Here is a 71,534-nt window from a genome sequence, read left to right on the forward strand (position 1 = left end):
TATCTCAACCATTTTTCTCTAAAATTGTGCTGTTAAGTTATGCTTCTGCTAATGTGTGTTTCTCTTTTTTCGAAAATCGCAAAATCTTTAATTCAATCGTTCCATGTTACAACTTCGAAAGATTATTAAATATTGTAAACTTGGATGCTAGTGAGATTATCACTTCAAATTGATCTGTTTCCGACTTGCGTATTAAATATTAAAGTTTTAATCTACTTTATTGAGACTAACTGGTATTACTCACATGGTATTTGAACATAAATTTAATTGGTTAAGGATATTTGGAAAATATTAGTATTGTCCAGCTGTGGAGGCTTAGCAGAATTGATAGATTTTGGTCCAACTCGGCTAGAATGATGTTGAGATTTTAATAAAGATAGCTAATCATATAATAGTTAGAGTGAGAGTTGTATGGACCATTACAGCTAACACATTTAAGACTTCTTTTTTTTTCTGACTTACAGTTGTAGTATTGTGTAATAAAACAATTATACGGATTTATACGGAGTTTCTTTCGCTCTATGTGCTTAACATAAAGGGATTGGGGGTCTAGTCCAATAAGGCATTTTTTAATGACATGGGATCCATTTTATGTAAGTGGCAAGTTGATTCAGAGTTTTTAATATCTTTACACTGGAAATTAATTTCTATTAATATATATTTTTTTAGAATAGGTTTTGTCATTAGTTTCTTCCCCCACATTTCTGATTTCTAAATAGAATGCAGAAATTATTAACATTTTCGATTTTGGATATATTACAAAAAAAAAACGTATTTGAAATTCTAGGGTATCGTGTTTTGCAGACTTAACGCAGTTGCTGCGCAAACTGCGCAGTAAGCAGTACATGCATGAGTAAGTGTGTGTACATCTGTAGTTTGCTATGTATGTATATATAATGCTTGGTCCATTTTTTAGGGAGCCTATAGTAATGTAATTGTCCAGTTTTGGATAAGGGATCCAAAACTGTGGAATATATGAAATTTTCACTAAGGAGCGGCCGCAATGAAACGTAAAAAAATTGATATTTGAAACAAGTCAACAATCAAGTTTTTAAGCTTGTAACTCTGACACTTAAATGAATGAGTAGAAAACTATTTATATTATTTTTATTTAAGCATTAGGGAATGCTATACATGTAGTATTTGGTTATGGTTATACCATATTAGTATTTGCCATTTTTTACAGTTACTCTTTTAAATACAAGCAAGTAAGAAATCTCTAGTTGGGGTGCCTGACTAGGGATGCCCTGGTCCCAGCCCTATTTTCACGAAGATTTGAACTCGACTTTTCACTGAACTCAGAACTTCTAGGCAGCGAACACTTCTGAAAGTTTCAAATCTCAGCCAAAGTAACTGATGACAATTTAAACAAAATTTCGATCCATCGAATAGAAAAAAAATGCACGCATTTGAATATATGTGTGCACAAGTATACGAAAAATTCGTAAGCTTGGCACTGCTTACCACGGGCTTTTGCAAATTGGCAAAACGCTTTGTTTAATACCTTCTGCTTTACTTAACGAATTTTAATTAAATTTTAAGCATACGGTCTACATATTCTAGTGCATTAATTCTTAGCTTAAAAAACCATTTTACAATAGCCACCATTTACAACTGAACTTAAATTTAAAGAACTTATATAAATCTGGAGCCGGTATCCAAAATGTAACACAATTCAAAATTGTAGAAAATATACATAAAACTAAATACAAAATTTGGAAACTCTTTTAAACCTTAAGTAATATAATAAAATAGCTGTATTTCGATAATGTTTTTAATCGATAAGAATAAAGGGAATAGTCATCGACTATGTTTAAAATATTTGATATGCGCGTGCTATACACATAGACATACAAAAAATCAAGTCTACCTGTTATGGATGCTAAGATCGACTCGCTTACACATACGGACCGACGAACAGGGCTTAATCGACCTGGCTGTCTTCCTGATCAAGAATATACACTTTTTGGGGTCATTTGCACAAAACCATTATACCCCGAATTTTCATTCCACCAAATAAGAATACTATTGTCAAAATTTTATCAATCGATTGTAAATACCTTTTCATTTGTTGGCTATTGCCCACATCTAGCAGGGCTTATTATGAACAGATACCGATGCCCCACCACTTTGTTTAATCGTTCCACTATTGTGTTATAGGCAACTTTGAATTGTGTATAAATTGCTTAATAAAATAATTATAATAATAAAAATTATTAACCACCTGAACGGAAATCATTTAAAAGTTAATAATAACGCGAATAAAACAAAGAATTACATGTTGTTTTAATTACCGGTATAAATTAAATATGCTTCTACATATCATTCCAATTCTATTATATGTCGGTCCTACATTTGGTTTCATACAGCAATTGCCCTCACCAAATATACTTTTATTATTGACCGATGATCAGGACGTGGAGTTGCATGGCATGTATCCACTTCAGCAAACTACAAAAATTCTCAGCGAGTTTGGCACTAAGTTTACTAATGCATATACAAATACACCACTTTGTTGTCCAGCGCGTGCGAGCCTGTTAACTGGGCAGTATGCGCATAACCATATGACTTTTAATAATTCGTTAAATGGTGGTTGTAACGGGCATCAGTGGCACACGATTTTTGAGCCCCGTGCATTGCCTGTGCTGTTACAGAAGCATGGCTATCAAACTTTCTTTGGTGGAAAGTATTTGAATCAGTTTAAAGGAGCTGAAGTTCCGCCCGGTTGGAATGAATTTTATGGCCTTCACGGAAACTCGCGCTACTATAACTATACTCTACGTGAAAATAAAAGAAATGTGAGCTATGCGAATATGTATTTGACTGATCTGTTAAGAGATCGAGTGGTGCAATTTATTCATAATGTGATCAGTGAACATGACCAAAAGCCGTTCTTTGCAATGATTTCACCACCAGCCGCTCACGCGCCCTTCACTCCTGCACCGCGACATAAAGGTGTATATTCTCATGTGCGAGCATTGCGTACTCCAAGCTTTAACACTCCCAGTAAAGGTATGTCTGTTACATTATTCTACATTAAAACTTATTAAATTCCTGCAGATAAACATTGGCTGGTTCGATCAGCTCATCGATTGCCAAATTCAACGGTCGTAACAGTTGATGAGTATTTCCAGAAACGGTGGGAAACACTACTCGCCGTTGATGAAATGATGGTGACCTTAGTGTCATTGCTTAAAGAGAAGCAATGCCTTGATAATACTTACATCATCTACACTTCCGATAATGGCTACCACTTGGGTCAATTTGCACAGCCGTTCGATAAACGACAACCCTATCAGACTGACATCAAGGTTCCCCTACTTATTCGTGGACCAGACGTACCGGTCGGTCTTTTAATGCACATGCCTGTTAGCTTGCTAGATATAATGCCAACCATTTTGGAATGGGCCGGCTTGTTGGTTCCCAATTATATTGATGGCCGCTCTTTTAGATATGAGTTGTTACAGATGCACCAAATGAATCCACTATCCCAACAGCGTGTTTTACTCATTGAGTATTGGGGTGAAGGAAACGATGACACATATAATCCAGCTTGCCCAGGGCAGCACACTGACCATCTAGCGGAATGTACACTCGATGCAGATTGTCATTGTCAAGATGCCTGGAACAATACATACACGTGTATTAGAGATTTTCGGTTTAAGCGCGATCGCATTTTTTGTGAATTTAAGGATACTGAGGTAACGAAACTTAGTTTAAAGAAATGATACGAGGCATGTACCTTTCTATATCTAGAATTTTATAGAAGCATATGACTTAATCCAAGACCCCTATCAATTAAAAAATATCGGCTATGAACTGCTTCCAAATGAACGGGCTTTATACGGACTTCTACTCAAAAACCTCACAATATGTGCAGGAAAATCGTGCCATATTTGATCAACCCCGTTATACATATAAATGGTAAGTTGATCAGTATTATGGCAATAAATATCCTGACATACACGACTCTCATTTTAAAATGATTCTTATATATATATATATATATTGCTAATTCTGCCAATAACAATATTTTGATTCTAGTTACAAACCTGCGCTTGCGGATCTAAATCTTGCATAATTTATACATACAATTAAACATATTCGGATAAACCTAGTGCAACGCTCGTTCGATCATTCAATATACGAACAATTTTGTGCGAGGTGATCATAGGGCTCATGTGTGTGTAGAACGACTGTGTTGCTGTTAGTGTTCCCATGCGTTCCGGTGGGGCAAAGTACTAATCCTATAGGCTAGTTTTGCTTTAATAATATTTATGTATATAGCTTTAGTTTGTTTTAAGCAATAAACACACGACCATTTCTATAATTTGTATCGAGTGTTAAGAAAATAAAAAAATAATACAATGAAAATCAACGTTTCGACAAGAATCGAACCGCCACTTCATGATTTAAAAAAAACCTCCCTTCACTGCTGACAATTCAAAGCCTTGGATTCTTCGAGTGGAAGCGTATGCTTGGCGCTGCTTGTCACGTGAATTTGCAAATTGACCAAGGTTTTGTTTAATAATTTTGGTTTAATTTAATGGATTTTAATGAAGTTTTTAGCATATTGTCTATGTATTGTATGGGAGTAATTGTCAGCTTAGTAAAAATGCAAACTACTTCACATATTGGCCCTATTTCAAAGCCGGTATCCAAAATATAACAAAATTCAAAATTGTAGAAAATATACATAAAAAAATACAAAATTTAGAAGCTTATATTATAATAAAATTACACACACTCTACTGTATGACAAGAGCTACACTAGCTATACAGACTGCTCTGCACTATTAAAAATACGCGTTTTATTAAAATATTTTTATATTCAACATGATAACCTCTGTCCAGGGTTCAGGGTATATCCTAGTCTTTACTTACGACTTCAGCACTCTTACTTGTTGTAAAGGGATCTTCGTACCCTTCAATGATTTAATAAAATGACAAGTTTTATTGAGCATCACCATTATGTTTAAAGAGTAATTATGTGTAGAACTTAATCACGAAAATAAAAGAAATAAGAAACCTCTAATCGCTGTACGTGACTAGGAGATACATTGAAACCAGTGCTTACTGTGTTTTTAAATATTTGCATATTAAAAAAATGCTAAGAATAAAAATGCAAACTCCTTTACAATTTCCAACTGAACTTAAATTTAAAAAATATATATTTATACTTTATGGGTTCTGACACGTCCTTTCTGCCTGTCAAAACCATTATACCCTGATATTCCATTTTTAATATATTCAAGGTAAAAAATCTATCTTAGATGAGGGGACTTTCTGTCCTAACAGGCAAAAAGGCGTCGTAGCTTTTAATGGCTGGGTAATAAAAAAGACGGGTACATTTAACAAAAACTGTGCAATTATCCCAATATCAAATATTTACACTGGTATACCAGTGCGATCTTTCAGCTTGCCGAGAACATTCACGTGGACCTTTGAAAATCCGCTGGGCTTTGTGCCTTGTGTTTCCAGATTGTCAATACAAGGCGGGCCTGCAGTAGACGCGCCAACGTCTAAAGATACAGAAGACATCGAAGACGAATGCTTTGAGTCATCCATGTGCAAAGATTGTTGTGTACTGGTGTCAACTAAGGGCAAGACCTCACCGCTGTTAAGTCTTAACTGTGTGGAAAGAGGAATGTAGACCGGCTGTAACTTATCGACCTCATCATCAATAGCCTTAAACTGCCAACTCCAGTTCGCGCGATAAAGGAATGGTCGATGATCGAAGCGATTGTCATCTGGACTATAGATTTCGGCATGAACTGATGGTGTCAGTACAGTCATTTTGTGTCGGTTAATGGCGTAACAGCGAAAGAAATGCTTAACTTTTTCTGCGACTTCTTTTGGACTTAGATCGTTTTTCCAGGTAGCAACGAGTCTGCAAAACATGCTGTAAGGTCCGCAAAAAAATTGTTTACGTAGGCGCCCATATTCGCTCAATTCTGAATAGGTCATTCCCATATCCTCTTCATCTGTTTGAAGCAGCTCCCCATTTTCCAGCAATGGCTCTAATTCGGCAGTGGGCGGAGCGTCGATGATTGATTCTAACACAGTAAGATTGAATCTGCAACAAGTCAATGTACTGTGTTAGTAATCGCTAATAATTTAATATGAATTTGCTTACTTTTTTTTGGCATAACCCAGAAATCGTAGTAAATCCGTCTTGGATATACCGCCAATTGGATTAATATCCGCCGAGGAACAATCATATTTCGTTAGGTATCCGCGCAGCGATTCATCAACATTAGAGGAGCCTAAAACAAGCAAACCACCAGGGCGGTTGCGAACCCAAAGCATTAATTGTGCAAAAACATAAGCCAATACCATGCGAATGCGCGACTGAATATTTTGCAGGGCCAAATTCTGTCGAGCACAGCCGCCCTGCATACGAAAAACTGGTGTTAATCCCGTTACAGCATTAAAAATCCCAAGCAATGCGTTTACTGCCAAGTCGATGCTGATCTCAATATGATAGCTGCCCAGTTGGTTTGCCAGTTGAGAGGCACGGTATCGTGTTTCCTTGCTACTGTTGACACTTCCCATATAACATGTGACTAAAAGTCGATTACATAGCGCTGCTGCATTAATCGGAGTATAGTCAGAATCGGCAAGTATTTTGCGTATATCATATAGCACTTGCGCATCGCCATGTTGCACGGCCTCTACTATTTGCCGGCACATGGAGTAAACGATTGCTGCAGAACTACTGGAATCAACTCCTCCGCTGAGTGGCAAAAAAAAGCCACCTTGACCGGAACGTCGTAGATAGTCCCAAAGCCAACAGGCAGGCCCCAACGCAATTTCTTCTTCTGGTGTGGAATACGTAAAGTGCAGCGGTGGCGTTGGGCTCTTAAGGATATCATCATGTGTAGACATTTCAAAGTCGCACCGAATTCGAGGATAAACTACACTTCTGGCGGCTGATGAACATCGCGATCGGAGACTAACACGGTAAGCCCGAATTTCTTCTAGATCAATTGTGGCCAAGATAACCTCAACATCTTGTAGGGCAAACTGCTTGCCTCGCGCCAAAAGTTCACCATTAAGCGCTATGGCTGAGCAACCATTAAAATAAACTCTTTGGCCATCACAGCCGCGTAGATTACTGAAAAGATAAGCACCCCCGGCCTTAAAACTTGCATTACATATAAGATCGTTGGTAATGTGTGCTTTACGAAGCTCCATATAGCTTCCAGAGCCGTTGACAATTAGCTCAACCCCCGATAGTGACATCTCTATATGCTTGCTGTGAACATTCCATAACTCTTCACATATCTCATACCCGATACACGTTTCACGAGTCGCGATTACCGCATCACCAAATGGTACAGTTTCTTGGCCAGTTTGTTGCGTGATAAGACGGGGCAGAAAATATTCCTCAGTTTTCTGCGCTTTGGTCCAGGCAGTGAACCAGCGTGACTCACGATAGTTGCCATCGTCACAAATTGCCATCTTTGGGCGTATTAACAGCAGCTTACGGTTAAAGAATACCACGCGGCAATTGTACGCGACATTCTGATGCATCACTGGCATGCCCACATCCACTAGCATATTCTCGCTGTAATTGAATCAAAGAAATTAACAATAACCACAAAAAAGTTACAAATGGGAATCATTAACGCTAACCAAAAAGGGGACATCATGATTTCCAGGAATGTTTCCCAAGAGTGAAGAAATGTATCTGGTTCGCGAAAGTGATCTTCGCAACTGTAGCCACTGTCGAAAACAAATAAAATATTTGAACATTATAAGAATATAAAAACCCCTTTTCCTTGTACCTACCATACTTCCAGCTCTGGCCCAGTTCGATAACTGGCACCCATATCCTTAGCCTCCAGTATGGACTGTAAAATCCTGGCCAAATTTCCCTCAAAATCGAGAGCCCACTGATTGAGAGTGGTTACTGCGACAGTTATTTTGCGTCCCATTTCGTTGCGAGCAAAGAGTAGTGTTTTCAATGAATAATTGAAAGTCTTAAATAGGCTGTTATCAGCTGCAGTACAATGAGTCGAATCAAAATTTCTGAAAGCTGAAAACAAATGCAATTAAATTAATTCGACGTTTAAAATTACAATGGCAACAACCTGAACTGAGCAATCAAGCCTGAAATTCTATTTGCTATTGCTATTGGCGTTGTCAATGGTTTTATTCAAGCTATTGATTTAACAAAGTCATAGTCAAAATTAGCACTATGACAAAACCGACGAATATTAATAGATTTTCGTTTTCTGTTTGCACTTACGACGAAAAACGATTTGGTGGTGTCCCAACCGAGGAAGCTTGTGTAACATGGATACAATATATTTGCATTCGTAAGCAAGCAGGCATGTATACTAATTCTTATCAATATCTACGAGTAAGAAAGAAATACCCAGTAATATTATAAAAACGAGTCCATTAAGTATTATGAATCATACAAATTTATGGAAAAGTAAGCAGTTATTATTTTTCGGAATGCATAGGCGAACTGAGAAAATATCAGAACCTGAAATACAGGCATAGATCTAATTTGTTTTTAATTATCGATAGCGTACTTTATTTCGATGGTATTAACAAAAATATTTTTATCGGTATATATAATTTTTTAAGAGTCAAGTTTTTTAAGAAGACATACAGGCATGTTGTTCCCGTTTGGATATTATTTGCCGTTTCTTTAACAGTTAAAAAATAATTATAATAATTGTGATCTTTTATTAACATACAGATGTACCTATGTCTAACGTTAAGTTAATTGACAATGCAACTTTCATTGTCTGCTAACTTCATAACAAGTAGCGCTGTTCTTAAACATTTTTTAATATTCTTAATAATTTGGTACTCAATTGCGTGAGATATATTTTTTACTATTTTCTTCGACTAAGTTTTCTGAAAATTGTAAAATTATTTTTCTTTAAGAGCTAATCCGATAGCAGCTTTTCAATTTCCATATTTTTATACGCTGAACCCAGTGTAAACGGGGAATCAGGTTATAATGGTTTTGTTATAGTGACGTAACAGGCCAGGCAGAAGACGGCGTGGCAGACCCCATAAAGTGTATACATTTTTGATCGAGACGACAAGCCGAGTCGATTAAGCCCTGTTCGTCTGTCCGTCCGTACGTCACTCGGTACGTCGCTCCGTGTTCGATCTCAGCATCTATAAAATCTAGAGAAAGTTTTTTTAGGTCCGAGTACAGTACACGCATGTCAAGTTAATTAAAAATAATCGACAATTCTTCCCGTTATAGTTATCGATTAAAAGCATTATCTAAATACAGCTATTAAATAATATCTCGTACGACATAAGGGCTAGCTTATGTAAATTATACACAATTTTGATTTTTGTTATAGGGTACAGGCTCTAAATTTCCCCAAATTTTTAAAATTTTTTCTTTTACAAAAGCACGTGGCAACCAGTGCCAAGCCTACGCATACATATATATGTGTACACAGCCATGAAAATGCGTGTGTTGAAAGGCGGCGTTGGGATTTGCGTTGCGTTGTTGCGTTGTGTAGCCAAATTATGTTCTGAAGTCGGTTTTAGTTGTCTTTCTTTTAATTTTTAATACAATGTATGCAAAATATTAACAAAAACGCAGGTATGAATGCGTTAGGGTATCTCCTACCCTATATAAGATACCCCGACTAGAGCAGTGTTTTATGGTTTTGTAAAAATGTGACAAGTAGAAGAAGGCGTGGCAGACATTATAAAGCTTATAAAGTTTGTCAAAAAACTCTTAACAAACTGAAAAAAATCAAATTTTTGGCTTAAACGCCTTTTCTGAACGCACCGATTGCAGAATCTACAAGAGCTGGAGAATTGTATTTTTTCTAGCAGTTCCATTTGTACATGTATATAAATTAAATTTTCCGACTTTTGCTCTAAAGACGTATGAGATCGAATTTAATAGCAGATATTGAATTTATGAATATATTATATATATATATATATATATAATATTCATAAGTGCATGTACAAATGGAACGTTAATAATTCAAGTTTAATATATATTAAATATAAATAAATGGCAATCATTTTTCTACCTATTTCTAAAGTACTTTTTATGGTACAATAAAAAATGTGATTCTATATTAATTAGTCTGTTGGAAACAGCCAACATCACACTCAAAAGTTTCGTTTTCAGCGGATCCAAGATTAAAAACATTGAGTTTTTTTTTCAAATAATATTAGAATGAGTATGTTTTTGGCGAAAATATACCCGAATATAATAATTAACATATTTAAGACGCTATATTAAGTCATCAAATGTTCTTTTCTTTTTCGTATGGCTTTTTTGGAGCAGGCCGAGACTGTAATTTCGTTAAGTACATATACACATACAGAGGCAGACAACATAGTTTGATTTGAGCACGAGAAAATTCGGTTGAAATTAACACTAATTTAAACATTATACAAAATTTGTGCGCGAAGCGTTTCTCAACGGTTTTCACCCACATTCAGCATTCAAATACAGGAAGTGTATTGACTGTTAGACAATCACAGTGGATTCTAGGCACACATAGTGCAGCATGCAGAAAATCGCTAGGGACAATTGGGTGGCAAGGGCAGCGCATGAAAATATTGAAATCCAACATCAGAAACAATGTGATGGTAAGTCAACATTTTAAGCATTAAGATTTTGTCGTTGATAGTGATCGGTAAATATTGAAAGCATTCATAATAAAGAAGTTTGGTTTCTATCAAATCAAATTTTTCTATATGAACGCATATTATTTCTGATAAAAAATACTATTTCTTCTACAACATAAATTGAAATATTTAGGACGTTATTGAAGCGATGTCTAATAAGAAGGCGACAAAGCCGATATTACAGTATAGTATTCAATGTTAATCTTATCATATATTGAGCCGTTATTTGGATAGGCTTATCAATGCCTATTAAAAAGTGATCTTTATATATACCTCATTGGAGCGTAGCGAAACGAGTGTTGTTTGACCGTGAAAGTTGCAGTTCAGCGGTATTGTTAAGGATATATGCTCCTAATATAATTTAAGAGAAGTAAATTCGTACTCGCATTTGTTTTTATATAGCTCTTAAACTTTAGGTGATGTAGATTTATTTTAGTTTGTCATATACCTATGGTTATTGATATATCCACAATATATTTTTGACCTTGGATTGTAAACGCGAGCATATCATCCAAATTTCACTCCGATCACGCCCGACTTAAGAATTTGTACCTGGTTTTTTTTTTTGTCAAGATTAAAAAAATATAATATATTTTTTGTCGACATGTGTTTAATGTAAAGAAATATTGTAATTCATAATTTCTTTTAGAAGCATTTTTAAACACAATTCAGATCTATGACTAACACATAAACGCCGATGCTAGCATTAAGTGATCATTGAAGAATACATGTCGCTTACTGATTACACCTTACCTTGAGATTCACGGCAACTTGCCAAATTAGACAACACATAAATATTGTGATCAAGATCATTGCCGCTTGCTCTTGGTGACATAATGCAATGTTGGGCCGGTTTGCTGCCGCTGATAAGTTTCACGACAACTGTTTGGAATGTGTCCAACATCAACAGCAGAAATAATTAAGAAAACTCTAATTGGCAGTGCCCAACTAGAAGATACCCTGAACCTTGATCAATCTGCGCTTTTAAATATACTATATTTCTTGAATCTATAGCACGTTTATAATATAATTAAAATCAATAAAAGAATTTAAAAAAGTGCTATTACCTTGAGTTGAGTTCACAACTTCTCGGCAATGCTTATCGCTTCTACCAATGCTGCTACTTTACCTGATTGCTCGCGTATTGGCAAATTCAAACATAAAAATGCAGCTCTCTGCATAAAAGATTGCATACATATTCAGCATAACATATTATAATTTGTCCATTTAATACAAAATTTTAACTCTTTCACACATGGTTATACCATAAATTTTGCTTGCCATCCTGATCAAGAACCTTTATACTTTATGGGGTCTACCATGCGTCTTCCGGTCTGTTGCATACAATTTAATGAAATCATTATATCCCGATTTCACATTTTCTGTGGGTGCTGGGTATAAACGGGGGAAAACACTTATACAGACTGATAACCAGGTGGACAGATGGGGACAGTTCACAAAAAAATATACTCACTTCATCAACGAGTATGTGGATTAAAACTAAATATTGTAAATGCTTTAAGAATATATATGAATGCTGCAGATCTTTGCGAGGATGTGTATTCATTGTATAATTCTTCAGTCTTCTAATAGTGTGGGAAGCATACAACGAATAACAAAATGTTTGACAATTAAATTCTTTCTATACACATCTGGGTCAGCTGTTTGACTTTTAGCGGTACATAGCAAAGCCATCGCCATATCCAGCGGTGGTTGCATTTTATTTGGTATTGTTTGAATTTCAGCGTACGATAGCTACCTGCTTGTTTTTTTTATTTTTTTTGTTGCCGTATTAGCTATAGTTCGACGTCAACAGCTCAAGAGGGCTCAGTTGATTGCAAACAACACGGCGAAACACAAGAACACGAAAAACAATGACAAAAAAGTTTTTAGTCTGATTGTAGATAAATAAAATATAAAAATATGGCTAAATTGTGACCCACATACGTTGAAAAAATGTAAGAAAAAAAATTTTTTTTAAGTAATTGTATGTCAAATGTGTAAACATAAATTAAAATATTTAGCTTAAACAATTTCCTTAATTTTCATAAAAGGACCAGTCTTGAGTAATTGGAACAACTTGGCTGGGCATGTTCTAAATATTCCTGATAAGCAAATGTATAAACATTAAAATTTTGTGTTAAATTGAGCTGATAATTAAAGGATATTATGCAGATTTTTACTTTCTGAACTAATGACAAACACGTTACTTTAACAAGTTAAAAACTTCCCCTGTTCAGGTTGGGCGTTACTATGGACTTCAATGGATTCAGGGGCGGTCGTGTGCAGTATCTACAATCTCAGTTATTTCCAATTTGCACACTAACAACATCCAATGGAGGTAAAAACTGTTAAATATATTTATGCAAACATTTAGTGACAATCGAATTTTTTCTAATCATCCGGTATAATTGGTTTAATTAACATCATAAAAGTGCAGGACTTGGCATCTGTTCCAATATTTTTAAAGCTAGGAGTAGAAAATATATCTTATTAAATCTACTACACGTTGGGAATAAATATTAAAAAGACTTTGATAGCCGTTTTAAGTTAATATTAGCTGCTGCTTCTTGTTTTGGTATTTTTTTTTTTACCTAGTTAAAATCTATTGAGCAAGTCGATATGAGTGATAGAGAGCGTTTATAGGAAAAATTACCTAATATGTAAATTTAATTGGCACTAATATAAAAGTATAGAAATAAAATCATAAATAATCCATGGTTTGGATTATTTACAGGATTTATTATTATGTAAATATAATTACATTTGATTATTCCCCTTTTTAGTGTTATGGATTTTGAATGGGCATTAAATTATTATTCAAGAATCATTGAGTCTTAAGTCTTTCAGACTTTATAGTTGCTCGTCTGTAAGCAATTATGGAACATTTTAATTTAGATAGGGCATGCGTTTTATGTTGCAACGTTATTGTCGTTATGACAACGTCAAACAATGTTCTAAGCGTAAGTGCCCAATTATATTATATTAAAATTCTCTATAGAATATCAAAACCATGAGTTCCATGTTACGAATATTGAAGTATAAACACTGACGCTACAATATTGTATTTTTATTCGGTACATGCTCATTTTTTACTGTCATAATAAAATCTTCATTTTGAGATTTTAAGATGTATGAAAATTGTATTATAACTAAAATATATTTTTGAACATATGCATCCCAAACTAGCAAAATAATGTTAATCTTTTATCGATCAATCGTCGGAAACAGAACTTTGGGAAAAATGGAAAAATATATGTTAAAATGTATATAATGGAAATTAATACATATGGACATTGCATTCAAAACACCATTAAACATATTCTAATTTTTAATTAGGTAAAAAATTGGTCTTTGGACGGACCTATTTGCCGGATTTCAATATTGTAATTTAATTTTCCGTCGATTAAATAAATTGTATTGCGTAGTCGAAAATGAGTGAAAATTTAAAATGAAAATAATTGACCTTCGAAAACCTGGAAGACTAAAAACAAACTTGAAAACATAATATGAAAATTATGAGTATACAAGCGCGGTGAGAACTCATCCTATTTTTTTGGAAAATTTTATTTTTATAATTTTTTAATCTTATCATTTCAATTTGTATACTCATTCGGTTAGTATGCTTTTCCAAAAAAAAATAAGTTGTGATTTACATAAGGTATCTTTCAGTCGGACAGCCGCGACTAAAACAGTTTTACTTGTTATTACAAATATTTTTTAATGTATTTCAATTTCAATGCCTTTTTTTAAATGCGAGCCAAAAAATTGCTGATTATATGCTGCGGCAAATGAAAAGCTTCACAATATCCCAATATTTACGAGGTTAAATACGATATAAAAGCTTTTCAGTCTGTGTTGCTGTCTCTATCGTTCGGTGCAATAAATAATTTTCCCTGCCACTGTCGCCGCCGTCACGTCTCATTTTCATAGCCCCATGCTGATTGCTGGTTGCCGAGTTAGCTGAATGTATTGACGTCGAAGTCGACTGGGCCGAGAAAAGAATTAACATATTAATACGTTCATTTAATTGGTCTTTGGGTTTAGTCAAAAACGAATTGCGCGATTAACAACGACGGGCTACGACAATAATAATCGAGTAAATCGGACATACAAACGTAAAAACACGGTTTTTATTGAAATCTTTTTTTTTAAACTAAATTATTCACGTATCAGACAGAAAAAATATCTGTGACAACATTGCTAAATATTTTTGATGTTATACTAATAACAAGTCTATTTTGTGTCATCTCTTATATATAAGCGTTGCATGTGTTCAGTTTATTATTTGTTGTTGTTAAGCCTAATGTTCGCTTATATATAAATCGTGGTGTATCTAGCATATGTCATCTATATATATATATATATATATACTATATATACAATATATTTACAATATATTATGATTCGCTTTTTAATTTAAATGTCTATAAAACGATAACTTAATGTGTGTTTACAGTAGTAGTCGTTCCTATTATTATTCCTTTTACCTTTTACATTCCCTTAACCAACATTTGTCATTCTAAATGGGTTAGGGATATTTTAATTTCTAGTTGGTTTTAACCAATTAACTATTTAAAATTTATTTAAAATTTATTTCCACGTATTTGCCGATCTAGTCTACAAAGATTAGACTTGAACCGTGTGATCAGTAACTTAAGCTAGATCTGATAAAATTGAAATAGTTGCTCTAAGTTTTCCATTTATTTATTGTGCCAATTTGTCTCCGTTGAGCTACAGATGATGTATAAATTACCGATAGTTGTACTAATCTTAAATAAACATTTCAATTTTTTATTTAACTTTTACGAACTTATTAAAAATATTTCTCTTTTAATTGTCCAATACATTTCAATTTTATACTTTGTAAGCCACTCAAATCTTGTTCAAACAAAATTAAAGATCGTTTAGTAGATTTTAAAACGACTCTCTATTTAGTTGTATGATGCAAATATTTAAAAAAAAATCAAAACAAATATGTATACTATAAAATAAAGAAGACAAAAGTTGGCAACGAAATTCATTATATTCTCAAATGTGTTGTGAGGTCTTTTATGTAAATGTAATCCAATGAATAAATAAATGATGTTATTTGCTTTTTCGAATGTTGTCTTTTACAAAATATACAAATTTCAAAATATTTAAAATTAAATTTATTTTTCCACCCATTTTAAAACTAAAGTATTCTTTTAACATAAAATATACGAATTATATTTGTATATTACTTATTTTTTAATGAGCTAACATTGCAAAAAATTTAGAGCTTGCGTATATTTTTACCGCTGATTGTTTAATATTGATTTTTAATCCTATCGTATATGTGCTTGGCCACCGATTAACTCTGCTATGGTAACGAAAAAACATGAAATAAACATTTCATTTTGACATATTCTGAGCTTTCGGCTCGCTTTTAGAAATTAATTATTCACATTGTTTTGTCCTTCAAAATTTTATTGATTTGGTCAGCTAATTAATCGCATATTTTTATCATTATATTTATACATAAAATAATATTCATAAAACTATTATATCCTGAACTCCCGTTTTTAGCTCAGGATATAATAGTTTTATGAAAATGTATGTAATAGACAGAAGAAATTGTGGGACACCTCTCAAAATGTATATAATCTTAATCAGGACGGCAAGCTGAGTCGATATAGAGATATATTTTTGTCCACAAAAACTAGAGGTGTCTCTAAAATTTTAAATATTTACTCCTCTATACCATACGCGGTTTATTTTTGCAAGGAAACATCGCCGCGCTCATACGGACCATGTTTCTCTGGTTATACCGACTAAACTCGTCGCGCTGATCAATAATGTTTACTGTATTGGGTCTGCCCCGATTTGTTCTGCCTGTTACATACATTTTCAAAAAACAAAACAACTTAAATTCTCATGAGCTCAGGCTATACAAAAATGTTTGTAATTGTTTGTATTTCTGTATACTATAGAGCATATGCTCAATCCTTTTTCAACGAAATGTTTTTAAACAGTATAGAGAGATTATAAAACACTGGATTTTCTAATCAAAAACAAAGTAAAGTACTGGTGGATTAAAATAGGATATGTTTAATATGTATTTTTATATATAGTAGTTTTTTATCTGCCTATTTAGCAGGCTTCCTTGGAAATTTTCTTTCGAAGGGTCTGAAAACAAACCAATTGATTGTTAACACTGATGAAAAAACATTAAAGCCAATTGCACGATTAAAGGAACCTCGGGATTTATTCGCCCTGCCTAAAGACAAGGACAATGATTGCTCACAGCAGGCCCCCAGATGGCCGGTAGAATGCCAGGTAAGTTTTTTGAAAATGTTGCTAACTCCAGTTCTATCAATATACTATCAAAATGCAAATATTCAAAACGTCAATTCTCTAATAATTGAAAAAGATATTGTTTTTTGAATCCTAATCTGGGAAAATTTTCATAATCTTTGTATACATCACAGTACCTGTACCTGTATAGTAAATTTAATATTGGTAGTTTTGTGCTGATGTTTTTTATGCTTTAAAACTAAATCCAAATATTATTTAGTTTAGATAAATGACAAATAAATTTATAAATAACCACATCCATCGATAGAACAAGGCTTTTAGGATCATTGGATCATCTTATCGTTGCAATCGCGATGTTCATCTATATTCTTATTTTTATATATATTGTTATAACCGGAAGCCACTGCGTGCAGTCCAAACTTAAATAAAATTAAATAACGCTTACTTGCTATGCGTTCGTACGATTTTAAAAAGATGGGAAAACACATCCAAATCGAATTATTCGATTGTATCCTCTTTACCTTCTTTCATGAGGATCGTCAAAACTTGGTTTGAGTTTAAACGTAGTCGCATGTCGGTCAGAAGGAGACTATGGTATTCGCCAGAAAGATGAAAGATAACCACTGTTTTCTCGGATTCAGAAGGTAAAAGGCAAAACGGTCACCGGTCAACGGTCACAGACTCACACCTCCGCCGTCGCTACGGCCAAATTTGTAGACTTAAGCTATGAACTGCTGCTCCATCCAGCGTACTCTTGTTTTTTGAGAAATAAATCGCCACTTTCCAAATTCTAATCCCTATTGTGTAGGCTAAGTATTTATCACCCTCTGCGCTCATAGATAATACCTAGAGTATTGAAACCGTCACCTAATAGTTTGGCACTCTCAATAAAGACAATTAGTTATGAAGTCCTAAAAACCAAGTTGATTATAGCCCATTAAACTCATTTTTCAGGTCATTGGTGAGCGAATCATACACATTCCTTTTGTACCAGTGCATCCCGAACCACTTAATGTGCCAACGGGCAATGAGTTAAAGCCTCGTCCTGTTGGAGAGGAAAACGGAATTGTTGTATTTTCCTATTGTCCTATAAGTGCTGTAAACTACGTGAGTATTACAATTTTTTCTTATAATACCAATAAATAGGCTAAATCTGCACACTAAAATAAAATGTTTGGGAGGGTAGCCATAAGATGGGGATTATCATAATTTTATTGACTTTCAACAATATAACAGGGGAGCAAAAATATCAAAATCAAGACAGAGGATAAGTCAAGTGAAGATTCGGATGACTCTTCGGATTCTAGGAATGAGTTCATACCTGTTAGTCGGGGAACGACGCTACAAGCAGGGAAAACACAGCTGAACGCAGTGTCCAATCTGTTAAATAAATTAGATGATCATTCCACAAGCAACTCTCAGGATGACGATGATGACTACGATGTAAGTGTGGATGGTAAGGAGACTCGTGAGAAAACTGTTATACAAAGTCTCACTGATGCGAAGAAAAAATTGTTTGGTACTACAACACATAGTGCAGATGTTAACAAGTTAACCACAAAAGGCACTACCAGAATCGACAATATTTGGAAAACCAATAATACTGAGTACAAGCCCGCTTCGCCGCATTACGTTCTTAGTCAGTTTGGCAAAAAAGTATCTAAGGCGATCATTAAAAAGATAATTGATTACGACGAAAAGCCCTCAACTGGTACTAACAGCTTAACCTCAGAAAAGGTACAAAATAAATATGCAGTTACCCCATTTAAGCTTCCCAAAACAAACATTTCGCGTTTGGAAGTTGCTTTCCAAAGTGATTCACAACAATCATTGAACAAAGCTTCACTTTCTCGCAAGAGCAATATGATCAGTGGTATGGACGAAGACATAAACAGCAGTGACGATTGCAGCACAGATATTAATGACACTATGAAAGACAATGTATTGAGTGGCTGCGGTGGGGCAATTTCGGTTGGTCGTCTAGCTGGTGGCGCTGATAAGCGTCCCCGAACTAGTTCGAGCTCTGTATCGGACACAGAAACGCTAGTCGGAGATGAGAGCATGTGCAGGCTTACATGTAATATTCAATGAAAATAAAAATTGAATTTAGGCATCAGCACGAGTCGAAATCTCAATCTCATTTCTAGATATTCTTAAAAATTGGTTTTTTAGGATTTTTTTAATGTCAAGAAAATTTGTATAGTCACATACAACATGTAATATATTGTATTTCTTGAGTATGAGAATTAAGCTAGTGCTGAGATCTAATTTCATTTAACTTCAACTAAACGTTAAACATAATCTTTGCCCTTAGCAGCACCTGATGATAAAATGCCTACTGAATTGCCGTTGGTTTCAACACCACTTTGTTCAAGAGCCGTAAGCATGGCTTCAGCAGTAGCAGCTGTGGCAAGGGGGCGTCGTCGTGGCTTTGAGTCAATTTCGAGCAATATAGCGGTAGCTCATTTGACTTCTAGCACAAATAACAGCACTTTTGAACATAACGATAGACATAATCCTGAGTTTAATATTAATGATCGGGCATCTCTTCAATCTCAACATCTTTCCTATGATATTCCCCAAATGCAGTTCAGTCGCTCGTCGGTGGGCGGCGCTAAATATGTGTCCAACTGCCATCCCATGAGTGCGGAGGAGTATGAAAGTCTGGAGTTTGAATCGCGCTTCGAATCAGGAAATTTGGCTAAGGCAGTGCAGATCACCCCCACTTATTACGAGCTCTACTTGCGTCCCGATCTTTATACAAGCCGATCGAAACAGTGGTTCTATTTTCGCGTTCGACACACCCGTCGTAACATGCTCTACCGATTCTCCATAGTAAACTTAGTAAAGTCAGATAGCCTATATAATGATGGAATGCGACCAGTCATGTACTCTACCTTGGGTGCCAAGGAAAAAAACGAGGGCTGGAGAAGATGTGGCAATAACATATCTTATTATCGTAACGATGATGAGTAGGTATATGGATAAGTTCTAAATTTCATCTAATATACCACATTAAATTCTTTCCGCAGAAGCAATAATAACACCAACGAAGAGGATGAGGATAACTCGAGCTACACACTGACTTTTACTATAGAGTTTGAGCACGATAATGATACAGTATTCTTTGCTCATAGCTACCCTTACACATACAGTGACTTGCAGGTATGTCAAAAAATTATGTTATGATGTCAGTAATTAGTAGTGCATTACTTGTAGGATTACCTAATGGAAATACAACGTCATCCTGTAAAATCAAAATTTTGCAAACTACGTTTACTCTGTCGTACGTTAGCAGGCAATAATGTGTATTATCTCACTGTTACCGCACCATCTAATAATGAGGATACAACGCGGGTAAACGGCTAAAAATATAAAATCTCGCTTAAAATTAATTTTGTATTTTAATAACAGCGAAAAAAATCAATTGTGGTGTCAGCACGCGTGCATCCCAGCGAGACGCCTTCATCATGGATGATGAAGGGTCTGATGGACTTCATAACAGGAGATTCTACAGTAGCAAAGCGTTTACGTCATAAGTTTATTTTTAAGCTCGTGCCGATGCTAAATCCAGATGGCGTAATTGTTGGTAATACTCGCAACTCGCTAACTGGGAAGGATTTAAATCGTCAATATCGAACTGTTATTAGAGAGACTTATCCATCTATTTGGTACACAAAAGCGATGATAAGAAGGTAGCTTACTTACTCACAAATAATGTTGATCTATAGTTCATTCAATCCTTAGACTGATAGAGGAATGTGGAGTGGCCATGTACTGTGATATGCACGCTCATTCGCGCAAGCATAATATATTTATTTATGGCTGCGAAAACAAGCGTAATCCGGAAAAACGGCTTACTGAGCAAGTCTTTCCGTTAATGCTGCACAAAAACAGCGCCGATCGAGTATGTCCTATTTTTTATGTTAGTTGACATTCTTTTCCTTAAAAAATATTTTCATCATCTATCGATAGTTCTCATTCGAGAGCTGTAAGTTTAAAATACAACGGAGCAAGGAAGGCACAGGACGTATTGTTGTTTGGATGCTGGGCATTACGAATAGCTATACAATCGAGGCATCTTTTGGCGGCTCTTCGCTGGGATCACGTAAAGGCACTCATTTCAACATACAGGTAATAGGCTTTTTGCTTATTGAATTTGAAATGTACGTAGAAATTTTATATCGATTATTAAATTTTCAGGACTATGAGCACATGGGACGTGCATTTTGTGAAACTTTATTGGACTATTGTGATGAAAATCCGAACAAAGTAAAGCGACATGCTAAATTATTTAAGCAAATCAAAAAGATAAGAAAACGCGAGAAACGCGAACAGAAAGCATTGAAATTACAAAAAATGGCTGATCAGGGATGTATTCTAAGCGAAAAATTAAAAGTAAAACGTTCTGTGGAGAGAAGTGTCTCCTAGGAATGTCTTTAATTTATTACACGTATATATTAACACAAATCCCTAAATATACCGCCAGTCAACCGCTTTTATAAATGGTTAAATATATGTAAATGCTGTGTGGTTGTATTTTTTGCTGTTTCGCTAATTAGTCAACAATATATTAAAAAAATTAAACAGTTGTGCTTTAAAAGCGGTGACTAAGGCCATCGTATCGTTAAGATATATCAGTTATGAATTTGAATGCTATCTATCGCTAATCGCCGTTAATATATATATATATAGATATATATATATATATATATATAGATATATATATATATATTAAATTATTAAAGGCATATAAATATATTAAGTACATTATATTTAATATCTCACATAAGTAGACGTTGCTTGCAAATAACTTTTAGAACATTGTAATCTTTTTTGTTTGTTTAAATAAAACAATTGTAGTTAGATGCTGTAATATGTATTGAACCAGCTTTACAACAAAGTCTATACTATTAACTTTTTATTTTATATGTCATATATTGTTCTAATTATCTTTTTTTTGCCTTTTTATAATTTTTCACTAATCCTAATGCATTAACATTTACAATAGATTTTAAATTTACTCAAACAACAGGAAAGACTACGCTCTAAAATAATCGAAAGACTGATGCGCGAAGGCTCAAGTGCCGATGAACCATTAAATATACCGCTTTCCGATTACTCCAGGTAGGTTTAGTTTTCTTGAGCATTTTTCAAAGCAAATAAAGTAACTTGCGCATCACCTTGAATTGGTTTTAAGACAGTGGACTTAAATGAATACCATTGAATATTTATTTTTCTACTTTGCTCGAATAATACAATTGTTTACAAAGATAAATCCCACACAGTGATGATTGACGCATTATCCTTTAATACTTTTAAAGACAGTTGACCAATGGGTTCACAAACAATTTTATAATGATTTTGTATTATTATGTCTTGTATTAATGCAAGCCATTTCGCCACTTTAAGACTTAGAGACCTGAAAAATTACATTTACCCCAATTCTAGAGGTACTTTTACCAAGTATTATGCTGTAGGTCGCCGAGTTTGACATTTTATTTATTATGTGAACGCAATCGAATTAGTATGGAGCTTAGCCATTATTATTCCTTCGTATTTTTGCGCAAATGTTTTTTATACATTTGTTAAGCTACACCCACTGGAAATTAATACATTTTTATGAACGAAGTAATGGAGAGCTATGGCCATGCACATTTTTTAAATCGTCTATACAATTTATATGGATTTTCAACATATTGTATAAGAATGTCACACCATTTTATAATAGTACAGATATATACATTTAAATCGTTTTCCCATTATAATTGTTTGTCTTAGCGACGAGGGTAACTGCAGCTCTAGTTCTGACAATGAAGGCAAACATTCGATTACAGCCTCAGATCTTGAAGGCCCTTGCTGTGCGCCTATTCGAGCGCCGCCCAGTTCGCCTGAGATTATGCATGAGATTCGCAAGGTAGGTGCGGATTTAAAATTGGTTTCTATAAAAGCACCCTGAGCACACCACTGGTACGTTCACTCACTACCAACAGTTTCGAGTACGTCGAATGCACAAGGTGATGCATGTTTTGGATCAAATATACTTTTCACCGGTTCTTCAGCGAAAGTTTAAGGCTCTTGCGCGTCTTAAGCGCCGCCGCCATAAATTGGGATGCAAGGTAGTCGGTTCTAAGCGTGCCACTGGTGGTGGCGTTGGACCAAGTTCACCAAGTAGCAATATCAGTGAGAGGATGATAAGCAGCGAAAGTCCTCAGATAACAATCAAATCCACACGGCAGCCACCAGAATCCGAAAGCTCGGAGAGCAATGGATCTCAGTCGTCAGATTTGTTGACTGATACTAGCAATGAGGTAAATCAGACTGGTGGTAAACAGTCGAATCGTAAGCGAAACAAGAAAAAGAAACATATGCCTACTGAAAAATGTAAGACTAAAGCATTGAACCGAAAAATGCGTATCGACCGCAACTTGAGACTTTGGCTGGCTAACCGACGCATTTTTATTTTTCGCCGAAAGAAGGTACATACAAGAACTGTGCACTTTACACTATAACAATACAAGTATATCTTCGGCTTGCCGAACCAGTTCTAGTATCTATTTGGAGTTGCAAATGATTAATTTTCAAATTCAACAAATACAAAAGTATATCAATATACAAAAAAATAGCATTCATATGTGTAAACAATATTTGTCGCATATTCAGAAAGTGTTTCCAAATTTGATTCTTAAGAAACTCCATTTTGTTTATAAACACTTCTACAATTTAAAATGTTTGTCTGCCAGTTTCCAACATGAAAGAAGGCACTAATTGATTTTCAATGTTTTAGAATCGTCGGCAACGTATCCGAAATAAGTCGGTTAAGAAGCGTGGTGAAGTGGTCCGAACGCCACTTGATTTGCCTACCACTGATCCTGGTTCTGATTTGCATTTTTCAACAGACGATGAAGAGCTTTTTCCAACAGGTAACGTCACATTTGGGTCAGTGGTACCTCTTCGTCACACTCTTCTTCAGAGTGAGTTGCAACGTCGATATATCGAGGAAATTGGTGACTTGGTAGTGCAAAAACCGAAACCAACTCATATGCCGCCAGAATTAATCGTAACAACACCTTCCAAAAACACCGGTTCAGGTGGGCTTAAAAAATTGGAAGTATACAAATTAACGCCTAGCACAGCACCTGAACAACAAGGTGGTCAGATGAATAGCCAGACAAACGGTCCAGGGACTCGACGCACTTATTCCTGGCATAATCTCAATCAAGATAATGGTCGTGCCAAGCCGACTTTCTTCATGAACGAATCGAAGCCGGCCGTCAAACTTCTGAAGATGCCACCGAGGCGGTAAGTTTTATACCCTCCAGTGCATATCATTTTTTGCCTAATTCTCAAATGCAGCAGTGTACCGAACAATTTCATTCCACTTGGTCAACACAGACATGGCCATACAAGCCATGCTGAAGATCTTCATGTGAAACTCTCCATAAAAAAAAAAATTTGGACGGGGGCTCACGGAGATTCCGACGTTCGACCACTAGGTTGGCACAAAGGCCAGTCACAAGCACATGCTCACATGGCAACCTTGATGGCAACGGCAGCTGCGACTGCAGCTCTCAGAAGCGCAGGAGGTCCACAAGCTCGCAACATGCTTGCTGCTGCTAGCAATAAGGAACAATTTATATCGGCATCAGGACCGACAGCGAGTTCACCAACTTTACCACCTGCGTATGTAGGTGCTCCACGTAGATCCCGCAAATTGGAACAGGTGGATTTATTTAAGTAAGTTTAAGAACACACAGTTGTAGAAAATTTGTAAATATATCATTTGTAGCGCCTGTTCACAAAAGCTGTTGTTGTGGCAGCAAGAGCATAAAAAAGCAGAACCGTCAAATACGCGCCTGATGGGCGGAACTAGTGCCAAGCTAGAGAATTCGCAGATCCTTATGCGCAGTTGCAAGCCAAAAAAAACCATCAGAACATCCGGCGGTAATACTGTTGTCCATGTCAATGCAGCTGGAGTAACTGGTAAGAGCAAACGCAAGTCCAGTATGATCAAGCTTGCTGAGACGACAAGATTTTCGCGAACGCATACCAGTACTGGAGGATCTGCCAACAGCGATTCACAGCAACATTATCATATGACTCAGAAGCAAAGGCTAATTTTGAAAACTCAACCAGACAGTGGTTATGAACGCACACAGAACGACTCTATCAGTGGTATGCAACACACTGGTGGACGCACTACTAGCAAGTTTAAGACTAGTGGTTTAGTCGTAACAGCCGTCCAACAGTCGGGGGGTACTCATGCAGGAGGTGTTAGTGTTTCAAGACGCATACGTCATGCTGGTGGACAGGTCGCAAAGAATGGCAGCAACAGTGTCGCCCCTGATGCTCACAACATACATCAATACCGCGCCGTTAACACATTGCAAGAGGATAAATCAGTAGCAGGGATTTCCCTAGACACAGTCAACCTTGTACGCAAGGTTAAAACAAAGTTGAGAAAGCGCAAGTCCCGCACGTTCGAAAATGCTGCCGCTACATTGGCTAAATAAAAGCTAACTCGGGCTAAGTCGAAACACTAATATTCCCGGACATTCCTCGACTAATTAATCAACACCTTTTTCTTAACAAACTCTTTCATGTATTTGTATGTGAATTTATTTTTAAACCAAATTTTAGTCAACGAATGAATTAGTTATAGAGATAATGCGCCACAATAGCATTAGCAATTAGGACCGATTTCCAAAATGTGAGCACATTGATGTAGCAAAATTTATGGGGTATTATATTATTATAGTACTCCAAAGTGTAGGATTTGCGTATTATGTCCTATATATAGCACCAACAATCAGGAATTTGAGTTTTGGGCATTTCTATAAAAATTTGCAATAAAAATTAATGTTTTGAATTAACTGCTTATATTGTTGGTACCAAATGCTAAATTTTGCTTCAAATTTGATAAATTCTTTTAATATGGCATATAACGAATCTTTATTGGCAGCGAATCCATAAAACTGATATACATTATTAGTGATAACGCTTTATAACATGCAAGCAAACGGATATGGAATAATAATTTGGAAAAAATGTACAAACCTTAAGTTATTTCCACAGCGGCTTACACTAGAATCTTGTTTCAACGCTGCAAAAATTCAACATACGTGAATAATGTAAAAAATATTGCAAAAGTAAACAAAACGAAGAAATATGACCTCTAAGGACGGCAGCAGGCCTAAATTGTACCGCATAGTGATGTTCAATTATAGCGATATATCGATATATGAGACTTTGAAGAATAAAAAATAAATAAAATAAAATAAAGGACTTCTGGTGTATATTAAAAATATAGACAAATAAGTTATCATAGACCAATGTTTTGCATTTATTCATTAATATATGTAGCAAACAATATGTTCAATGAACAATACACACTTTTTGCTGTGTTCAAAGTAAAATGTGCTGATTTGGCTTTAACAAATGGAAAGTGAATGACGCATTAATAAAATAGATATAGAATTCGTATTCCTGTTTTTGTATTTATTCTACTTTTTGTGGTTTTAATAAATGCATTGAATAAGGGGAGACTTAAAAATATAATATAAAACCGATCTATAGTATACAGATCGTTAAAATCAAATAGCAAAAAAGCAGTATTTATGTTTATAACCATGAGTGGAAACTACAGTTGCCAATATAACTAATGTAATAGGTATACTTATCACATAACAAGAAAATGCAATTGACGCCGATTGAGCTGGCCACTCCATCAGCATAAAATCTTAGTTTCGTAACCATTCACGGACAATTTTGGCAGTGTGCTTCGGATCCCCATCTTGTTGAAAAATGATTTCCTTTACGGGGTATGCACACTTGTCCAAAAAATTGGGTAGACAGGTTTTCAAAATATTGAGATAGTCTTCTTTTAACATTATACCATCAATTTTATGCAATGGTACAATGTGCCACCAAGTAAATCATCCCCAAAACTTTGACATTGCCTCCTCCATGCTTAACGGTTTGCTTCACTTGGTGTTTTTGAAGCTTGTCCCCGGGCCTGTGCCAATAATATTGCTTGCCATCTGATTGAAAACGGTTGAACTTGGATTCATCCGACCAGATAACACGTTTCCAATCATCTACAGTCCAGTTCTTGTGTTCCCGGGCGAATTTCAATCGAGCCTTGACATTCTTCTCGGATAGAGCTGGTTTATTTTTTTTCACACTTGCCACATATCCAACTTTAGCTAGTGCTCTTCTAGCCACCCGCCGATTCACGTCTTTTCCTATGTCCATAGATGCCATCTTCGGTGTTAGGAACTTATCAGTTCTCATTTTCGACAACATTAGTCTGGCGTCAGAGACCTTCAAGAGTCGTTTGCGGCCTTTAATAGTGTTTTTGGATGCACCATTGCGTCTTTTCTGGACTTCGGACACCGCTGAATGAAAAATATTAAGTACTACGAGTCGAACAGCCACTTTCAGTTAGGCTAATAATACTATTTTCGACATCTGACGAACGCTTCTTCATTTTTTCGTGGTACTTTGTATACTAATTGCTAAAATTGACAAATTTACTTCAAATAATAAGAAACACGTGGATTTCTGGATCATAAAAGTGTAGAATGCAAAAATAAAACATATAAGGGTAAAACTGCACGTCTATTGCCGATAAGAGAATTAAAAAATCAAACCAAAGTACGAATATCGGAAGGTGTTTCAGTTTTCTTTGTTTGAATATTTTACTGATTAAGTTTTGTTTTTGTTATATACGGCAATTAGTTAAGAATTAAATATTATTGGAAAAAAAAGTTTTTTTTGATTTGCTTCATTCGTTTGGAAATTATTGACTCACAAAGTTGAAAGTGTCAACTATGGAAACACTTTTGCTCCCTACTGTATGTATATACATATATTTTTATTAAATGCCACCAATTTTGCTATACTTTCATGTGCTCATCAGTGTTTGGTTTGAACTACACTGTTGTCCAAATATTAATTTCTCCGTATTTTCATTTCATGTTGTGCGTAACTAGTGACTAGCATTGCGTTTGGTTGTCGGCTAGCAAAATGTTTTTATACCCTGACCCCTTTGAAAATGGGAAATCAGGGTTTTACTCAGACGAATGTAACAGGCACAGTTATTTGTATTTACATTTTTTGGACTTTCGAGCCGGAACCACAAGGCTTCGTTTGTGATGTGTCCACACATTTTTTGGTGACAAGTGTGAAAGTGAAGTGAAAAATTGTTTAAATACTTTTTTGGCTTACCAATTCAAGCTATGAGTAGAGGCAGAGCACGATCAACCAGGCGATCAAAACAAAAACACCTCCAACGGGTCAAGCCAAAGGGTAAATTAAGTTCAAATTTTCACACGGAAAAAAAACACAATCAAAATGCTGTCGGCAAAAACTCTGGAGTTGCTCAAAAAGCAATCAGAGATCTATGACAAGATCCGGCAGAGCATCACGAACAAGGATGCGTTACCAGCCATTGATAGATTGGCAGCAGAGTTTACTGCCAATCATCTAATTCTGGTCAAAATCGGTGTCATCGATCATCAATATTTTAAGGAGAAAATATATGATTACGAAATGGAAAACATCAGGAACTACGAGGAGTTTCTGATGAAAGTCGAAGTTGCCGACCACGCCATAGACACCGACGAAACAGCATCCATCCAACCAAAGACATCCAAGGCACAACACAGGCAGCAGGAAATAATATTTTCCCAAAGAAGCTCGAGCCCAATGGATGTGCTGGTTGACCTTGTGGACAAACGAGCTATAACAGTAAGGCAACACATGCAAGAAGTGTATGCCAATCTATAGCTCAGCAGCCAGGAAGAAATCCTTGACTATAAAGACAAGTTGATTTTCCTGTAGAACAAAGTCCAGTCAACGCTCACGGATTTAGAGGCAAAATACGAAAAATTTGCCTTCGACATCGATGAGCTGGAATGCAATGTCAGCATACTCACAAAAAAACTAAACAGAAGAGTAGCTGGCTTGCAAAATACACAAGAAGACGTTCCAGAGCTACTGAAAGTGGATCTTCCTCACTTCAATGGAAGTCCCAAAGAGTGGCCGACGTTCTTCGAGTTATTCTCTGAGGTGATTCCCAACAGGAGAGATATCAGCGACACAAGGAAGCTGAATTACCTGAAGTCTTGCCTTAAGGGAGAAGCCAAAATGGTCGTAGGCCATTTATTAATTGACTCGTCTGCTAACTACAACTCGGCTTGGGAACTAATATGCAAGCGCTACGAAAATACGCGCAAAATATTTGCTAACGCCGTCAACCAGCTAGTGGACATGGAACTGCTGAAGAACAATGATGAAGGCAGTATCCGCAAGTTCTTGGACACAGCAACAGAATGCATTTTCATTATCAAAGAAAAGGGTCAATTTGGTAATGAAGTTGACGCTCTAATCGCTCAAATTCTGTTGCGACGATTCTCTGCGGAAGTCCTACAACTTTACGAGCAACACGTAAAAAAGGCCAGAGAAATTCAGTCGTTGGACGATATACTAGAGTTTATTGAGCAACTGTATAACTCAATAGACTCAGTGCAAAAAAGCGCCGCCCATGCGTCAAGGGAAGCAAAGACAACGAGCCACGATAGATGCCGTTTTTGCCAATTGACTGGACATGAAATAACCAGGTGTCAGAAATTTAGAGCTGAGCCGGTTAAAAAACGCAAGGAGTTTGTGTTCAAAAACTCGCTTTGCTACAAATGTCTAGGCAGCCACAGCGTTAAAGATTGCAGAAAGAATTGGACTTGCAATCAAAGCACACAACAATTTGTTTCACGAGGAAGCAAATAAAAATGAGACCGTCAGCAGCAACTGTCTAAATGAATATAAAGGACAAGATACGTTGCTGGCGACAGCGCTCATCCAGATTAAAAATAAGTCTGGAAAATACGAGCAGCTAAGGGCCCTTACAGATGGAGGCACGCAAAAACCCCTAATATCTGAAGAAGCTGCACAACAGTTAAAACTGCGCCGAACTAAACGGAACGTGGAAGTTCAAGGAATTTCGCAAAATATAGAAATTCTTAAAAATAGTGTTTGCTTAACAATCAAACCCCGGTTTAAAAGCAAATTCATCACCACTACGCAGGCACTTGTTATGCCAAAACTTCAGAGAGCTCTTCCGACCAAGAAAATTGAAATGGATGTCAATAAGGATTGGAATGGCTGCGCGCTAGCAGACCCACATTTTAACGAGCCTAGTCGAATTGACGTTGTCATTGGCGTTGATTTACTTCCCTTAATAATGTTGGGAAAAGTAAAGAAAATCAACAAAACTCTGGGACAAAAGACCGATCTTGGATGGATTATCTCTGGCAATATATCTGGATTATCAACCCACAAGTTAATCAGCGCATCAACAACGATGTGCCTGGATGTCATAGAAAACTCTGGGAAGCATCGAAAAAATTGGGTTGCTATACAGACGGAGACGCAGGCCACGGATTAAGAGAAACCAGAGGCAGCAATTGCTAGCTGTCACATTTGGCCCCCCGCAGAATGTTCAGGCATGAACATACTGTATTATATTTAATGACATATCAATAATACCCGAAGCAATGTAGAGTATTCTGCATATAGATGCGTCATATGCCTAACATATGATAGTGTATACTAAATACGCATATAGTGACATTTGTCCCTACGCATAAACATAGAGCGAGCGCTAAGATAAACAATGGGAATATGATCAGCCACTTAAGTGCGGTCTGACCAGCAGCGTGGGAGATGCCGCGTACGCACTTTGCCTAAGGTCTATGCCACTTGCCTAATGTTTATGCCATATGCATATAAGTATATACAAGCTTTATATATGAAGCTACACAACGGGAGAGCATTGTATGTCTCCCGCTTGGAGGTCCACTCATTACATAATGTACTTAGGCTAAGAGATGAAATACGCATGAGCCAGGGTATAAGAACTCTTGCTCAGACGAATAAAGATTATTACACAATTGAACACCACCAGTTATTTGTATTCATAGCTACTTTAGTTTAATTTTGCAACGTTTAGCTCAAACAATAAACTGGCGGTGTTGGTAGACTCTGTACGCGTTTTCGAGGGCTTTTTCTTAAATATGAAGTGTCGATGTTTGTTAAGTTCTTTAGCATTGCATAGATGTTGTTCGAGGTCTGGTTTCCTAATTGTTAGTTTTTCTTTTTTTTTATGTTATGGTAAATATTAAAAACGGAGATAGGGCGGAGTTCAGGGTATCTTAAGTCGGGCACCTCCGACTAAAGCTCAATTGTTTATACATATATGAATTCAATTTAGATTCAGAATCGGCCTTATGGAAGCTTCAAAAATATATTTATACAAATTATGGCTTAGTCTTGACAATTTAAAGTGGAGGTTTATCTGGGGTTTCAACAAGATTAATATGTTTCTGGTATTATATTTAAAGTCTACATTTTGCTCTGATAAAAATATATGAGAACATATAAGGGTTCATCCAACTGTATGTATATAAATTACTCGAAACAGTCTTATAGAGAGTTAAAATAAAACCAGTAAGAAAGCTCTAGTCGGGGTGCCCAACTAGGAGATACTCTGATCTCAGTCCTATTTGCGCTTATTAATATTTTCCGAAGTTTGTATCGAGTATTCAAACAAAAAAAGGAAGACATTTGTATCGATCGATATTAAAAAAAAAAGGAAACAAATAAAAAACGACATTACGATACCAGGATTCAAACCCGGATTGTTTGCGCACCGTGCACCAACTCTACCAACACGCAACTTCATAAAAAAAAACAATAAATAATATTTCGTCTCCGTTGGTCTCGAACCCTGCTGCATACGGACGACGTCTCTACCAACGTAGCCACTGCACCTCTTGCAAGAAGAGTTGCAAATTTGAAGTTGAGTAGCAACTGATAATTCATGCAGAATTCAATCGCAATTTCGATTCTTGGAATAGAAAAGAATTCACGCATTTGAATGTATGTGTGCACACGCATAGAAAAAATGCGTGCGCGTGGCGCTGCTGACATGTGCTTTTGCAAATTGGCCAAACGTTGTGTTTAATAACTTCTGTTTCACTTAATGGATTTTAATGAAATTTTCAGCATATGATCTACATATTCTATTGGTTAAGATGCAACGCCGTCACATAATGGCCCTAGTTCCAACTAAACTTAAATTTTAAGAATTTAGGGAAATTTGGAGCCGGTATCCAAAATCCAACAAAAATCAAAATTGCATAAAATATACATAAAACTAAATACAAAATTTGGAGGCTCTAGCTCTTAAGACGTCCGAGATATAATTTATTAACTGCATTTCAATTATGTTTTTATTCGATAACAATTCAATGCAAATAGTTATCGAATATTTGAAACAAACTTAACCTGCGCATGCTATACGCGGACCAACAAAAAATTTCAATTCTCTAGCTCTTATAGATGCTGAGATCCACGCGTTAACACATACGGGCAGACAGACGGACAGGGCTCAATCGACTCGGCTTGTCATCCTGATCAAGAATATATATACTTTATGGGGTCTGCCACGCCTCCTTCTGCCTGATTTCCCATTTTCAATGGGATCAGGGTATAAAAAAACTGAATTTCATGCTGCTGGAATATGGGAAACCTAGTGAAGGCCGCGAGTTAAGTTATGATATAGTAAATATTAGAAAATAAATAATTTGGAATTATTATTATTATTATTATTATTATACATTATTGACTTTGTTAATTACTAGTACATATGCTTATATTATTATAATAAAAAGGGTTGACTTGTCAGTTATAAATATGTATGTATCTGTAAAATTTGATTCATAATCCAATTTAAATAATTTAATTTTATATATTATTTATATATATATATATATATATAAAAACATAGAAATTAATCTGCTTAAATTAATATATTAGAAAACGTTTCTTTACACTACTCTCCTTTATTAATAAAAAGTGTGTTATTATATTTTTAGCATTTTTGTGCTTAAACGTTGACTGCATTCTGAAGTACACTTTTATCATCTAAAATAATGTTAGCAGCTGTTGTGGCTGTATTAGAGCTCAGCAACTGTTTAGTCGATGAACTGGATGAGTAGCTGTCACTAGAGCTGCGCGTAGAGGCCGAATTGCCGCTTACCGGACTGTCCAGCATATCTGCAAATTTATATTGTTTTATAGACGTATTGTTGACATATTTGGCACGCTTACCGGGAAGTGAGCTAACATTATTGCTCTTTAAGTCCACTCCGCAAATAGAAGGAGCTACAACACTAGGACCAACAATATTACCCGCTGACGTTGATTTTTTTTTTAGATTTTGATTCCTTTTTACCATTGTGTTAAAACCCACCCCAGCAGCATTAAGTACATTTATGTCGCAATTACCATGATTCATAGTAGCGCAGCTGCAACACAAAGAATCCCCGCTCTTTACTAGCTCTGAAGAATACAACGGACTAAGTATGTTGTTTTGAATGTCATCAGGTGTATAGTAATCGGAATCCTCGGCGCTTAAATTGGTTGTTAATAGGCCTGGGTCAATCGGTGCCGCATTAGACTCGGCATGATCCGACCCATGTATATTGCGCTTTAATGAGTCACTCTTACTTGAGTTAGATTCGTGTAATACATTATTCCCATCATCAATACTAACTCTAACTGCTATATCATTAACGTGTTTGTTTGTTGCTATATCTTCGTCATCACTATTATTGAGAATATCCACAACTGGCTTACTTGATTTATTTGAAGTATTTTTGCTATGTGTCCCTGGCGACAGCAACGGTGACAACTTCTCACTCTCGCTATCCTCATCATCGTCCTGAATGGTACCACTGTTTTTTTGGTAATTAAGAACTTTGCGCTCGTCGATGATATGCATATCTTGCTTCTCAGGAGATGAACAAAGTGATGTTTTGGAAGAGGTGCAGGTAGCCAATGACTTTTTCGAATTGCTTTCTATTTCCATTACCGTAAGTATGGAACTATCTCCAGTAGCGTTAGTAATTGTGCCCACTTCATTGGTGGTGGTGCACGTAGAAGCATTTTTCTTGCTCTTTAGTCGGCGTTGGCTTCCCGATTTTATCGGCGAAGTGGCTTTTATGTCACCACTTGTCATGTTTAAAGCGGCCATTGAAATACTGTCCGTAATGTCATGCTCACTTTTTCTATAGAAATATTTAAAATATTGACGTAGTTTAGTCGTAAATTCAATAGTTTTAAAAGAATATATATATATATATATATATAAACAGAACTTACCCCATTCATGAAGAATGACAATTCAGAGCAAAGTAGTTTTGTTAATATATATGTAACAACCAGAAGTAAATTAACCCCATAAGATATATGTATTCATGATCACAATGAACATCGTAGTCTATTTAGTCGGAAGCTATAAAAGCTAATTACTTAGAATATATCAAGCGATGCTCAAGTTTCTTTCAAATAATTGATTTACGATCTTAAACATGACTCTCATTTCATTAGAACTAGAGTGTGTTATATCCAATGTGGATTTATTTCATATAGTAGATACCGATCCCAATTTTACAAAATCATTTAAAACAAGTAAGAAAGCTTTAGTCGGGAGAGATACCATGAACCCTTGGCGATCTCCATAGTTATTAGACTATTACTGTATAGCTAGTATCAGTAAAGTCAAATTAACATAACCAACTATTTTTCTGCTAACAACAAAGAAACTGAAGAGGCAACGGTTAGCACAGCTTAGGAACCAGGCGTTCAATGATACTTAATATGCTTTCTGGCACACGGCAAATGATCGGCGTTTGAAGGCCACGATGAGATTATAGCAAGCTACCATAACCATAGTTTGGGTTAATGTGTCCAACACCACTCATCGGTGTTGTAAAAGATATTCCTGCCGGATATAATAGCATTTTATCAATAAACTTTTATTATGACCAACATACAGTATTTTTAATTGGTGTCCAATATAGTAAAGTACAAAGTTCATTTTAATAAATCAAACCTTAAACGAAATTCTGGCTCCAAAGAGTTAATATTTATAAATAACGTCGCAAATAAAGCAAAAAAAAAACTAAGAATGGGAACGCCACATCTCTTACGGCAACAGCGTTGTCGAATTGAACGCCACAATGCTTGAATCACCATCAACTACAGCAACGTCATCACATACCAGCTGCATTAATGAATCCGCCGCGTCGACGCTTCTGTGACTTCGTCAACAAGAAGAGCAATATTATCAGTGTTAATAGCACTAGCGATACCGACTCCTACTTTAAAGTATCCGATCCTATAACTTTACTTCATTCCACTATCGTAGCAATGTCGCTGCGACCGTGGTGATCTTATTTAATATAATGAACCCAGGCTTTAGCAAAATTATAGCGAATTGGTTACAGCAGGAGTCAAGAAGTGATCTCTAATATGGAGACCGCTATTGCGACCCTAAGACAACTTAACATGAATGGAATTCGATAAAAAGTTAAATGCTCTCACGAACGAAAGAACATCATCATTTAAAGCGATTATCGCCCGATTGTATTTCAGTTATGCCGACAAAACACCCATACAGGTGATAAAACCGGAACAAAATTTCCTAAGGCCGGGAGATCTTTCTCCTTTGAAAATCGCATTGTTTTTAGCGCAACCTCGTGATCTACTATCGGCACTAGCTCTGAAAGCACCCAAAATGCAGAAATAACGTAATAACTTTCAATAAAATAATCAAATAGAAAATCAATATTAAGGGGGCCATCGGACAGGTCCTCATTACACTGAAACTCCAGCGTCTAATCAAAAGTAGGCAAATTTAAGAATATATAATCCTTAAATAAATCCATGTAAGTCGAGTTATCTTCTTACGTCAGACATCCGACCACAACCCAACAGAATAATAGGTCCTACAATTTCGGAAACTGTTCCAAAACAACTCACAACCAGCAAAGCAAATCAAAAAAATGTTTACAAACACTTTAAGCGATTCAACAAAGATTCAAAGCATTCACGGATAATAGTGAAGTTCAGCCGAACAAAATCAAATATCATCGCCACTTTTGTTAACGGAGTTTAACAGCCTCGGACAACATTATTCGATCTTAAATTAACCCTACACTAACCCGACATGGGATAAAAAAAGGAACGGACGAAAATGGTCTTCTAAAAAGAGACTAGTGATTGATTTTAGCAAAGTTAACACAAAACACCATCGATCTTCACAATATCAACTGTTTTGTTTAAATAATAATAAAAATATTTTGTTCAACATCGGAATTGAAGTCAGGCTTTCATCAGATAGAACCAGCTGGGAAAGATTAGTGGAAAACAGTGTTTTCCGTCGTTTTGTCCTCAGGGACATGATGTCCTCAGGGACATGATGTCCTCAGGGACATGATTATCAAAACACGCTGGTTGAGATAGATATTATGATAATCTTTTCTAAAACATAAGAAGATCACATTACACAGATTGGATCCCGAAGAGATGTAGGCAAGTTTAAATTTCCCAAGCGCATTTTATACTTTTTGGGCCAAGATTATTCCTTATCATTGTTTTAATGACTACGCTGAAATCGGCTTGCCCCTTGCGGACATTTTGAAATGCGACAATGGATAACTCGGCAAGAACCACTCAAGCAATTTGGCAGTAATTTTTAGCCAGTGCCAGTCAATTACAAATTGAAATAACCTAAATATTGGATTACTACTAGTTCCTGTGATTTCCCACACGCTGCATGACGAAGAGCTACTAACGAGACAGAACTTCTCGTAATTGAGTGGTATTAAAAAAAATTCCGAAATTTTCTTTTTGGTGTAGTAACTTTAATATTTTCACTGACCATTAGCCGATAACTTTTCCTGTTTCGAATAGTTATATAAAACGCTGGAAAGCACATATACAAAACAAACCCGTTAATTGCTTTCAAAACAAGATCAGCCTGACAAAATTAAGAAAGCTCTAGTGATCACGGTTCCTTGACATTTCTGCGTTTAATATTGCGTATTGTATCGAGTATTAAAAATAAATAAAAAAAATTAAAAAACCAACATTTGTAATAATTTCATTTCGATCATGTTTTTAATCGATAGCAATACGGAAATAGTTGATATACGCGTGCTATACACGGACCTACAAAATAAATGTGAATTCTCTAGCTTAGAACAACGCACACACATACCGACAGACGATTTTCGCATGGGATGAGAGTATAAAAAGAGGGCCCCTTCAACGGAAACTTTCACCGCATTCGAATAAAAGCCAAGACACATTCATAATTAATCTAGCCGAAAAACAATTCAGGATATCTTAACAGACTTAGTGAAACATGTAATATACAACGGCATTGCCAATTCCTTTATGTAGATGTCAAAGATCATACTGAATAAAAAGATATCACAACAGAGCAAAATCGGGCTCATCATGCAGAGAAATGTCAAAGGAGTTCTGAGGGATTTTTTCTTCCAGAATGATTTGGTTGGTCACAAAAATAGCAGTAAGTTTCAAAACTTTTATTTTAGTAGTCTAGTAAATCAAATATTTAGTATTGAGTATACTTCAAATTGAACTTGTATTTTAACTTGCATCTACGAGTTCTCAAAATTTGGCAGAGTGCAAGAACTAAAATCACGAGGAGTAATAATAGACAACAACTGTCTAAATGAATATAAAGGACAAGATACGTTGCTGGCGACAGCGCTCATCCAGATTAAAAATAAGTCTGGAAAATACGAGCAGTTAAGGGCCCTTACAGATGGAGGCACGCAAAAACCCCTAATATCTGAAGAAGCTGCACAACAGTAAAAACTGCGCCGAACTAAACGGAACGTGGAAGTTCAAGGAATTTCGCAAAATATAGAAATTCTTAAAAATAGTGTTTGCTTAACAATCAAACCCCGGTTTAAAAGCAAATTCATCACCACTACGCAGGCACTTGTTATGCCAAAACTTCAGAGAGCTCTTCCGACCAAGAAAATTGAAATGGATGTCAATAAGGATTGGAATGGCTGCGCGCTAGCAGACCCACATTTTAACGAGCCCAGTCGAATTGACGTTGTCATTGGCGTTGATTTACTTCCCTTAATAATGTTGGGAAAAGTAAAGAAAATCAACAAAACTCTGGGACAAAAGACCGATCTTGGATGGATTATCTCTGGCAATATATCTGGATTATCAACCCACAAGTTAATCAGCGCATCAACAACGATGTGCCTGGACGTCAAGAAAACTCTGGGTTGCTATACAGACGGAGACGCAGGCCACGGATTAAGAAGAGAAACCAGAGGCAGCAATTGCTAGCTGTCACATTTGGCCCCCCGCAGAATGTTCAGGCATGAACATACTGTATTATATTTAATGACATATCAATAATACCCGAAGCAATGTAGAGTATTCTGCATATAGATGCGTCATATGCCTAACATATGATAGTGTATACTAAATACGCATATAGTGACATTTGTCCCTACGCATAAACATAGAGCGAGCGCTAAGATAAACAATGGGAATATGATCAGCCACTTAAGTGCGGTCTGACCAGCAGCGTGGGAGATGCCGCGTACGCACTTTGCCTAAGGTCTATGCCACTTGCCTAATGTTTATGCCATATGCATATAAGTATATACAAGCTTTATATATGAAGCTACACAACGGGAGAGCATTGTATGTCTCCCGCTTGGAGGTCCACTCATTACATAATGTACTTAGGCTAAGAGATGAAATACGCATGAGCCAGGGTATAAGAACTCTTGCTCAGACGAATAAAGATTATTACACAATTGAACACCACCAGTTATTTGTATTCATAGCTACTTTAGTTTAATTTTGCAACGTTTAGCTCAAACAATAAACTGGCGGTGTTGGTAGACTCTGTACGCGTTTTCGAGGGCTTTTTCTTAAATATGAAGTGTCGATGTTTGTTAAGTTCTTTAGCATTGCATAGATGTTGTTCGAGGTCTGGTTTCCTAATTGTTAGTTTTTCTTTTTTTTTATGTTATGGTAAATATTAAAAACGGAGATAGGGCGGAGTTCAGGGTATCTTAAGTCGGGCACCTCCGACTAAAGCTCAATTGTTTATACATATATGAATTCAATTTAGATTCAGAATCGGCCTTATGGAAGCTTCAAAAATATATTTATACAAATTATGGCTTAGTCTTGACAATTTAAAGTGGAGGTTTATCTGGGGTTTCAACAAGATTAATATGTTTCTGGTATTATATTTAAAGTCTACATTTTGCTCTGATAAAAATATATGAGAACATATAAGGGTTCATCCAACTGTATGTATATAAATTACTCGAAACAGTCTTATAGAGAGTTAAAATAAAACCAGTAAGAAAGCTCTAGTCGGGGTGCCCAACTAGGAGATACTCTGATCTCAGTCCTATTTGCGCTTATTAATATTTTCCGAAGTTTGTATCGAGTATTCAAACAAAAAAAGGAAGACATTTGTATCGATCGATATTAAAAAAAAAAGGAAACAAATAAAAAACGACATTACGATACCAGGATTCAAACCCGGATTGTTTGCGCACCGTGCACCAACTCTACCAACACGCAACTTCATAATTAAAAAAAAAAACAATAAATAATATTTCGTCTCCGTTGGTCTCGAACCCTGCTGCATACGGACGACGTCTCTACCAACGTAGCCACTGCACCTCTTGCAAGAAGAGTTGCAAATTTGAAGTTGAGTAGCAACTGATAATTCATGCAGAATTCAATCGCAATTTCGATTCTTGGAATAGAAAAGAATTCACGCATTTGAATGTATGTGTGCACACGCATAGAAAAAATGCGTGCGCGTGGCGCTGCTGACATGTGCTTTTGCAAATTGGCCAAACGTTGTGTTTAATAACTTCTGTTTCACTTAATGGATTTTAATGAAATTTTCAGCATATGATCTACATATTCTATTGGTTAAGATGCAAACGCCGTCACATAATGGCCCTAGTTCCAACTAAACTTAAATTTTAAGAATTTAGGGAAATTTGGAGCCGGTATCCAAAATCCAACAAAAATCAAAATTGCATAAAATATACATAAAACTAAATACAAAATTTGGAGGCTCTAGCTCTTAAGACGTCCGAGATATAATTTATTAACTGCATTTCAATTATGTTTTTATTCGATAACAATTCAATGCAAATAGTTATCGAATATTTGAAACAAACTTAACCTGCGCATGCTATACGCGGACCAACAAAAAATTTCAATTCTCTAGCTCTTATAGATGCTGAGATCCACGCGTTAACACATACGGGCAGACAGACGGACAGGGCTCAATCGACTCGGCTTGTCATCCTGATCAAGAATATATATACTTTATGGGGTCTGCCACGCCTCCTTCTGCCTGATTTCCCATTTTCAATGGGATCAGGGTATAAAAAAACTGAATTTCATGCTGCTGGAATATGGGAAACCTAGTGAAGGCCGCGAGTTAAGTTATGATATAGTAAATATTAGAAAATAAATAATTTGGAATTATTATTATTATTATTATTATTATACATTATTGACTTTGTTAATTACTAGTACATATGCTTATATTATTATAATAAAAAGGGTTGACTTGTCAGTTATAAATATGTATGTATCTGTAAAATTTGATTCATAATCCAATTTAAATAATTTAATTTTATATATTATTTATATATATATATATATATATAAAAACATAGAAATTAATCTGCTTAAATTAATATATTAGAAAACGTTTCTTTACACTACTCTCCTTTATTAATAAAAAGTGTGTTATTATATTTTTAGCATTTTTGTGCTTAAACGTTGACTGCATTCTGAAGTACACTTTTATCATCTAAAATAATGTTAGCAGCTGTTGTGGCTGTATTAGAGCTCAGCAACTGTTTAGTCGATGAACTGGATGAGTAGCTGTCACTAGAGCTGCGCGTAGAGGCCGAATTGCCGCTTACCGGACTGTCCAGCATATCTGCAAATTTATATTGTTTTATAGACGTATTGTTGACATATTTGGCACGCTTACCGGGAAGTGAGCTAACATTATTGCTCTTTAAGTCCACTCCGCAAATAGAAGGAGCTACAACACTAGGACCAACAATATTACCCGCTGACGTTGATTTTTTTTTTAGATTTTGATTCCTTTTTACCATTGTGTTAAAACCCACCCCAGCAGCATTAAGTACATTTATGTCGCAATTACCATGATTCATAGTAGCGCAGCTGCAACACAAAGAATCCCCGCTCTTTACTAGCTCTGAAGAATACAACGGACTAAGTATGTTGTTTTGAATGTCATCAGGTGTATAGTAATCGGAATCCTCGGCGCTTAAATTGGTTGTTAATAGGCCTGGGTCAATCGGTGCCGCATTAGACTCGGCATGATCCGACCCATGTATATTGCGCTTTAATGAGTCACTCTTACTTGAGTTAGATTCGTGTAATACATTATTCCCATCATCAATACTAACTCTAACTGCTATATCATTAACGTGTTTGTTTGTTGCTATATCTTCGTCATCACTATTATTGAGAATATCCACAACTGGCTTACTTGATTTATTTGAAGTATTTTTGCTATGTGTCCCTGGCGACAGCAACGGTGACAACTTCTCACTCTCGCTATCCTCATCATCGTCCTGAATGGTACCACTGTTTTTTTGGTAATTAAGAACTTTGCGCTCGTCGATGATATGCATATCTTGCTTCTCAGGAGATGAACAAAGTGATGTTTTGGAAGAGGTGCAGGTAGCCAATGACTTTTTCGAATTGCTTTCTATTTCCATTACCGTAAGTATGGAACTATCTCCAGTAGCGTTAGTAATTGTGCCCACTTCATTGGTGGTGGTGCACGTAGAAGCATTTTTCTTGCTCTTTAGTCGGCGTTGGCTTCCCGATTTTATCGGCGAAGTGGCTTTTATGTCACCACTTGTCATGTTTAAAGCGGCCATTGAAATACTGTCCGTAATGTCATGCTCACTTTTTCTATAGAAATATTTAAAATATTGACGTAGTTTAGTCGTAAATTCAATAGTTTTAAAAGAATATATATATATATATATATATAAACAGAACTTACCCCATTCATGAAGAATGACAATTCAGAGCAAAGTAGTTTTGTTAATATATATGTAACAACCAGAAGTAAATTAACCCCATAAGATATATGTATTCATGATCACAATGAACATCGTAGTCTATTTAGTCGGAAGCTATAAAAGCTAATTACTTAGAATATATCAAGCGATGCTCAAGTTTCTTTCAAATAATTGATTTACGATCTTAAACATGACTCTCATTTCATTAGAACTAGAGTGTGTTATATCCAATGTGGATTTATTTCATATAGTAGATACCGATCCCAATTTTACAAAATCATTTAAAACAAGTAAGAAAGCTTTAGTCGGGAGAGATACCATGAACCCTTGGCGATCTCCATAGTTATTAGACTATTACTGTATAGCTAGTATCAGTAAAGTCAAATTAACATAACCAACTATTTTTCTGCTAACAACAAAGAAACTGAAGAGGCAACGGTTAGCACAGCTTAGGAACCAGGCGTTCAATGATACTTAATATGCTTTCTGGCACACGGCAAATGATCGGCGTTTGAAGGCCACGATGAGATTATAGCAAGCTACCATAACCATAGTTTGGGTTAATGTGTCCAACACCACTCATCGGTGTTGTAAAAGATATTCCTGCCGGATATAATAGCATTTTATCAATAAACTTTTATTATGACCAACATACAGTATTTTTAATTGGTGTCCAATATAGTAAAGTACAAAGTTCATTTTAATAAATCAAACCTTAAACGAAATTCTGGCTCCAAAGAGTTAATATTTATAAATAACGTCGCAAATAAAGCAAAAAAAAACTAAGAATGGGAACGCCACATCTCTTACGGCAACAGCGTTGTCGAATTGAACGCCACAATGCTTGAATCACCATCAACTACAGCAACGTCATCACATACCAGCTGCATTAATGAATCCGCCGTGTCGACGCTTCTGTGACTTCGTCAACAAGAAGAGCAATATTATCAGTGTTAATAGCACTAGCGATACCGACTCCTACTTTAAAGTATCCGATCCTATAACTTTACTTCATTCCACTATCGTAGCAATGTCGCTGCGACCGTGGTGATCTTATTTAATATAATGAACCCAGGCTTTAGCAAAATTATAGCGAATTGGTTACAGCAGGAGTCAAGAAGTGATCTCTAATATGGAGACCGCTATTGCGACCCTAAGACAACTTAACATGAATGGAATTCGATAAAAAGTTAAATGCTCTCACGAACGAAAGAACATCATCATTTAAAGCGATTATCGCCCGATTGTATTTCAGTTATGCCGACAAAACACCCATACAGGTGATAAAACCGGAACAAAATTTCCTAAGGCCGGGAGATCTTTCTCCTTTGAAAATCGCATTGTTTTTAGCGCAACCTCGTGATCTACTATCGGCACTAGCTCTGAAAGCACCCAAAATGCAGAAATAACGTAATAATTTTCAATAAAATAATCAAATAGAAAATCAATATTAAGGGGGCCATCGGACAGGTCCTCATTACACTGAAACTCCAGCGTCTAATCAAAAGTAGGCAAATTTAAGAATATATAATCCTTAAATAAATCCATGTAAGTCGAGTTATCTTCTTACGTCAGACATCCGACCACAACCCAACAGAATAATAGGTCCTACAATTTCGGAAACTGTTCCAAAACAACTCACAACCAGCAAAGCAAATCAAAAAAATGTTTACAAACACTTTAAGCGATTCAACAAAGATTCAAAGCATTCACGGATAATAGTGAAGTTCAGCCGAACAAAATCAAATATCATCGCCACTTTTGTTAACGGAGTTTAACAGCCTCGGACAACATTATTCGATCTTAAATTAACCCTACACTAACCCGACATGGGATAAAAAAAGGAACGGACGAAAATGGTCTTCTAAAAAGAGACTAGTGATTGATTTTAGCAAAGTTAACACAAAACACCATCGATCTTCACAATATCAACTGTTTTGTTTAAATAATAATAAAAATATTTTGTTCAACATCGGAATTGAAGTCAGGCTTTCATCAGATAGAACCAGCTGGGAAAGATTAGTGGAAAACAGTGTTTTCCGTCGTTTTGTCCTCAGGGACATGATGTCCTCAGGGACATGATGTCCTCAGGGACATGATTATCAAAACACGCTGGTTGAGATAGATATTATGATAATCTTTTCTAAAACATAAGAAGATCACATTACACAGATTGGATCCCGAAGAGATGTAGGCAAGTTTAAATTTCCCAAGCGCATTTTATACTTTTTGGGCCAAGATTATTCCTTATCATTGTTTTAATGACTACGCTGAAATCGGCTTGCCCCTTGCGGACATTTTGAAATGCGACAATGGATAACTCGGCAAGAACCACTCAAGCAATTTGGCAGTAATTTTTAGCCAGTGCCAGTCAATTACAAATTGAAATAACCTAAATATTGGATTACTACTAGTTCCTGTGATTTCCCACACGCTGCATGACGAAGAGCTACTAACGAGACAGAACTTCTCGTAATTGAGTGGTATTAAAAAAAATTCCGAAATTTTCTTTTTGGTGTAGTAACTTTAATATTTTCACTGACCATTAGCCGATAACTTTTCCTGTTTCGAATAGTTATATAAAACGCTGGAAAGCACATATACAAAACAAACCCGTTAATTGCTTTCAAAACAAGATCAGCCTGACAAAATTAAGAAAGCTCTAGTGATCACGGTTCCTTGACATTTCTGCGTTTAATATTGCGTATTGTATCGAGTATTAAAAATAAATAAAAAAAATTAAAAAACCAACATTTGTAATAATTTCATTTCGATCATGTTTTTAATCGATAGCAATACGGAAATAGTTGATATACGCGTGCTATACACGGACCTACAAAATAAATGTGAATTCTCTAGCTTAGAACAACGCACACACATACCGACAGACGATTTTCGCATGGGATGAGAGTATAAAAAGAGGGCCCCTTCAACGGAAACTTTCACCGCATTCGAATAAAAGCCAAGACACATTCATAATTAATCTAGCCGAAAAACAATTCAGGATATCTTAACAGACTTAGTGAAACATGTAATATACAACGGCATTGCCAATTCCTTTATGTAGATGTCAAAGATCATACTGAATAAAAAGATATCACAACAGAGCAAAATCGGGCTCATCATGCAGAGAAATGTCAAAGGAGTTCTGAGGGATTTTTTCTTCCAGAATGATTTGGTTGGTCACAAAAATAGCAGTAAGTTTCAAAACTTTTATTTTAGTAGTCTAGTAAATCAAATATTTAGTATTGAGTATACTTCAAATTGAACTTGTATTTTAACTTGCATCTACAAGTTCTCAAAATTTGGCAGAGTGCAAGAACTAAAATCACGAGGAGTAATAATAGACAACGAGGAACCGTCCCTATAAGAAATTATACGCTGCCTCAAAATAATAACTCGAAGAAACAGTTGTGCCAATTGTTTTTGTCAACAATTAAGTATGATATGAGAATTCACGATTTAAACAAGACCCTCATCAAAATAATTCACCTCTCTATTCGACTCGAGAGAAACTTCGTAACTCGAGAAGAAACTTAAGATCAGGCAAAAGCTACCAAATTGGCAAAAAGGTATGGCAAAGTATAATAATCGGCTAGATAATGTCTTTATATAACATATTTAAAGGCATTGTCAAAAATTAACGAAACTCGATAATGGTTCTAGTCGAATATTTATAGATTATTTGCAACAAACTTTATAATCGCGTTTTATGTAGATGCCCACAAAAAATTCGAGTCTCTAGCTCACATAGGTCCAAAGGTCATACATACGGACAGGGCTAAATCTCAGCTAGACGCTTTATGGAGTCTATTGTATATACACTTGCCAGAAAAACTATGCGTACAGGCCTAATGAGCGACTTTGATAGAGAATAAATATGATAAATAATAGTATATTTATCAATATTATATTTTTAATGGAAAACAACACACATTTATCAACAATTTTTTTTATAATATTAAACAGTTTTTTTTTTATATTTAAAATAAGAAAAAAACAACGAAAATTCACTTAGAAAAAGTATGCGTACAAACTAACAACCCACTGATCTTAATCGTTGTGTGAAGCTTTTAGTACCGTTAAACAGCATATTACGCTATTGCGACCCTAAGACAACTTAACATGAATGGAATTCGATAAAAAGTTAAATGCTCTCACGAACGAAAGAACATCATCATTTAAAGCGATTATCGCCCGATTGTATTTCAGTTATGCCGACAAAACACCCATACAGGTGATAAAACCGGAACAAAATTTCCTAAGGCCGGGAGATCTTTCTCCTTTGAAAATCGCATTGTTTTTAGCGCAACCTCGTGATCTACTATCGGCACTAGCTCTGAAAGCACCCAAAATGCAGAAATAACGTAATAATTTTCAATAAAATAATCAAATAGAAAATCAATATTAAGGGGGCCATCGGACAGGTCCTCATTACACTGAAACTCCAGCGTCTAATCAAAAGTAGGCAAATTTAAGAATATATAATCCTTAAATAAATCCATGTAAGTCGAGTTATCTTCTTACGTCAGACATCCGACCACAACCCAACAGAATAATAGGTCCTACAATTTCGGAAACTGTTCCAAAACAACTCACAACCAGCAAAGCAAATCAAAAAAATGTTTACAAACACTTTAAGCGATTCAACAAAGATTCAAAGCATTCACGGATAATAGTGAAGTTCAGCCGAACAAAATCAAATATCATCGCCACTTTTGTTAACGGAGTTTAACAGCCTCGGACAACATTATTCGATCTTAAATTAACCCTACACTAACCCGACATGGGATAAAAAAAGGAACGGACGAAAATGGTCTTCTAAAAAGAGACTAGTGATTGATTTTAGCAAAGTTAACACAAAACACCATCGATCTTCACAATATCAACTGTTTTGTTTAAATAATAATAAAAATATTTTGTTCAACATCGGAATTGAAGTCAGGCTTTCATCAGATAGAACCAGCTGGGAAAGATTAGTGGAAAACAGTGTTTTCCGTCGTTTTGTCCTCAGGGACATGATGTCCTCAGGGACATGATTATCAAAACACGCTGGTTGAGATAGATATTATGATAATCTTTTCTAAAACATAAGAAGATCACATTACACAGATTGGATCCCGAAGAGATGTAGGCAAGTTTAAATTTCCCAAGCGCATTTTATACTTTTTGGGCCAAGATTATTCCTTATCATTGTTTTAATGACTACGCTGAAATCGGCTTGCCCCTTGCGGACATTTTAAAATGCGACAATGGATAACTCGGCAAGAACCACTCAAGCAATTTGGCAGTAATTTTTAGCCAGTGCCAGTCAATTACAAATTGAAATAACCTAAATATTGGAAAAACAATTCAGGATATCTTAACAGACTTAGTGAAACATGTAATATACAACGGCATTGCCAATTCCTTTATGTAGATGTCAAAGATCATACTGAATAAAAAGATATCACAACAGAGCAAAATCGGGCTCATCATGCAGAGAAATGTCAAAGGAGTTCTGAGGGATTTTTTCTTCCAGAATGATTTGGTTGGTCACAAAAATAGCAGTAAGTTTCAAAACTTTTATTTTAGTAGTCTAGTAAATCAAATATTTAGTATTGAGTATACTTCAAATTGAACTTGTATTTTAACTTGCATCTACAAGTTCTCAAAATTTGGCAGAGTGCAAGAACTAAAATCACGAGGAGTAATAATAGACAACGAGGAACCGTCCCTATAAGAAATTATACGCTGCCTCAAAATAATAACTCGAAGAAACAGTTGTGCCAATTGTTTTTGTCAACAATTAAGTATGATATGAGAATTCACGATTTAAACAAGACCCTCATCAAAATAATTCACCTCTCTATTCAACTCGAGAGAAACTTCGTAACTCGAGAAGAAACTTAAGATCAGGCAAAAGCTACCAAATTGGCGAAAAGGTATGGCAAAGTATAATAATCGGCTAGATAATGTCTTTATATAACATATTTAAAGGCATTGTCAAAAATTAACGAAACTCGATAATGGTTCTAGTCGAATATTTATAGATTATTTGCAACAAACTTTATAATCGCGTTTTATGTAGATGCCCACAAAAAATTCGAGTCTCTAGCTCACATAGGTCCAAAGGTCATACATACGGACAGGGCTAAATCTCAGCTAGACGCTTTATGGAGTCTATTGTATATACACTTGCCAGAAAAACTATGCGTACAGGCCTAATGAGCGACTTTGATAGAGAATAAATATGATAAATAATAGTATATTTATCAATATTATATTTTTAATGGAAAACAACACACATTTATCAACAATTTTTTTTATAATATTAAACAGTTTTTTTTTTATATTTAAAATAAGAAAAAAACAACGAAAATTCACTTAGAAAAAGTATGCGTACAAACTAACAACCCACTGATCTTAATCGTTGTGTGAAGCTTTTAGTACCGTTAAACAGCATATTACGGTAAAGAAAGCATTAAAGAATGTCAATCATGTGTTGGTTTGCATATTTTGTCATTAAGTTGATAGATTTCGTCATGGGCAGAAAAACAAAAGAGATTGATCCCGATCTGAGGAAACTCATCGTAAAATTAGTCAATAACTTTAATTTGACTGGCTCAGTTAAGTCAAAGCCACGCTCTAGAAGGCCCTCAAAGCTGACCAAGAGAGAGAAGGGGGACGTGCTGAAGACGGTGCTGCTAAACCCTGGATTAAATGCAGCAAAGATTAATCAGGAAGTTAAACAGAAGTACAAGAAAGAGCTTCACGAAGACAGCATAAGAAAATTTTGAAAGAAAAATGAATTAAATGCCCATGTTGCTCGAAGAAAGCCGCTCATCTCTGAGCCAAATAAAATCAAGCGGCTGGATTTCGCCAGAAAATACTTGGAAGTCAGTCCAGACTATTGGAACCAAGTAATTTTTAGTAATGAGAGCAAATTCTGTATATTGGGAATCAAGGGGAGAAAGCTTGTGTGGCGAAAGAGGGGCACAGCGTTCGATGTCCAAAATCTAGCTCCAACCGTTAAGCACGGCGGAGGTGGCGTAATGATGTGGGGGTGTATGGCAGCAATTGGAGTGGGCAATTTGGTTTTTATTGAGTCCACAATGAACCATATGGATTACCTCCATATATTGAAAACCAATTTGCAGCAAAGTGCCAGACAATTGGGTCTTGGGGAGGACTTGGGAGGACACACAGCCCACAATGTAAAGCTCTGGTTGCTCTACAATACTAGACACCAGCTTCATTCGCCTCCCCAGTATCGGGACCTTAATCCCATAGAGCATTTATGGGATTTTTTGGAGCGCAGGATCAGAGAGCGAATAATTACATCAAGAGACATGCTCAAATCTGTTCTGATGGAGGAATGGCTAAAAATTCCGGTTGATTTCACCCGGAAATTGGTGGCATCGATGCCAAAACGGTTGGAAGAGACCAAGAATCGAAAGGGTATCCAACCTCATATAAATTTTGCAAATTCTCATTGAAAAAAAGTTATTTTTCTTTTGTTTTTTAGTTTGTACGCATATTTTTCTATGTGAATTTTCGTTGTTTCTTTTTTTTCTTATTTTAAATATAAAAAAAAACTGTTTAATATTATAAAAAAAAAATTGTTGATAAATGTGTGTTATTAAAGTGTTTTCCATTAAAAAATATAATATTGATAAATATACTATTATTTATCACATTTATTCTCTATCAAAGTCGCTCATTAGGCCTGTACGCATAGTTTTTCTGGCATGTGCATGTCAATTTAGTGTAAATGCAAGCTGACAAATTCACACTCATTCACAAATTGGCTATATTTGGAATTGAACTTCAATTTAGAGAGACTTTACATTATCAAGTTTGGGAATTACACATATTTTATGGAATTAAAGGTTTCATTTTTGAAAATAATATATATACTTAAGTACATATACATAGAAAGACTTTGTTTTAGTTTAAAAAAGTGAGTCTTTTAAGAAATCTAACAATTTCGACAAAATCTTTTTTTGGGTATCCCCGACTTAAGCAGCCTACATGTTTTCAATTCAAATGCATTGTTTAAATTGCTCTGCACGGTATTATGACCCCGCTAACATGATTTGATTTTATTGTCATACATATTTATAAGATTATATAGTATGGCCCAAATATATATCCTAAGCTCCACGCAGAATATAAAAAACTTAAAAATGTTTAAAGCTGTAATGCCTTTATCCACATACTAAATATCGTGCATATTATTTATTCATCTGAGTGTATTCAATACATTGGCAAAATTATGTATCGGAAAAATCATTTCAGAAATTTGTTTTACATAATAATCGCCAATCTATCTTTACAAAAGTAAGTAATTAAAACGTTGAGGGGAAAGTGTGACATCCAACTATGTGTATCCAAATCCAAATCTTTTAAATTTATTTTTTAATTTTAAAAAGAATATAATTTAATACCTAAATAAACGATAATGTATATATACCTGCCACGAGTAACATATTGTGGAGGACCATTCAGGGCTTCTATAAGTGAGACGGGAATATAGCCAGGAGGAACATCTGGAGGGGCGGGCTCGCCAGCCACTGTAGTTGGCGTATTCTGATGCAGCATTTGTGTGCTGATACCCTTTTGAACAGCTCGTATTTGTAAGAGTGCACGAAATGGCGCTCGACATATGGGACAGTTATTGGCTTGGTAACGCAGAGAGTCGGCACACGAATTACACAGACACAGATGGCGGCAAGGCAAAATAAGCGTGTCGCGGGTCTCGCTCATGCAAATAACGCATTCACTACCATGATCGTCGATTTCTTCATCGATGGAAGTTTTGTTTACTGCTTTGTTTTCAATGCCGTAGATCTCTTGTAGTAAGTAACATAGACCGTCTACAAATATTTTCTGCTTAAGCGCACGTAGCACATAAGTGCAGGTTTCTGGATGATGGTCAATTACACAAATGGTAGTATGCGATTGACGACATTCTTCATTACCTTCTTCGATGACACAGTGTATTGCTACTGGGTATTGTTCGCGGCCAGTATTGTATATAAGATCATCTTCCGGTATTAACTGTGGGTTAAATACGTGGCTAGGTTGTGAGAAACATTGATTTATACCTTTCTCGTAATGGTAAGTATCAGATGAAAGGGAAAATCCTTCCCGGGGCGTCAGTTTGATGCCAGTGGGACTTACATCTTCAGTGCAAAAGTAATACACCGTAATTGCACATTTTGCATCCGAGTCGAAGGTAAACTCAATGTTGTAGTAATAATTTTGTGGCACCGTCTCTGTTCCGCTATCTACTCCACTTATATTACAGAGGACATTGCCGTCCATTTCCTCAACAGATGCTACTCCGGTAATTTCCGTTAGTTTTTTATTTTTTTCGTTTTGTTGCAAGGTCTCAGCATCAGCACAGCTTGACTTTTTGTCGTTTGAAAGTCGCACAAATCGCACAGATTCCTTTCTTATGTTGACGAGACTCTTCAGAGTTTTGGTTGGCTCGTTGGCCTGCGGTGGTGGATAGGGAAAAGCTGTGGGGCGATTACCCAGGAAATTAAGATCTGCATTCTCTCCAAATAAATAAGACTCTGGCTGGGGCGTGTCAAATCGCTCACCACCCATTATAAAGTGGGTTCCGAAGAAATTTCCAATACGAGGTGGATATTTATATGCATGATTGGTGATATGGTCTGCTTCTTCGACAGCTGCGTTTTGTCTGCTCACAAAATTACCCATTGCCGCAGAACTTTTTATTAGTTTCTAGCTTTCACTTTGCACTGTTATATATTTTATGCTTAGCTTATTATTTCTGTAGTGATGGTAAATGGGAACATCGATGTTTACTATCGATGTCTGTCAATGCTTAGTCGATGTATATTAATATTTTGTAATTCTTCGGTTTTTGTTGACAAAAAGGAGAACCTTCTGTTCAGCGGCTTTTGCAATATATATTTAGTTCGAACACGATTTTGTTTCTGCTAGTGGAAACAAATTTTATTATGAATATATTTAAAAATAAAACTTACATTTTTTGTAACAGTGTCACGTAATTAGAACACTGAGAACAAGTGGAGATGATTAGTAAACTTGAAAAGTTGAAAGAAAACCGCTAGCGTATATTTCATTTAAATGCTTGAAGCTTAAACAGAATGAACACAATAAACACACAACTCCAAAATAATAATTAAAAGATTTTAGGGCTTGATTTTTTTAAAATCATTTAGGAATTTTTGGCGCTTATTTTTAATACCAGATTAATTATTTTAACAAAAGCGAGGATATTATGGTTGCAAACATAATACACTAATTTTTACAGCGTGAAATTAACATCAAAATTGATTAATTTCATATATAGTATAGTAATTTCATATATAGTAATTTAAAAAGTATCTTTAATGTTAAGTATTTTAGTTAAGTATGTAAAGACAGTGTCCGTTGTGTATTTCTGTTAGATATATATCTAAAAAATTGTAATGTTAAGTATCTGTTAAGTTTTAATGGAGTCCATCCGATAAAGTGCACTATTGTCTGCTTCTGTCAAACTATCCTGTGGAAAATTATTCTTATGTATAGGCCTTAATCCCAATAATCTTCGGATTTTAATCAATGAACTCGTTTTATTTAATTTTTTTCTGAAGTGTTGAAACCACAACAGGAGTAAGCAGCAATTTTATTGATGCATCTTCAATGTGCATAATACTTAAATATTTAGATAGTAAATGTTGATTATTAATGATCCTTATTCACATACTAGCCATTATCAACATAGTTTTGAATTTTAACGAAATATGAATAAAGGATTGACCATTTGTATGGTATTTACTATTTAATTTTATTATTTACTATTTAATTGTATTTTGATTGCTTTAAAACATTTGTTTGAAGTCTGCGTAAGTGGACTCAGATGTGATGTCACAGCAGAAATGTTAGTTAACATTCAAAGTAACGGAACGGCTGTTTGCTATCCTACTGAGTATTCTGTGCTGTTAATCGTGAAGAAATGACTCATTTGGCACTGAAATCTTAGCTATTAATCTTAGAAAATTATTTAGAATTTTAGGCAAGCTTAAAGAGTTCCACGATACAGCTTTACCAGATAAATTAAAACATGTATTACATGGTATATTCTATATAATATAATTCTATTCTCTTAGTTCTGAACGCAAACCATCCGCCATCGAAGCAAGAGACCGGAATTTTAGGTATACACTGCTGTATACACATACATGTATACGCACATACTTTATGTATATGCATATGTATGTATTTTTATACCCTGATCCCATTGAAATGGAAAATCGGGATATAATGGATTTGTACAAACAGGCGGAAGGAGGCGTGGCATACCCCATAAAGTGTATATAGTCTTGATCAGGACGACAAGCCGAGTCAATTGAGCCGTGCCCATCTGTCAGTCCGTCTCGATACCGACTGCAAATTTCCCCAAATTCTTTAAATTTAAGTTCAGTTAGAAATAGGTCCAATAAGTGAAAGAGATTGCATTTCTACTAATCCAATAAAAAATGCTGAAATTTCATTAAAATGCATTGAGTAAAACCGGAGTTATTGAACAAAACGCTTAGCCAGCAAAAACACGTTGCAATTAGCGCTAAGCGGAAGGATTTTTCCTATACAAGTGCACACATGCATTTAAATGCGTGTATTGTTTTATATTCCAAGAATCGAAATTGCTATTGAATTAACAGCTGCTGCTTAAGTTGAGATTTGCACATTCTTCCACAGTGCAGTGGCGGTGTTGGTAGAGGCGGTGCCCGTAGGCGAAATATTTGGGTTTGAAGTGCTGGTGTTGATGGAGTTGAAGCGCGTTGCGTAGACAATGTCGATTCAAATCTTGGTGTCGGAATGTCGGTTTTGATTTCTTTTTTCTTTTTTTTAGTACTCGATGAAATCTATTGAAAATATTAAAAACACAAATAGAACTGGGATCAGGGTATCTCCTTAACGGACACCCCAAATGGAGCTTTCCTAATTGTTTGCATTGAGTTTGATTGTAAAAGAAGACAATTAACAAAATTGTTTTTTAATTAATAGCATATAAAAAATAATTCTGAAATTTTTTAATTTTATATTTTTTTAGTTAAGAAACTACAAAATCAACGGATTTCAGCAAACAAAATGTATGCACCCTGTTATTTAAACGTTTTTTACAGCTACACCATTATTATTGACTACATCTATGGATTAGACAAAAATGTTTTGTCCATGCATATTAGTCCTATGACAACACGACTGTATATTCTACAGTTAGAAACTCAAAATTTAACACCTAGCGTTAGCAACGCTTAGGATGTGAATGAATATGATGCAGACGATAGCGCCTGGCTGCAATGTTCTCTCTTGTTTTCATACGTGCATATTATTGTTCGAGTTTTTTTTAAAATTTGTGCGCATATATAATTAATGTGCTATTCATAAAAAAAAAGCAATTTTATCAATAGCTGCAAGTGATTTTTTTACAATCAATGCTTTGCGCCGTGCTTCTGGCAAGTGTATACATATTGTAACGAAACGATTTACGTTCATAAGAAGACGCACGAAACGAGTATTACCTATGCTCGTACTTACAGATAAAGCAAATCACATATGGAACAAAATTTACTTTGTGAAAATTTGTAAATCTCTTATTTATCTTAATCTGTAGTTTATTTTAACATTCAGAACTAAATTAGCAGCTTTTGAAATATTCCAGAAAAACATCAAAATGGGAACTCAGAACAGTCACTTCAGACCTCAATATAAATAAGCCTATACATAGTAGTTTTTTTAAGCTGTGAATTGTTAAGTGTTTTGACGATCGTCTACGAAAAGCTTTTTTCTAGAAACGTCACTAGCTAAATGTTGGTGAAACCGCAATACCTCATTATTTACACACATACATATACATACATATACATCCATACATATATCAACCCCGCAGTAACAATAGAATATCTCTTGTCTCATTCACACATTTCTCTCTTTCAAGTTTTAGGGCAGGCAAAAGCTTACCCGAAGAGAAAAGCAATAACTAGGAAAATGTACCCAGCAGAAAATTTAAACACTACTCAACAAGTAATAGTAAGTGAAATATTACGCGTCTGTTTAGAACAACGAAAGGTATCTAATATTGCATATATATATCCTACGCACGGGCTTTCAATGCTGAGAATTGGCCTTACATAGATATTTATATAAATAAATATATATATATATATATATATATATATATATATATATATATATATATATATATATACATATGTGTGTGTGTGTGTATATGTCTTTCAACACAAATAAAGCTCGTAGTTGGATAGCTTCTGTTTAATATCTTCATTGAAATAATAACTCATTACCGGACCGATTCTGATTATATGGGATCATCATCAATATTGCGATGTTGATATAACTATATCTTAAACATATGATAAATGGTACATATTATAAATGGTATTTTCTCCCGATACTTCAAATGAAAATCTATATTATGGAGTTCGTTCCCATGGACATACATACGTTAAACAGAAGTGGAATTTTAAGGCATAAGCCAAAAAGCATATAAGCTAGTATGTAGATTAATTTGTTCAGTTTGTGTTGCAGAGTGTAATCGACCTTTATTATGGAAACAGGGCGTAAAAGCTATATCAGCAGCACAACAGCGGTGGCGACAGCGACGCAACGCTTGGCGCTTTATGTACATACATGTATGTATAAATACTCAGAGTCAAATGGGAATGCTTTCATTCTCCTGTAGTGTTTAAAGTGACATGAAAGTGACGACGTTGGTGCACTACATCAAGTCATGTATCAGCATGTCCAACCAAGCAACACAAATCATATTTATGCCGATGGTGAGTGGACCTTTCAAATTGGAATCCAGCTACCAGTATGAAAAATACCAGACGATTTGCCTTTCAATATTTTTTTTTTTTTGTAAACTGGTGTGAATTTATTTTTGCTCAATATTGGTCGTGTGTTAAGTGGCGAATCATACAGTGACTGATGCAGCATGTGACACCGACTCAGTAAGAAATTATTAATCGCATATGGATGATATCAATACACAAAAAATAGATGCTTGATTTTGTGATATAATACTAATGAATATCCAAAAAACAATACTTTGGGCGACTGACAGACGGAGAGAGCTAAAATCCCAATAAAACTCAGAATTCATGTGAAGTCTTACGCATGCGTTAAACAGAAAAAAACAACGGGTAACGGTGCACTCTGTGCTATGCGACACGTACTGAAGTGTATGAGTATTCTTAAAACAGCTGTTGCAGTCTTTATAGTTGGCTAAGTTTAATAAAAATAAACTTCACAGTCAAAACAGCTTAACAGTGCAGCACTAAGACTACTGGATGACTCAAGCAACCAAAAGATTTCATGTCCTAGACCTGCCCCACAGAAATAGATAAATATGTAAAATAGGTAAATATATGGATTGATCTCATTGGAGCCCAAGCCATCCGGTTACGTAATATTATTGTTAACAAATTTGTTTATTGTCTAGTATAAGACAGACAGAAAAAAAATATATATATGTATATATATATAATGTATGAATGTGTATTGCGCTTGGAGCCATAAATAGATGTCCTAACATTATTAACGGTACCACTAAAGCCAATATGTTATAAGAAATAAATTTTTTATTGTTTACGTTTAATTTTAATAGCGACGTACATATATTATAAAAAATTGATCTAAAATACGTATCTAACTTTAAAAAATAAAAATAAATTGTGGAACTTCTTTGACTCGTATAACTTATTTATTTTAAATATATTTTATGTGTAAATTACCATCAGATTACTAATCTTCTTGTATGAACTACGATTAGTATATTTTTATATTTTATTTATGAATAAGCGTAGCAACACTGTTAGTGGCCAAGTTGCTTATAAAAGCGTGAATATAACATACATCTTTGAAAATGTGTAAAGCTTATTTATATTTAAGATTGAAGCTATTTTTACTTTACTTTTGTGTTGCATTTATTTTTAATATATCTTTATTTCTGTGTTTATTTTTATGTTAGCCCTAAATTTATTGTTATATATTATTATATTGCTTTTACTGATCTACTGTTCCAGTAGGTGGTAGGTGGGTGGATGCACATGTTTTGTTGACTATCTATAGTTCGTTTTGTCACTTTGACTGCTGACCCGATAAAGAATATATATAATTTGTGGCGTCTCTGCCACGTGTTATTGTGCATGTGATAGACATTTTTATATATAGTTTCGTAAATGTCAGAAAATAACAAGCTTAACATAAATAACAGCTTATGCATGAAACGCAGTGCTACGTGGTACCTGTGACTATGTGAATGACTGTGACTAAGTATTGAATCTGTATTGCTTAAAAGAGCAGTACAGAGGATACCTTCTAGTCGGGCATTTGCTTCGATAACATTAACATATCATATGGAATCGTGCATATTCGTGTCCCGAAAGAAAATACGTACTCAGGCCAGCAGTACGACGCCGAATCTTTTACTCGTTTGTTTTATTACGTTTCATGTAAAAAACCTTGAATTTAACTTTTTTTCGTCGCCTCCAATAACAGCTATGATATTAGCTTACTATACGTTCAATTAGGCATAAACTTGGGGAGCGATACGTTACAAATACAGGTTTCACGTCATGTCGCCTTAACTCGCTTAATGTTTGGGTGGGTTTTCTCCTGTCAGCAGATGTTTATTGAAACACCTTCTGTTATGTTGGTATACTTACAAATCGAGTACGATGTCATAGCAAGGACAAGCAATTGGGCGCATGCGTCAAACGAAAGGTTTTATATTAACATATCTGTGTTGACAACATTTTTTGATATCTCTTTATACATACATATGTCTGTTGATATATACACTTCCTTTTAGTCAATTTCATGACAAAATTAGAAAAATATGAAACAAAAGCGCAAAAAAATGTACGGGGATTTTTCGTAAAACAGCCAATATATTTTCGTCGAAGCTTGAGTGTCAACTTTATAATATTTTTTCATTTATTCTAACAGTTCAATTTTAGTGAGTTATGGATAGTTTTTTATATCCTGAAAATGGAAATTTATGAGCATGTATGTCTATCTGTCGGAATCCATAACATAAAAAACTTAAAAATCTGAAAATAGGAATATACGAGTCAGTAGATCCGTCTTTTAGAATTAATAACAGAAACTGTACACGAATTACAAACAAAAGAATAATTTGGAGGTTTAGGCATTTATACTTACATAAAGCCTAAAGCTAATCAATAATTTCCTATATCCTGATATGTATTATTTTTAAAAATTATCGGATTGATAATCACATTTTAAGCATCTCTCCTTCTTTAGATAGGCGTAAGCGAGGTTATTAAAACTTAAATGCTTTACTTTTTCTGCTTATTGCGTTTCCTTTAGTTTTTCGCATCTTACAATAAGATTGTTTGGTTTTTGGTATTGTGACAGTAATGTCGCACCGCTTTTGTTGTTAGTGCGCATTTCAATTTAAGTCAATTGATTCTTATTTAGCTCGTGAAACGTCAGCCTTATAGCACTTCGTTGATATTCAACATTTTTCCCTTTAATTGATGATGATGGTGCTAATACTCAGACATAATAATTACAAAATGATAAATTCATTTGCTCTGCTATGGCGACGCAATTTACGGTCTGGCAAAATTACGAATTGAAAATTGAATTGAAAATTTATAGCAGCGAGAGCAAAATACTCGTAAAAATAGAACAAATGAATTGGGCGTTCAATTAATTAAACATATAGTGTATATTGCTTATTGTGGCTCGCATTTTCTTCTCGATAAGTTACTACTGATGGATCTGGCCCACGTGTGAGCCTCTAACAAGAGAAAAAGTCATTGACATATACCGATTTTACACTTAAAGTATCGTTAGCTAATCCATAGTTTCCGTTATGTATGTGAATAAGGAGCTCTGTTCTAGTACTACTTGTCCTGCATAATTAATAAAAAAGTAAGAGAAACCCGTTTGACGACTGCATTATAATCGTTCACAGTGCAAAAATAGAGAATTTTAAACAATAATCCAAAAATCCCTCATAAATTTTTACTGCAACATGCCTCAATGGTTGTTATTAATATATTTGTGGAGGAGGTTAATGGTGATCCACTAACAAAACGATCAACAAGTTTAGCTCCAAAAATGCCTAAATGGTTAATTTTTTTGGAGTACTGGCTCTAAAATTGTGCAAGATACTGTTTTTCCAATTTGCCTGTCTAATAACCGTATATTATACGTACATATACGTACCGTATATTATACGTACATACATATGTAGACACATTTATATTTGTATTTGTATTTGTATTTGTATTTATATTAATATTTATATTTATAATTATATTTATATTTATATTTATATTTATATTTATATTTATATTTATATTTATATTTATATTTATATTTATATTTATATTTATATTTATATTTATATTTATATTTATATTTATATTTATATTTATATTTATATTTATATTTATATTTATATTTATATTTATATTTATATTTATATTTATATTTATATTTATATTTGTATTTATATTTATATTGATTAATTAATTGCCAACACTTGTTGAAGTATGTACTGAAAGCCCTAAAATCTCTAAAGCTGAACTGCATGAGAAATATAATGTTGAAATGTGTAAAAACATCGTTTAAAAGATTTGCAACACTTAGATGAACACAAAGATTAGTATTCATGTTAATATTTTGGAATCACATATTTACTTTGAACAGTACAAAAGTACTTTTCGCTATCATAAATATAAAAAAAAAGTTCTACTTAAGTCCAATAAAATGTTGGAAAAATATAATCTCGGTAGCAGCAGCGTAATTTTGTGGGTATGTCATTGTTTTGTAACATTTAATATATCATGTACAATGATATAAATATAAAGGACCTCAATTATTTCGTGACGAGTTACAAGCAACAAGACAAAATGTAGGTAACTAAAAATACGCCCGATAAATGTGCTATATTTGAAACTAACTTTCAACTTGGATCTGTATAGAATTTTGTTCTAGTTTAAAAACAGTTTTACCGATTTGACACACTACCATGGGTGTAGATATATCCACTATATATTTTTAAGTGTTCAAGTGTTTCCGTTATCACATATTTTGTATTTATTTTACGATTTGCCACGACCCTACTGGGCATATCGGAGAAATATTTAGACTTTATAAGACGAGTGTACCGACGAGAATAAATACGGATAGATGGATTGTCAGACAAGAAGACGGTCATTGCATAGAATCAATGTATGTATGTGTCATTGCGTGAAAAATTACATGAGAACACATAATATATACGTATTAAAACGAGTTTGTGTTTAAATGCTTGCCCTCTTTAGTCGCTTGTTTTTATACCCTGATCCCATTGAAAATGGGAAATAAGTGTATAATGGTTTTGTGCAAATGTACATATGTAACAGGCAGAAGGAGGCGTGGCAGACCCCATAAAGTATATATATTCTTGATCAGGACGACAAGCCGAGTCGATTGAGCCCTGTCCGTCTGTCTGTCCGTCTGTCTGTATGTGTGAACGCGTGGATCTCAGCATCTATGAGCTAGAGACATGAAATTTTTTGTAGTTCCATGTATATATAGCACGCGCAGGTCAAGTTTGTTTCAAATATTCGATAACTATTCACATTTAATTGTTATCGAATAAAAACATGATTGAAATGTAGTTAATAAATTATATCTCGGCCGTCTTAAGATCTAGAGCCTCCAAATTTTGTATTTAGTTTTATGTCTATTTTATGCAATTTTGGTTTCTGTTGGATTTTGGATCCAAATTTCGCCGAATTCTTCAAATTTAAGTTTAGTTGGAACTTGGGCTATTATGTGAAGGCGTTTGCATCTCAACCATGCCAATAGGATACGTAAATCATATGCTGAAAATTTAATTAAAATCCAGTAAGTAAAACTCAAGTTATTAAACAAATCGTTTGGCCAAATTGCAAAAGCACATGTCAGCAGCGCCACGCGCACTCATTTTTCCTATGTGTGTGCACACGTACTTTCAAATGCGTGTATTCTTTTCTATTCCAAGAATCGAAATTGCGATTGAATACTGCTTGAATTATCAGCTGCTACTCAACTCCACAACTTTGCAACTTTTCTTGCAAGAGGTGCAGTGGCTACGGTGGTAGAGACGGCGCTCGCTAGTGTTTAGTCTTGGGTTCAATCCTCGCGGCGACCAGATGTTTTTTAGTGATGTTTTTTCGTAATTATGAAGTGGCGGTGTTGGTAGAGTTGGTGCACGTTCGGGTTCGAAACCTGGTCTCGCAATGTCGTTTCTTATTTGTTTTCTTTTTTTTTTGAATACTCGATACAAACTACGGAACATAATAAAAACACTCACAGGACTGCGATCAGGGTATCCCCTAGTCGGGCACCCCGACTAGAGCTTTCTGACTTGTTAATTCTGAGAAAGACTAAGAACTGGACTATACGCGAAATTTATAGGAAAGGTATAAAAACAAATGTATTTATACACTTACATATATATGATCATATGTGCCGAGATAGCCTATGGAAGGGTGAAGGCGAATATTTATAGTTTCAAACGATACAATGCAAACAATACTGCTTTGCGTCTTCGCATTGAATGCCAATAGCTTAGGTTTCAGTTTTGAGTTAGCATTGTGCAAGGCTTATACGATAACTTGCGCCCTAGACTAAAAAATTACAACCATACCGATATATATATACATATTTACAATTAAATTACAAATGAAAAAATCTTTATACATTTATGTACATATATGCACGTATTAGGTAATAAACTTACCAAGAGAGAATGTCCGATTATTAAAATATTCTTTAGCCGTCAAAAAAACTAAATTAAAGTAAAATTATATATATGATATTTGATTGACGGTACAGTGTTCATTGACATAAATGTAAACAAACAACTTTTACATTAATGGACAATTTAAAGTAAATATACTTTTAAGCTGTGGAAAGTGACGGTGAAGTTCATTTATAAATCTATTTATAGAGGCGGTGAAACGTAGCCCATCTGCCTCAACTAGGGCATCCGAGCTACATTTACAATTCTTGAACTATAAGAATGTCCAAAATAAATAGAATTTAGACTGGCTGAAATATGGAACTTAATACGTCCTAGTGGGCTACCTAAGAAATAATAATTAATATTTTATTTATCCAGTTCCAAAAGTCGTAAATAACTTTCATTCACATCGGCGAAATACGCTTTTCACTTTATGAACACGAATTTACTCTTTTAATTCGTATTTTCGTATTCACACACGCCTACCACTGATAAAAATAGCATCAGAATACAGATACAACATTTGTTCGAAGAAATATATTAATTTTTACTTTACTGAATATATGGCTGCAAAATAATTTTCTATAGCATCAGCAGTGCTATAGATAATCTGAAACAACTTGCAAAGGCAAGAAAAACCCAAAAAATCATGAGAGTTTTTGATTATAGACGCGAAAAACGCAATAATAAATAAACGAAAGAGCTCGGACTTCGGAACTTTGTAAATATAGCGCAAGTAAAAGTACATATACAATTAAAAATGTATTCGGCAGGCGTATCACGTACATAGGCCCGAAGTCAATCGGAGAGTGTATGGCGACAGCTCGGAGAGCTCGAGGTACACGAGGTACACGAGAGAGAGAGAGATCTAAGCATTGCGACATTCGACGCTTCGTCTTCGGTTCGTTTCGTGAGCTTATCAATGGTATACGATGAAACGACAGAAAACGGTTCTAACAGTTGCCACTGATTAATTGACAATATAGCACGTGTTTTGGCCGCCTGGCAGCATTCAGAGTCTTATTCCCTTTTTTGCTATATTCTTGGCTGGGTGCGAAAATTCGTGACGAAATAATTTTGGCTATTTTTTATCCGTCCATGCCATGCGCGATAAAATATCACAATTATTTTGCTTGCAAAAAACCGAATGCAAAAATAATTCAGCAGATAATAGAGGTGGGTAGGCATAAAGGTGTTAGTGTTAATGTTAGTGTTTATGTTAGACACCAATTAGTGAACCATTCGTGAAGTCTGTATTTAGCACATCGGCATAGATGTACATACATAAATATATATACTATATAATATATACTAAAATTCGCGGTATAATTGTTAACATGAACTGTCATATGCTTTCTAGTTGCTATATATACACACACACACACATATATATATATATATATATATATATATATAATTGAACAGCTTAACGATACAACTGAGGTCATTGATTGTGACAGATGTCGGAATTGACAATATCGGACTCTTCATCGTCGGTGTCTGTATCATCTGTATAAAAGCATCAATATTTAAAAACTAATAAAACTAGAGTATTAAAATATGTAACAAGAGTTCTTGTATAACCAAGTGTCTCCCCTTACGTATTTCTCTTTGTGTTTGGTTAACAAAAACGCAGACACAGCAAATGTGCGCCTCTAACATAGTGCGCCCGGTTTCTTTCTTTGTTTTCATATTAAAATGTAAATCTATTAAAGATCCCGGGCTTCACTAAAATATCACAACAGAACATAAAACTAGAGTTTCACATAGGTTAAAAAAATACTACGAGGACTTGTATATATATGTATATAAATATATATTATATATGTGTACGAAGGACTCTGAGTAATCTAAGATTTTCTTGCTTTTTTCTTTAAAGCAATTTGTTTTAATAATTTTTTTAAAAAATCTCTTATGTACGCTTAATGGTATACTGTAGGACATAATGTGTCAACAAAAGCAACGAGTAATGGGACAATGTGTGCCAATGGGTCTATTGGGACAGAGGGGCCCGAAGCGACAGAGACCGACTCATCAGGGACCGGGCGGATGCGGAAGCCGTTGGAGAGGAATGGCTCAACGCAGAACGACACTGTTCACCTCGAGAGAAGGTAAAAATTGGCGTTGTCAAGAAAAATTCTCAAAATATATAAATCCTGCGCCTAGACAGTCTGTCATGCATTATTACTTATTAGTTTAAATATTATAGGTTTTCAATAGTGTATTAGTTATTATATAAATGCATTTTATGTATAAATACTTTAATTTCATTATTTTTACAGTACTTAAATATATATAATATATAACTGCTAAAAACAAAATATTTTCTAGCCATATTCAGTAACGTTTGGTCTAATATAAGTTACTTTAACTTTTAGCCACGAATATTTGATAGTATATTTCTTTAACATATATTTTATTCCTTTACTCTTGTAGGCTGGGCCTCTTCAGTGGGGTGGCTTTAATTGTCGGTACTATGATAGGTAAGTATCTACAAATTATAAACTTTTCCAAGAAGCTCACGTACTTTTTAAAGTTACTGTGAACTCCATTTTAATATAGTATAAGAAAAACAAACTCGTATGTTCTAGTTACAGTTTCGTTAAAATAAATTTTGTCATTTCAGGTTGCGTATATTTTTAGTACTCTAAGGCGCATATTTTTTCTCTTTATGCAGCCAAAAATATCTAATAATAAATTTAGAAACTTATATATGTATGTAAAAATAATAGAGAAATCAAAAATATGCGCATATTCAAAAGACCGTCATACAAATAAAACATGTATTTCTTGGGATGCTTCAGTTCTGCCACGATGTGTAAATAATTTATAGAATTATCTTTGACCGTTTGACGAATATAAAGTTTGTTAATGGAGATCCCTATTATATTAAGTAAAGAACATTATCCTAATTTTCCATTTTCAACGTTTCAAAATATATTAAGCAATCATAAAATGGAAAGTCAGGGTACAATGTTTTTTTTTTTTTTTTCAATTTATGTAACAGGCATTTTGAGAAATATACATATTATTTTTTTATCATGACGATGAGCTGAATCGATCTAACTGTCTGTATGTTCGTATGAATGAACGTGTTGTCAAGTTTCTTTATAATATGATAGAATGTTGAAAATTTAACTTAAATCAATCAGAAGTTATTAATTAAAGCGTTGGTCCAACTGGCAAAGGCACGTGGCAAGCAGCGCCAAGCGTACGCATTTTTCCTATACATGTGCACACATGCATTCAAATATTTAAATGTGCATTCTTGTCTATTCTAAGAATCACATTTGCGATTGAATTGTGTGTGAATTGTCAGCAGTAACTATAGCTAGTTTTTACTACTTTTCGAGCAAACAATGAAGTAGCAGATATGTGATTTGCGTATCCAAGGAATTGCGGGTTCAATGCCCAGTGATATTGGAGCTTTTTAAAATCCCCATTAAAAATAAGAATTCAGGGTATAATGGGCTTGTTAATATGTGTGTCTCAGACAGAAGGTTGCATGGCAGTCCCCATAAATGTATACATTCTTGATAAGTCGATTTTGCCGCCTGTCTATACGTCCGTCCGTATTGGTTTAACCAAACTAACCGAAAACAATGAGAAAATTGATCATGTATAGCGGCAAATGTTAAGTCATGTGATTCGTAAAGTAAAGTTCTTAGCCATATCGAATTATTGGTATTCCACTGCATGTCCAAATGTGTATATCTATATATTGTTTATATACTATATTATTTATATACTAAATATATGCTACTACATCATATATTTTCCTGCGTCTATGCACAAAAGTAAACAGCATACGTAACATCTGGTTCTAATTCCATCAAAATGTTGATATCAACCAAACCATAGGTCTGTATTATGCATAATAAAATCTGAGAAACCTGGGTAATATATAAATTCTTTTGCTATGCGTATCTTCCGAAAATCCTTATATCAAACTGAATGCTCTAAAAAACAAAATTTACTTAAATAAGTATTTTGCAAATCGGATGATATATCAATATAAGCTAACATTTATTTCCGTACGGTAAACGAGTATCTATAAAAATATATTCAATTTGAGACAGCACCATTACGAACATTACAATTTTCATTTAAGCTGGCTGTTGGCAGTCATGACTAATAACTTGCAATTGTGTTTGTACAAAAATCATTATTCATGACTATTTACACCAGCATAATGTATAAAAGTAATAGTCGTACAGATCGCTTTCCTATTTTATTACTATTATACTCAATCACTGCCAGCTCCAAAAGTTAGGTATATTTGTTTATATACTCATTCCTCAAGTAAAATGATTGCATTGACTTTTTGCAATGTCTGTCTGTCTGTCTGTATGAAAGCAAATATGTTTGGCGGTATTGAACATAAAATTTGGAATATTTACTCGTGGATACCATGTTATACATATATATATATATATATATATATATATTTTTTTTTTTTTTTTTTTTGTTTATTTATTTATTTATATTGAATTTAAAGCTAATTTCAACTGTTTTTAGGGTCTGGAATATTTGTGTCACCCTCTGGTTTACTGGTTCGCACCGGTTCCGTTGGAGTAAGCTTCATAATCTGGCTTGCCTGTGGTCTGCTCTCGTTGTTGGGTAAGTATTTCTCAGATATCTATGTACGTAATGTTATCACTGTTTATATATCTAACAAGGATTACGTACATTTAAATATTAACTTTACTATATTTTCGATTTTAATTAAAATTAAAATAGGGTTATTAATTAAGTCACATAAAGACAATTAGCAGTTTTTGTCTTAGGGCATTCTATAATCTGATAATACTTTTTTAAGGTCGGTAACGAATTGAACAAATATTTTTTTTTACAAATCCGCACAGTTGTCCGTCTGTCTATATACCTGCCTGTCTAAGAAACGGTGCTATTGAAATAAGGAACTTGAAAAATGAATGGAAAAATAAAAAATTTAAAAAATACAATGTTGTATATCTCCCATAAAATCTTTAGCAAACACTGCAAGCTTACTGAAAAGAGATGCACATATATACATAGCTTAAGGTATATCGATCTTTGCCCAACTGTTCGTCGCTCATAAAGACTTTATTTAAAATCTTATTGCTATGGAATTCCCCGATATGTACTTAAAACTTATCAATCGTTTTGTATGTTGGAGACGGTTGTTTACTGTATGTGCATACTTGAACACATACATACATATATTTCGAGCTGCACACCTTTAAGTTAGTGCAAACATTACACAAAGCTAAAATATATTTTTGTTGCTGTGAACGATGTTAAAAATACAATAAATTTTTGTTTTATTTTCGTTCGACATAGTTTCGTTCATATTTTCCTTAAATAAAAATACATGCATATACAATCGTTTCTGTCATGCGCCTGTGCGGATTATTATAAATAGGTTCAGGTTATGATATTCTATTTCTTCTATTTCACTAAATAGATTTCCTTCCGAAAATATCGAATATACTTGCTATTATAACTAGAGGATTTGTATAGATCGAAACTATCAGTGCAGCTAAAAACCCCTCTTGTCTTTGGGTTATGAGAAGGTATCTAAAATTTGACATTATTATTAGCATTAAATGTGTATTTGTTACAATAGCTCCCCATAAAATAATCTGTCTATTTCTGAATTATCATTTTTAATTTTTCCGGAGTATGATAAAAAACAATCGAAAAGCAACGTTCCTTTTAAAAATATGTGCTAATTGCAGAGTTTATTAATTCAATTTTCTTTCGTTTTACATTTTAGGAGCTCTGGCATATGCTGAACTTGGCACAATGAATACCTCGTCTGGTGCAGAATGGGCGTATTTTATGGATGCCTATGGACCGGCCCCGGCATTTTTATTCTCATGGGTATCAACATTGGTGTTGAAGCCATCTCAAATGGCTATAATATGCTTATCATTTGCACAGTACGCTGTTGAGGCCTTTGTGACAGAATGTGATCCGCCTGGGGGCGTTGTTAAGATGGTTGCATTAGTGGCAATAGGTAAGAATTGCACGTTATCTGCAATACACGTTTCAAAGCGTATCTAATAACTTATTTTTACTGTATTGGCCAGTGATGATATTGTTTGTGAATTGCTACAGTGTCAATTTGGGAATGGCCGTGCAAAATGTGTTTACGGCTGCAAAATTAGTAGCCGTTGTCATAGTGATATGCGGCGGAGCTTGGAAATTATTTCAGGGCAATACGCAACATCTATCAAATGCATTTAATGGGCCAATGCCAAACATTGGCGCTATCGCAACCGCATTTTACACAGGCCTTTGGGCATATGATGGTTGGAATAATCTAAACTATGTTACCGAAGAGATTAAAAATCCCAGTAAAAACTTACCGCGATCTATTATTATTGGCATACCACTGGTTACTCTGTGCTACGCGCTGATTAATATCTCTTACCTAGCAGCTATGTCGGCTCAAGAAATGATCGAATCCGAGGCGGTTGCTGTGACTTTCGGCAATCGCATTCTAGGCGCTCTTGCCTGGCTAATGCCACTAAGTGTCACTGTCAGCACATTTGGAAGTGCGAACGGCACGCTTTTTGCCGCAGGACGGTACGTTACAATCTCACTACGATTCACAGCATATTACGTCTATATATATTTTTGCAGTCTCTGCTTTGCAGCAAGTCGAGAAGGACATTTGCTTGATATTTTATCATATGTACATGTACGACGCTTAACTCCTGCTCCTGGCCTTATATTCCACGTAAGACCTATATCAACAGAAACACAGGGCAATTCCTATCTAACCCAAGCTGTCACTCTTTCTTCATTTCTTTCTATTTCTGTTTTCTTTCTTTCTTATAGTCGTTAATTGCATCTGCAATGGTGCTACATGGTACTATTGATTCGCTGATTGATTTCTTCAGTTTTACCGCATGGATATTTTATGGTGGCGCCATGCTGGCACTAATCGTGATGCGCTACACCAAACCCAACCATCCTCGGCCATACAAAGTGCCAATCATCATTCCTGTTGTAGTTTTGGTTATATCTGTGTATCTAGTAGCAGCGCCAATTTTCGAAACTCCCCGTATTGAATATTTATATGCTTTGCTCTTTATATTTGCGGGCCTGATATTTTACGTCCCTTTTGTTAAATTGGGAATGACCCCACGCTTTATGAGTAAGTATACATGCCAAATAAATACAGAAATCCTAAAACTATTTTTGTTTTTCTACGTTATTTCAGATAAGGTGACTCTATTCTTTCAGTTGCTACTGGAAGTTGTTCCAACATCATCAATGGCTATGTTTGAATAATTAGTTTCTATGTGCTCAATATACATAAATATAATAATTAAAAAGTTTGGATGAAAAACAAAACCCAAATTTAAAATAATTATATATTTATAAAAACGAATATTTCATAGATTTCATGTACATATGTATATCAAATATATAAATATAATAATATATATATATATATATATATATATATATATATATATATATATATATATATAGATTAATGTAAATTAATAATGCCATGTCAATAGAAAATGTTTATTTTTAAGCAAAGAATTGAGCTATAATTTAAATTACAAAAATTCGATGTTAACTATGTGAAAACTGCAATTATATTTTAACAAAATACAAGAAACAGTCCATTTTTTAATTTTCCAACATAAAAACTTTGTGAATTAGATCCCACTCAAATTTGCATTTGCTTGGGTCCCTTATTTTAAAGTGCGATAATAAAAAAATAGGACGTCAAAATCAATGCGCTTCGGTTGTGTAGCCGGAACTTTATATGAAGTCCCTATAGAGTATGATAGATGTACCAAGCTCATCCTGTGAATACTTATGAATTTCCTGGCCGAACCAAATCAATCAATTCGCAAAAATTAAATATACTTATTAATTAGTGCACTAACGTGATTTTGTTGAGTTTATACAACTTATGGACTAATGATAGGAAAGTAATGCATTTGTATATAAATGTAGGTTTAAATATACACACTCGTCACAAACATATATGTGAAGTTCAAATTTCAAAAGATCTAACATCAAGCTTCAGGTTTTTAAAATTTCCCCAGGCAGCTATTGAACACTTTGAAGTTGTGCATGAGCAGACTGTCAGAAGAGAAGTAATGGGACCCCTTGGGAAATATAATTATAGTTTAGTGCTTAGCTGCTTATGCCAGCATACATATCTTTGACAGAGTAAAGAGCGGAGAGTAAGCATAAGTAAGTGTAGCTAGAGAAACTGTATATAAACAAGTAAGAAAGCTCTAGTCGGGGTGCCCGACTAGGAGATACCCTGATCCCAGTCCTTTGAGTTTTGTAATATTTTCCGTAGTTTGTATCGAGTATTAAAAAAAAAAAGAAAACAAATAAAAATCGACATTGCGAGACCAGGATTCGAACCCGGATTATTTGCGCAACGTGCACAAACTACCAACACCGCCACTTCATAACTAAAAAAAAAAAATAATACAAAAAACATTTCATCTCCTCTGGTCTCGAACCCGGACCAAGCTGCATACGAGCGGCGCCTCTACCAACGCAGCCACTGCCCTTCTTACGCGAGCTGTTGCAAATTTGAACATAAGTAGCAGCTAATAATTCAGCACAATTCAATCGCAATTTCAATTCTTGGAATAGAAAAGAATACACGCATTTGAATGTATGTGTGCACACGCATAGGAAAAATGCGTGCGCGTGGCGCTGCTGACATGTGCTTTTGCAAATTGGCCAAACGTTTTGTTTAATAACTTCTGTTTTACTTAATGGATTTTAATGAAATTTTCAGCATATGATCTACATATCCTATTGGCTTGGTTGAGATGCAAACGCCTTCACATAATAGCCCTAGTTCGAACTAAACTTAAATTCTAAGAATTTGGGGGAATTTGGAGCCGGTATCCAAAATCCAACAAAAATCAAAATTGCATAAAATATACATAAGACTAAATACAAAATTTGGAGGCTCTAGCTCTTAAGACGTTCGAGATATAATTTATTTACTGCATTTCAATAATGTTTTTATTCGATAACAATTAAACGGAATAGTTATCGAATATTTGAAACAAACTTGACCTGCGCGTGCTATACACGGACCTACAAAAAAAATTTCAAGTCTCTAGCTCTTATAGATGCTGAGATCCACGCGTTCACACATACGGACAGACGGACGGACAGACAGACGGACAGGGCTCAATCGACTCGGCTTGTCGTCCTGATCAAGAATATATATACTTTATGGGGTCTGCCACGCCTCCTTCTGCCTGTTACATACATTTGCACAAAACCATTATACTCTGATTTCCCATTTTTAATGGGATCAGGGTATAAAAATGACTGCGGTTGATGTTGAGGTCACACAAAGGGACCCCTGAAAATGCCAAGATAAGTGGGACCTAATGCACAAATTTTGTGTTGAAAAAGTTTTTTTCTAGATATCGCACCTACTGTCGCAGTGATACAAGCAAAGAAATATGTACATATGTATGTATGTATATCTAAAGGTGCAAATTGCATGAAATCTGAGTGATGCGCAATAAATAGAAGCCCCGTCATCATATAGAAAGTGTTTATCTTCTAGATAAACTTTTTCCTCATTATTATTAATTATTCTTTAAGAACCCGATGTATTTGTGATTTGTTTATGCGTTTGTATGTGTGCATGTATGTATCTTATGATTTTAAAACAAACGAAGCATATGAAAGAAAATACAGATAAATTGACATGCAGAAACCTCAATCATAGAGTTCGGACATAGCTTGGGGAAAAGCTATTAAAAAACATCTGTTGACTTCAAATGAAATTA

General features: G+C 35.0%; 6 protein-coding genes across 24 annotated transcripts; 3 read left to right on the forward strand and 3 right to left on the reverse strand.

Annotated features, from left to right (window-relative positions):
- The first annotated feature begins 2,269 nt into the window (after positions 1-2,269).
- Positions 2,270-4,855, forward strand: LOC111596960 (N-acetylglucosamine-6-sulfatase-like). 2 transcript variants are annotated; one of them, XM_023311420.2, is made up of 4 exons: positions 2,270-3,012; positions 3,061-3,701; positions 3,757-3,924; positions 4,045-4,855. In XM_023311420.2, the coding sequence occupies exons 1-3, from the start codon at positions 2,310-2,312 to the stop codon at positions 3,898-3,900; spliced, it is 1,488 nt and encodes a 495-aa protein (XP_023167188.1). In that variant the 5' UTR covers positions 2,270-2,309; the 3' UTR covers positions 3,901-3,924; positions 4,045-4,855. The 2 variants fall into 2 exon arrangements, with proteins under 2 accessions (XP_023167188.1, XP_023167189.1); XM_023311421.1 differs by lacking the exon at positions 4,045-4,855 and having other exon boundaries at positions 3,767-3,865.
- Positions 4,856-5,134: 279 nt separating this feature from the next.
- LOC111596966 (glutamine-dependent NAD(+) synthetase) lies at positions 5,135-26,198 on the reverse strand. Of its 3 annotated transcripts, XM_023311438.2 has the most exons (6): positions 25,978-26,198; positions 8,255-8,362; positions 7,795-8,041; positions 7,639-7,728; positions 6,137-7,570; positions 5,135-6,076 (listed from the first exon to the last, which is right to left on the reverse strand). In XM_023311438.2, the coding sequence occupies exons 2-6, from the start codon at positions 8,301-8,303 to the stop codon at positions 5,389-5,391; spliced, it is 2,508 nt and encodes an 835-aa protein (XP_023167206.1). In that variant the 5' UTR covers positions 8,304-8,362; positions 25,978-26,198; the 3' UTR covers positions 5,135-5,388. The 3 variants fall into 3 exon arrangements, with proteins under 3 accessions (XP_023167206.1, XP_023167207.1, XP_023167208.1); XM_023311439.2 differs by lacking the exon at positions 8,255-8,362; XM_023311440.1 differs by lacking the exons at positions 8,255-8,362; positions 25,978-26,198 and adding an exon at positions 8,097-8,115.
- LOC111596964 (cytosolic carboxypeptidase Nna1) lies at positions 10,318-25,789 on the forward strand. 12 transcript variants are annotated; one of them, XM_023311425.2, is made up of 17 exons: positions 10,318-10,602; positions 16,760-16,941; positions 17,875-18,027; positions 18,157-18,997; positions 19,235-19,892; positions 19,953-20,085; positions 20,140-20,277; positions 20,335-20,615; positions 20,668-20,827; positions 20,896-21,054; positions 21,124-21,291; positions 21,932-22,047; positions 22,702-22,837; positions 22,914-23,399; positions 23,708-24,222; positions 24,277-24,657; positions 24,710-25,789. In XM_023311425.2, exons 1-17 carry the CDS (start codon positions 10,521-10,523, stop codon positions 25,431-25,433), a joined length of 5,313 nt encoding a protein of 1,770 aa, XP_023167193.2. In that variant the 5' UTR covers positions 10,318-10,520; the 3' UTR covers positions 25,434-25,789. The 12 variants fall into 12 exon arrangements, with proteins under 12 accessions (XP_023167193.2, XP_023167196.2, XP_023167198.2 ...); XM_023311428.2 differs by having other exon boundaries at positions 24,280-24,657; XM_023311430.2 differs by having other exon boundaries at positions 21,956-22,047.
- A 6,565-nt stretch (positions 26,199-32,763) lies between the features above and the next one.
- On the reverse strand, positions 32,764-34,225 carry LOC111602083. The gene is made up of 3 exons (XM_030223746.1): positions 34,144-34,225; positions 33,091-34,049; positions 32,764-33,036 (listed from the first exon to the last, which is right to left on the reverse strand). Exons 1-3 carry the CDS (start codon positions 34,146-34,148, stop codon positions 32,867-32,869), a joined length of 1,134 nt encoding a protein of 377 aa, XP_030079606.1. The 5' UTR covers positions 34,149-34,225; the 3' UTR covers positions 32,764-32,866.
- Positions 34,226-40,543: 6,318 nt separating this feature from the next.
- Positions 40,544-51,784, reverse strand: LOC111605135 (E3 ubiquitin ligase Rnf157). Of its 4 annotated transcripts, XM_030223718.1 has the most exons (4): positions 51,108-51,784; positions 50,398-50,984; positions 40,871-41,829; positions 40,544-40,816 (listed from the first exon to the last, which is right to left on the reverse strand). In XM_030223718.1, exons 1-4 carry the CDS (start codon positions 51,651-51,653, stop codon positions 40,647-40,649), a joined length of 2,262 nt encoding a protein of 753 aa, XP_030079578.1. In that variant the 5' UTR covers positions 51,654-51,784; the 3' UTR covers positions 40,544-40,646. The 4 variants fall into 4 exon arrangements, with proteins under 4 accessions (XP_030079578.1, XP_030079577.1, XP_030079579.1 ...); XM_030223717.1 differs by having other exon boundaries at positions 50,398-51,783; XM_030223719.1 differs by lacking the exons at positions 50,398-50,984; positions 51,108-51,784 and adding an exon at positions 41,924-42,005.
- Positions 51,785-55,643: 3,859 nt separating this feature from the next.
- Positions 55,644-69,076, forward strand: LOC111605140 (b(0,+)-type amino acid transporter 1). Of its 2 annotated transcripts, none has more exons than XM_023323520.1 (9): positions 55,644-55,765; positions 63,680-63,851; positions 64,177-64,223; positions 66,259-66,360; positions 67,499-67,741; positions 67,815-68,313; positions 68,371-68,467; positions 68,569-68,887; positions 68,954-69,076. In XM_023323520.1, the coding sequence occupies exons 1-9, from the start codon at positions 55,717-55,719 to the stop codon at positions 69,022-69,024; spliced, it is 1,599 nt and encodes a 532-aa protein (XP_023179288.1). In that variant the 5' UTR covers positions 55,644-55,716; the 3' UTR covers positions 69,025-69,076. The 2 variants fall into 2 exon arrangements, with proteins under 2 accessions (XP_023179288.1, XP_023179287.1); XM_023323519.2 differs by lacking the exon at positions 55,644-55,765 and adding an exon at positions 62,682-62,916.
- Positions 69,077-71,534: the final 2,458 nt, after the last annotated feature.

The sequence above is a fragment of the Drosophila hydei genome, unplaced genomic scaffold (genome assembly GCF_003285905.1).
Source record: "Drosophila hydei strain 15085-1641.00,03,60 unplaced genomic scaffold, DhydRS2 tig00000271-arrow-arrow-pilon, whole genome shotgun sequence".
Classification (NCBI taxonomy): domain Eukaryota; kingdom Metazoa; phylum Arthropoda; class Insecta; order Diptera; family Drosophilidae; genus Drosophila; species Drosophila hydei.

Excerpts from the sequence above, each read along its gene's own strand:
- LOC111596960 (XM_023311420.2), top strand. The coding sequence starts at position 2,310 with ATGCTTCTACATATCATTCCAATTCTATTATATGTCGGTCCTACATTT. Across the intron at positions 3,013-3,060 it reads CTTTAACACTCCCAGTAAAG|ATAAACATTGGCTGGTTCGA; the intron begins GTATGTCTGTTA and ends AAATTCCTGCAG. Across the intron at positions 3,702-3,756 it reads GTGAATTTAAGGATACTGAG|AATTTTATAGAAGCATATGA; the intron begins GTAACGAAACTT and ends TTCTATATCTAG.
- LOC111596966 (XM_023311438.2), bottom strand. The coding sequence starts at position 8,303 with ATGTTACACAAGCTTCCTCGGTTGGGACACCACCAAATCGTTTTTCGT. Across the intron at positions 7,729-7,794 it reads GGGCCAGAGCTGGAAGTATG|TGGCTACAGTTGCGAAGATC; the intron begins GTAGGTACAAGG and ends TGTTTTCGACAG. Across the intron at positions 6,077-6,136 it reads CTGGGTTATGCCAAAAAAAA|ATTCAATCTTACTGTGTTAG; the intron begins GTAAGCAAATTC and ends GACTTGTTGCAG.
- LOC111596964 (XM_023311425.2), top strand. The coding sequence starts at position 10,521 with ATGCAGAAAATCGCTAGGGACAATTGGGTGGCAAGGGCAGCGCATGAA. Across the intron at positions 20,278-20,334 it reads ATAATGAGGATACAACGCGG|CGAAAAAAATCAATTGTGGT; the intron begins GTAAACGGCTAA and ends TTTTAATAACAG. Across the intron at positions 24,658-24,709 it reads GAACAGGTGGATTTATTTAA|CGCCTGTTCACAAAAGCTGT; the intron begins GTAAGTTTAAGA and ends TATCATTTGTAG.
- LOC111602083 (XM_030223746.1), bottom strand. Across the intron at positions 33,037-33,090 it reads TAATGTTAGCTCACTTCCCG|ATATGCTGGACAGTCCGGTA; the intron begins GTAAGCGTGCCA and ends ATAAATTTGCAG.
- LOC111605135 (XM_030223717.1), bottom strand. The coding sequence starts at position 51,653 with ATGGGTAATTTTGTGAGCAGACAAAACGCAGCTGTCGAAGAAGCAGAC. Across the intron at positions 41,830-50,397 it reads CAATATGTTACTCGTGGCAG|AAAAAGTGAGCATGACATTA; the intron begins GTATATATACAT and ends ATATTTCTATAG. Across the intron at positions 40,817-40,870 it reads TAATGTTAGCTCACTTCCCG|ATATGCTGGACAGTCCGGTA; the intron begins GTAAGCGTGCCA and ends ATAAATTTGCAG.
- LOC111605140 (XM_023323519.2), top strand. The coding sequence starts at position 62,844 with ATGCGCGATAAAATATCACAATTATTTTGCTTGCAAAAAACCGAATGC. Across the intron at positions 62,917-63,679 it reads TAATTCAGCAGATAATAGAG|GACATAATGTGTCAACAAAA; the intron begins GTGGGTAGGCAT and ends GGTATACTGTAG. Across the intron at positions 66,361-67,498 it reads TGGTCTGCTCTCGTTGTTGG|GAGCTCTGGCATATGCTGAA; the intron begins GTAAGTATTTCT and ends TTTACATTTTAG.